The sequence below is a fragment of the Pseudophryne corroboree genome, chromosome 9 (genome assembly GCF_028390025.1).
Source record: "Pseudophryne corroboree isolate aPseCor3 chromosome 9, aPseCor3.hap2, whole genome shotgun sequence".
Taxonomy (NCBI): domain Eukaryota; kingdom Metazoa; phylum Chordata; class Amphibia; order Anura; family Myobatrachidae; genus Pseudophryne; species Pseudophryne corroboree.
The window spans coordinates 326,617,185-326,689,273 of record NC_086452.1 but is presented as its reverse complement, the minus strand read 5'-3'; positions in this window follow the sequence as shown (position 1 = coordinate 326,689,273).

Below are 72,089 nucleotides of genomic sequence, written 5' to 3'. Positions count from 1 at the left end.
GTCTTATCTCTACTGGGACTATCCCAGCCATCAATCCAGTGTCCTGTCCATCCTAAGTTCATAGGGAACCCGGTATCTGTGAGTTCATTTCCTCTACCTGTGATGGACATGCATCTAGAACAGCAGAATGCGACAATAGTCTTCAAGTTTTGTCAAAGGGTAATGTCGCATTTATTTTGTTCTTCCCATTAGCCGAATCTGTGTTTTCTATATGGCTTATGATTCCTTACTATATGTCCCTTGGTCCCGTCTATGTGTTTAATAACGTGGCTTGTGTTTTCTGTCTAGGGGATCTATATTGACTATGTGTCCTACTACTCCTACAATCTCTGGCAAAAATAAGAATTTACTTACCGATAATTCTATTTCTCGTAGTCCGTAGTGGATGCTGGGAACTCCGTAAGGACCATGGGGATTAGCGGCTCCGCAGGAGACTGGGCACAAAAGTAAAGCTTTAGGACTACCTGGTGTGCACTGGCTCCTCCCCCTATGACCCTCCTCCAAGCCTCAGTTAGGATACTGTGCCCGGACGAGCGTACACAATAAGGAAGGATTTTGAATCCCGGGTAAGACTCATACCGGCCACACCAATCACACCGTACAACCTTTGATCTGAACCCAGTTAACAGCATGATAACAGAGGAGCCTCTGGAAAGATGGCTCACAACAACAATAACCCGATTTAGTTAACAATAACTATATACAAGTATTGCAGACAATCCGCACTTGGGATGGGCGCCCAGCATCCACTACGGACTACGAGAAATAGAATTATCGGTAAGTAAATTCTTATTTTCTCTGACGTCCTTGTGGATGCTGGGAACTCCGTAAGGACCATGGGGATTATACCAAAGCTCCCAAACGGGCGGGAGAGTGCGGATGACTCTGCAGCACCGAATGAGAGAACTCCAGGTCCTCCTCAGCCAGGGTATCAAACCTGTAGAATCTAGCAAACGTGTTTGCCCCTGACCAAGTAGCTGCTCGGCAAAGTTGTAAGGCCGAGACCCCTCGGGCAGCCGCCCAAGATGAGCCCACCTTCCTTGTGGAATGGGCTTTTACAGATTTTGGCTGTGGCAGGCCTGCCACAGAATGTGCAAGCTGAATTGTACTACAAATCCAATGAGCAATAGTCTGCTTAGAAGCAGGAGCACCCAGCTTGTTGGGTGCATACAGGATAAACAGCGAGTCAGATTTTCTGACTCCAGCCGTCCTGGAAACATATATTTTCAGGGCCCTGACTACGTCCAGCAACTTGGAGTCCTCCAAGTCCCTAGTAGCCGCAGGCACCACAATAGGCTGGTTCAGGTGAAACGCTGACACCACCTTCGGGAGAAACTGAGGACGAGTCCTCAATTCCGCCCTGTCCGAATGGAAAATCAGATAAGGGCTTTTACAGGATAAAGCCGCCAATTCTGACACGCGCCTGGCCGAAGCCAGGGCCAACACATGACCACTTTCCACGTGAGATATTTCAAATCCACAGATTTAAGTGGTTCAAACCAATGTGATTTTAGGAACCCCAAAACTACATTGAGATCCCAAGGTGCCACTGGAGGCACAAAAGGAGGCTGTATATGCAGCACCCCCTTGACAAACGTCTGAACTTCAGGAACTGAAGCCAGTTCTTTCTGGAAGAAAATCGACAGGGCCGAAATCTGAACCTTAATGGATCCTAATTTTAGGCCCATAGACACTCCTGTTTGCAGGAAATGCAGGAATCGACCCAGTTGAAATTCCTCCGTTGGGGCCTTCCTGGCCTCGCACCATGCAACATATTTCCGCCAAATGCGGTGATAATTCTTTGCGGTCACATCCTTCCTGGCTTTGATCAGGGTAGGAATGACTTCTTCCGGAATGCCTTTTTCCTTCAGGATCCGGCGTTCAACCGCCATGCCGTCAAACGCAGCCGCGGTAAGTCTTGGAACAGACAGGGTCCTTGCTGGAGCAGGTCCCTTCTTAGAGGTAGAGGCCACGGGTCCTCTGTGAGCATCTCTTGAAGTTCCGGGTACCAAGTCCTTCTTGGCCAATCCGGAGCCACGAGTATAGTTCTTACTCCTCTCCGTCTTATAATTCTCAGTACCTTGGGTATGAGAGGCAGAGGAGGGAACACATACACTGACTGGTACACCCATGGTGTTACCAGAGCGTCCACAGCTATTGCCTGAGGGTCCCTTGACCTGGCGCAATACCTGTCCAATTTTTTGTTGAGGCGGGACGCCATCATGTCCACCTTTGGTTCTTTCCAACGGTTTACAATCATGTGGAAGACTTCTGGGTGAAGTCCCCACTCTCCCGGGTGGAGGTCGTGCCTGCTGAGGAAGTCTGCTTCCCAGTTGTCCACTCCCGGATTGAACACTGCTGACAGTGCTATCACATGATTTTCCGCCCAGCGAAGAATCCTTGCAGCTTCTGCCATTGCCCTCCTGCTTCTTGTGCCGCCCTGTCTGTTCACGTGGGCGACTGCCGTGATGTTGTCCGACTGGATCAGCACCGGCTGACCTTGAAGCAGAGGTCTTGCTTGGCTTAGGGCATTGTAAATGGCCCTCAGCTCCAGGATATTTATGTGAAGTGATGTCTCCAGGCTTGACCACAAGCCCTGGAAATTTCTTCCCTGTGTGACTGCTCCCCAGCCTCGCAGGCTGGCATCCGTGGTCACCAGGACCCAGTCCTGAATGCCGAATCTGCGGCCCTCTAGAAGATGAGCACTCTGCAACCACCACAGGAGAGACACCCTTGTCTTTGGTGACAGGGTTATCCGCTGATGCATCTGAAGATGCGATCCGGACCATTTGTCCAGCAGGTCCCACTGGAAAGTTCTTGCGGGGAATCTGCCGAATGGGATTGCTTCGTAGGAAGCCACCATTTTTCCCAGGACCCTTGTGCATTGATGCACTGACACTTGGCCTGGTTTTAGGAGGTTTCTGACTAGTTCGGATAACTCCCTGGCTTTCTCCTCCGGGAGAAACACCTTTTTCTGGACTGTGTCCAGGATCATCCCTAGGAATAGAAGACGTGTCGTCGGGATCAGCTGCGATTTTGGAATATTGAGAATCCAACCGTGCTGCCGCAACACTACTTGAGATAGTGCTACCCCGACTACCAATTGTTCCCTGGATCTTGCCCTTATCAGGAGATCGTCCAAGTACGGGATAACTAAAACTCCCTTCCTTCGAAGGAGTATCATCATTTCGGCCATTACCTTGGTAAGGACCCGGGGTGCCGTGGACAAACCAAACGGCAGCGTCTGAAACTGATAGTGACAGTTCTGTACCAAAAACCTGAGGTACCCTTGGTGAGAAGGGTAAATTGGGACATGGAGGTAAGCATCCTTGATGTCCAAAGACACCATATAATCCCCTTCTTCCAAGTTCGCAATCACCGCTCTGAGTGACTCCATCTTGAATTTGAACCTGTGTATGTAAGTGTTCAAGGATTTCAGATTTAAAATAGGTCTCACCGAGCCGTCCGGCTTCGGTACCACAAACAGCGTGGAATAATACCCCTTTCCCTGTTGCAGGAGGGGTACCTTGATTATCACCTGCTGGGAATACAGCTTGTGAATGGTTTCCAATACCGCCTCCCTGTCGGAGGGAGACGTCAGTAAAGCAGACTTTAGGAAACGGCGAGGGGGAGTGCCTGAGTCCGCTTGTAAAGCCCCAGCGTCATGCTGAGGACTTGGCAGAAACGGGAGAGGGCTTCTGTTCCTGGGAACTGGCTGTTTGCTGCAGCCTTTTTCCTCTCCCTCTGCCACGGGGCAGAAATGAGGAGCCTTTGCCCGCTTGCCCTTATGGGGCCGAAAGGACTGCGCCTGATAATACGGCGTCTTCTTATGTTGAGAGGCTACCTGGGGTAAAAATGTGGATTTCCCAGCAGTTGCCGTGGCCACCAGGTCTGATAGACCTACTCCAAATAACTCCTCCCCTTTATAAGGCAATACTTCCATATGCCTTTTGGAATCAGCATCACCTGACCACTGCCTCGTCCATAACGCTCTTCTGGCAGAAATGGACAGCGCACTTACTCTTGATGCCAGTCGGCAAATATCCCTCTGTGCATCACGCATATATAGAAATGCATCTTTCAAATGCTCTATAGTCAGTAATATACTGTCCCTATCTAGGGTATCAATATTGTCAGTCAGGGAATCCGACCAAGCCACCCCAGCACTGCACATCCAGGCTGAGGCGATTGCTGGTCGCAGTATAACACCCGTGTGAGTGTATATACATTTTAGGATATTCTCCTGCTTTCTGTCAGCAGGTTCCTTAAGGGCGGCCGTATCAGGAGACGGTAGTGCCACCTGTTTAGACAAACGTGTGAGCGCTTTATCCACCTTAGGGGGTGTTTCCCAACGTGCCCTATCCTCTGGCGGGAAGGGGTATGATGCCAATAACCTTTTAGGAATTATCAGTTTTTTATCGGGGGAAACCCACGCTTCATCACACACTTCATTTAATTCCTCAGATGCAGGAAAAACTACAGGCAGTTTCTTCTCACCAAACATAATACCCTTTTTAGTGGTACTAGTATTATCAGAAATATGTAAAACATTTTTCATAGCATCAATCATTTAACGTGTGGCCCTACTGGAAGTCACATTCGTCTCTTCATCATCGACACTGGAGTCAGTATCCGTGTCGGCGTCTGTATCTGCCATCTGAGGTAACGGGCGTTTTAGAGCCCCTGATGGCTTTTGAGACGCCTGGACAGGCACGAGCTGAGTAGCCGGCTGTCTCATGTCATCTACCGTCTTTTGTAAAGAGCTGACACTGTCACGTAATTCCTTCCATAAGCTCAGCCACTCAGGTGTCGACTCCCTAGGGGGTGACATCTCCATTACAGGCAATTGCTCCGCCTCCACACCATTTTCCTCCTCATACATGTCGACACAATCGTACCGACACACAGCACACACACAGGGAATACTCTGATAGAGGACAGGATCCCACTAGCCCTTTGGGGAGACAGAGGGAGAGTATGCCAGCACACACCAGAGCGCTATATATATACAGGGATAACCTTATAGAAGTGTTTTTCCCCTTATAGCTGCTGTTTTATTTATACTGCGCCTAATTAGTGCCCCCCTCTCTTGTTTTACCCTTTTCTGTAGTGCAGGACTGCAGGGGAGAGTCAGGGAGACGTCCTTCCAGCGGAGCTGTGAGGGAAAATGGCGCCCGTGTGCTGAGGAGATAGGCTCCGCCCCCTTCTCGGCGGACTTTTCTCCCGCTTTTTGCTATATTCTGGCAGGGGTTAAAATACATCCATATAGCCCTGGGGGTTATATGTGATGTATTTTCGCCAGCCAAGGTGTTTCTATTGCTGCTCAGGGCGCCCCCCCCCAGCGCCCTGCACCCTCAGTGACCGGAGTGTGAAGTGTGCCTGAGGAGCAATGGCGCACAGCTGCAGTGCTGTGCGCTACCTTGGTGAAGACTGATGTCTTCTGCCGCCGATTTTCCGGACCTCTTCTTGCTTCTGGCTCTGTAAGGGGGCCGGCGGCGCGGCTCTGGGACCGGACTGTCGGAACTAATTCCCAGTCCGATGCCGCCGCCAATGCCAGCGAAGTCTGGGAAGCAGCAGCAGCCAAGGCCGGTTAAGGAGAGCAGTGGAGGGTCTGCCTGGAAGTGCGATTACAGCTGCAGGCTGGTTGATAAAGACAATGGTAGTAATTGTCCCCCTCTCCTTATACCCAGGCACACACAGTAATTACCCCCCTCCTCTTATACCCCAACACACACACACACACACACACACACACACACACACACACACACACACACACACACACACACACACACACACACTCCCCTTATGCCCCAGCACATATTTAGTAATCACTGCCTTCTTATGCCCCAGCACATATTTAGTAATCACCCCCCCCTTTATGCCCCAGCACATATCTAGTAATCAACCCCCCCTTTATGCCCCAGCACATATCTAGTAATCACCCCCCCCCCCTTATGCCCCAGCATATATCACACCCCTCCCCTTTTCCCCTGGCACATATGGTGTAATTGATTGCCTGCCTGCCCTCCCCCCCCTCCCCCCCCATACCCTGGGACAGTGCGCACATCTCTGTGCTGAGCACTGCTGTGTACGGTCCATGTGCTGCCCTGCTATCTGAAACACAGAGCGCAGGGCAGTCTATGGTCTGTAGTACACAGCAGCGCTCTGCACGGACACGGGTGATGGCGGGACATGCGGATCTGTACAGCGGCGCGGACATGGACATGTGGAGGGGCGGAGGATGATGGCGTATGTTGTGCTGCGGCGCCCCTGACGCTGGCCCTTACCTGGAGCAATCCCGGCGGCAGTGAGAGCAGGACCTGGCAATCAGTTAGAGGTGAGCTGCAGACAGGTGTTCTGGTGCAGGAGCCTCTCTAAGGGTGGAGGGTGGTCTGGACCCCAGGGGGGAGCTGTGATTCTGGTGCCCAATCATATCTGCCTCAGTGACAGGGGCGTGTTTTGATATGGGCTGCAAGCACTGAGGCACTCACACTAGTGCCGCTTACAGCGCTTTTTAAATGGGCTTTTTACTGCCCATCTCTTAGCCCCGCCCCCTGCCCGCCCCCCGCTTCCAGTCCTTTATAATTGTCCGCAAGAGGCACCGCTCTCGGTGCCGCCTACACTAATTTAAACCTGTTTTTACAATGAATACAATAATATAAAGCATTTACTTATGACACAGAATGTGTCATGAGTATCTCTTTGTATTATTGTAATCATTAATGACAGGGGAGGCACTGCCTCCCCTGCCTCCCCTGACTGCACGTCCCTGGTCTGTACATGGTCCAACAAACATTTCCAAGCTCATCTTTACTAGGGGCATTACTAGGAATGAATATTTCTTATATGGTAACTGAAAGAAATACCCTGGGGTTACCTTGTCTCTGTCCGCTTTCCTACTGGCAAATACTAATGTGCGGACAGGTTTTTTCTCCATTTCTGACGTTACTCTTGATTTTTTTTTTTTTTTTTACTATATATGTACACGAATGATACCATACTTACCTGTTCCACTGGTCTCAGCCACTTCCCCCACAGACTACTGCTCTTCTTTTACCGGTTGGATACTCCTCTGGGTGCATGAGAAATGGCTGAAAATGATCAGGTCACCTTCTCCTTCTGAATAAAACTTCAACATTCATTAGTACATATATAGGTTACAGTCATATTTTTTATTATTTTCTATTAGTTTGTACGCTGGCCGTAACTGCTTCCACATCTACATATGGCGGTGTACTTGCATTCTCTTTTTTTTTCTTCCTACTTATGTATTGTTGCTACAAGTTCAAACAGTTCTTATATTTCCATTCTTGTCTTATATGACATTGGTTAGACATACCACCTGCAATACCTTAGGATCAAACTCACCAACCCCTCTTGCTGTCACAGGTTTAAACAATTTGTATGTCTGACCCTTTGTTTTTGGGATTTTATCAGACATATTCTTATCCTTAAGTTCTGCAATACCTCTGGTTCAAAGCTGCCCACTTTAGGGAATGGTACCCTATCTTTGTCAGTCATACATACCCATTCAGACAAAAAGTCTTCCGTGTGTGATCCATATTTACCACACATAATAAACCTCGCTGACCCCCTGGGCCACGGCACCTCAACCTGAACCCTAGTTACCAAACACCCACTGCTTGTGCAATTGGATCCCATCGCAGACTTTTTCCTTTTTACGCAATCCCCAATGCACACCGCAGATAGACGGTGAAAGTTCTTAGAGCGCTTTCACCCACTCCTTCTCCGCTGAGTACCACGACTCACTCCAATTAGTGACCACTGCGAACCCAGTGAGGCCCCTATCTGGTTTCTATTCACTGGAAGTGTTTAGGAGTGACTTACCTATTCCAGTGAATATACACCGCTGGAGATTTTCCTGAGAGAGACCAGCGAAAACACATATACACAAATCACACTTGCGTATGCTCTATACAGCGCTAATGATACCACGATTTTACGCAAAAGCTCGTAAAGGGGTATCCAGTTGCGCTATATATATCGCACCCACAAATGCGCGGTCCAATCGCACAGCATATAGGTACTTGTTACCTATCTGCCGTACAACCACGGGTCGATGTACAAACTGCGACCCTCAGTTCGGAGCGTAATACAAAAACCTTTTAACTTCAAACGCAATACTATGCACTATCACGCTCCTCTGCTAATCACCTCACGATTTGCGTATTTCAATCTATATTAACGTGAGTCAGCCACTTCACGCCACCAAGCCTCCTCTTACTTGATGTACCACGAGACCCGACTTCCGGGGTTCAGTTCCACTCACTCCTACGTTCGCACGCTCAAGTACACTTTGTCTTTTCTGTACAGAAAATTTGGATTCATTCAGATAGGCAGCTTTACCCCAGAGGCAATACAGTTTTTAAACTAAATTTAGCGTAACCTGCTTTTGAAATCTGATAGTTATGTGCTATTGTATTAAATGTCTACTATCCCACCTTTGAACTAAACGACACTATTGTATAATTTGTACTTAGCGCCCGCATTCGTGCGCAAACACGCGACCATACGTGTCCCTTTCCCTGCGTGCGCAGTCCTTTACTTTGTCCAAGACACGTGTACAAAACCCTGCATCCGCAATAAAACAAATCACACAGCTTCTATAAATGTGAGCAATACTAACTACTATTGCCCACTAGACACAACTTGTTCTGTATAAACTTTTATGCAGACCTGCGTTTGTGTCTTTATACTTACTTCCTTAAACACTGTTATTTTAGTTTTAACTATATAGCAACAAATGTATCCTATTTCACACAGATCTATAATGACTCTAGAAATAATCAATAACTTAAAGGATATGATTCAGATTGGATAGCTATCTTGCAGAACATACACTGATATAAATATACACACAATTATAATAATATTATATATATGTACCATTCACTGGTCTCCTATGAGACTCGTTTACCCATTCAGTGCTTCTAATTTGCATATCAAAGCTATGTGCTTTTGCCTGCCTGTAAAAGTGTTTTTTTGCTGCTAAGAAAAAGCAGTTACACAGGTTAATTTGCATTTCAATGGCTATCTTATAGCAAGCAGAGTCTACAAGTCTTGGAAGGAAAAAGAGAAAAAAAAACTTTGTTTATATCTGTGTGTAATTCTTACATCAAGTATTCATCTATTAACTCTCACTAGGCCCAGCTGAAACTATTTGTAATTGACTATGGCATGGGTTAAATAAATGCATTGGTAACTCATAAATGGTGTTTGATGTGACCAAGGAAAGCTGATTATTCTGAGCAGTGAAAATCAGCCATTTAGAAAAATGACCTTCCCAAGATGGCCGCTGCGCCTCCCCCTTCCACATCCATGAGGGTTACACAAAATGGTGGACAGGCCATGTGGTTAGTCCAAAATGGAGGACAGACCATGCGGCTTCCTTTGTCACAAAGAAATCACACATCATACAAGCACCAGAAGTTATTTTAGGCCTGAGTTAAAAAACTATATCAAGGCTATGCAGCAACTTTTAAATATACTTTTAAACCTACTTAAACAGATAAACAATCCAATCTGAATCAAACACAATATGACTTATTTGAACCTTGTTAGCATCTTTAGCATCTTAAATATTATGAGAAACGCATTGTCCCTTGAAATTTCATATCATTGGCTTACTGATAACACAACAATACATTAACGTGGATGTTATTTTCATCAGCTTCGCAATGCGTCCATCGGAGCTGGTCAATTACAGCCGCGTTTGTAATGTACAGTGCATCATTAAGACCCTGATATCCCGTAAGAGCCCCATCTAAGAATGCCAAATTGCTTTCTCACAAATATTTAAAATTCCCGCTGTAATATATATTGCAGACGCCAGGCGCATCTTATTACCATATACTATAAAAGTGCGCTGTACATCGCAAAACACTGTATCCCATAAGAGAAAACAATACACCCACACATTATCTGAGTTCCAAAGCTCATTGATGTATATATTTGTTATTAAAAAGGATATGGATTCAATATATATTACAAAGTACAGTATACCTATAGTTACATAGTTACACTCACACAGTAAGCAGTTAAAACATAGTTACATACAAGTACATACAGTTACAGTTACATGCCAGCATACAATACCATTATCCTTAAGTTATATAAATTCGTCTTTCCATATCACTCTCTCTCTCTGTAAAGTAATGCTGGGACTCCATCTTCCTCTGAGACCAAAAACAGGAACTACCTTCCTGTGTGATCAGCAAAATGTGTTATCTATTTTCTGGGGGAGGGGTTCACGATGAGTCACCTGTCTCTTTGCATATGCTGAACAGGTTCAGCCTTGGGGACGTCCAAAGGGGCTGGCCTGAGTTTCCTGTCCACCACCTGTTTGGAATATCTATTGTTCTAATAAAAGTGATTTTAGCTTTTATACATGTAATCATAACTATCCGCTGCAATGTCCCACAACTTCACAACAAGCATCAAATGAATCTACACATCAATCTGGTTGCTTCAATAGAAAACATGACAGGTCTATCTTGTTTTCGTTCAAATAATACACATTCATGACATTACTTCATTAGATAATTTTAAATCATCATGATGTCTGGCGCTTGATATTATTATAATTATGTACTGTATGAAATAAGTGTCGAATCCATCTCTGTGGCATGTCCGTGTAAATGCGTGTGTTACCATACATTGCTGTGCTCGCTGCGCATATTTGCAAGTATAGCGACTTATAATGTGTGTAGTTTGTATGTTCTCTTTATGTAATATGTTTTTTACTTTGACAATCCCTAGTACATCATGAACAAGCGCAAACACATTGGTCTATAAGGACTGTTACATTGGGCAGGTCTAGAAAATATGACACAGAGCACCTACACCCCTGCACTGTCTCCAACAGTACTTGGAAATAGAAGGCCAAATTTTATGCTGTCTTTCCGGAGTAAAATAGGCTCTATGACATAATTTATAATACAAATTCAGAATGGTTTATACATTTGGATATTTTGAAATATAAACGAGACATATGAGTCCAGCCTTCTACAGTAAGGACCTATCTAGGTTGAGTACCCATTTAGTCTGAGATGGCAGCTTCCCTTTTTTTTGGTGTCAATGAGCAGGTATAAGTACCACCAATAGATTCCACCTCTACTATGCGATGCTCCCAAATGGGAGCAAATTGGCTTCAGTATAGTTGAGGAATCTATGGTGGTCATTCCGAGTTGTTCGCTCGTTGCCGATTTACGCTATGCTGAGATTTGTTGCTAAATGCGCATGCGCATGGTACGCAGCGCGCATGTGCTTACAAATTTAACTAAAAACTTAGCAGTTTTGCTGTTGTTTGTGTGGCGCTTTTCAGTCGCACTGCTGATCAGTGAGTGATTGACAGGAAAGGGGCGTTTCTTGGTGGTAGCTGAGCGTTTTCCGGGAGTGTGCTAAAAAACGCAGGCGTGTCAGGGAAATACGCGGGAGTGTCTGGAGAAACGGGGGAGTGGCTGGCCGAACGCAGGGTGTGTTTGTGACGTCAAACCAGGAACTAAACGGACCGAGCTGATCGCAATCTAGGAGTAGGTCTGGAGCTTCTCAGAAACTACAAGAAAATATTTAGTAGCAATTCTGCTAATCTTTCGTTCGCTATTCTGCTAAGCTAAGATACACTCCCAGAGGGTGGCGGCCTAGCGTTTGCAATGCTGCTAAAAGCAGCTAGCGAGCGAACAACTCGGAATGACCACCTATGGTAGGTGGGGGATGACAATAAAACCAATGGCAAATCTGTAAGTATTTATAAAAGTCATGTTTCAGAACATCATGAGACACTTGCAAACTAGTGAAAGAAATCAAACCCTTGAAGTCATAAATGTGATTAAGATGAACAAGACCCCTGGCTGCCCAAGAGTCAAGACATAGGTTAGGAACAAAACGAGCAATAGTTGATAATGACAATTCTGGCGCGGACAAAGAAAGTCCCTCACAAGAAGAAACAAATTTATATCAAGCCTGCAGGGTCACCCGGACCACTCTGCCCGGACCAGAATGTATCAAGGGGATGCTCGCTGGTAACCGTAACAATTCTGATAGAAGTATGGATTCCATGAAGTGACATTCTATTCATATCCAAGATTTAGGATTGTCCACCGTGAATCATAATCAGAAAGCTGACTGAGTAAGCAGGTACGATGATAGGTTTCAAAGTCACTTTTCGGAAGAATAAGAACATTTCTGGCTATTTTGGGCCTAGCCCCTCTCCATATATATAGAGGTATATGCAATTGCGGTCGAATTGCCGCTAATGTCGAAAAACGGGGCATTTTCGACAAAAAAACCCTGTCGAATTGGATTCGACAATGCAATACAGTACTTTTCGACAAAAAAAACTGCCGTTTCAGATTCGACTTTCTGCAATTCGACATTTCTCCAATTCGACATGTCTGCAATGGTAAAAATGCAGCTTTTCGACAAAAGTGTATTCAATTGAAGAATGTCGATTCGACAACAGTGCTTTTCGACAGTCATTTCGTCAATTTCATTCCGCCTCATTTTGCTGTCGTGATCTAATAAAAATTTTTAAAAACATGTTTTTTTGTGTTTTTTTTTATTGCTAATAGCATATCTATTTATATTAGAAGGGATTACCTACTTGGTTTGTCTATTTAGGAGCCACAAGTATTATTTAATATATTTTTTAAAAGAATATTTTTTTTTTACTGACTAAAATAATATAGAGAGATCAGTGCATGTTTTTCAGTGGGAAGGGTTGGGAATGGGTTAAAATTCCTGAAAAAAATTGCGTGGGGTCCCCCCTCCAAAGCATAACCAGCCTCGGGCTCTTTGAGCCGGTCCTGGTTGTAAAAATATGAGGGGGGGAATGACAGGGGATCCCCCGTATTTTAACAACCAGCACCGGGCTCTGCGTCCGGTCCTGGTGACAAAAATACGGGGGGCAAAACACGCAGGGGTCCCCCGTATTTTTAACACCAGCACCGGGCTCCACTAGCTAGAGAGATAATGCCACAGCCGAGGGACACTTTTATAACGGTCCCTGTGGCTGTGGCATTAAATCACCAACTAGTCACCCCTGGCCGGGGCACCCTGGAGGAGTGGGGACCCCTTAAATCAAGGGGTCCCCCCCTCCAGCCACCCAAGGGCCAGGGGTGAAGCCCGAGGCTGTCCCCCCCATCCAAGGGTGGCGGATGGGAGGTTGATAGCCAAGTCTTAAAAAAAGAATATTGTTTTTTGTAGCAGAACTGCAAGTCCCAGCAAGCCTCCCCCGCAAGCTGGTACTTGGAGAACCACAAGTACCAGCATGCGGGGGGTGGTACCTGTAGTTCTACTACAAAAAAAATACCCAAATAAAAACAGTACACACACACCGTGACAGTACAACTTTATTACATACATGCACACCGATATACACACATACTTACCTGTGTTGACACGAGGCTCGGTCCCCTTGTCCACGTAGAATCCACGGGGTACCTGTAAATAAAATTATACTCACGACACTCCAGTGTAGATCGGTCCTCTTCAGAGTTTGTAATCCACGTACTTGGAAAAATAAAAAACCACAAAACACGATCCACGCACTGAAAGGGGTCCCATGTTTACACATGGGACCCCTTTCCCTGACTGGCGGGACCCCCCGTGACTGCTGTCAAAGAGGGTCCCTTCAGCCAATCAGGGAGCGTCTGAGCTGTCAGGCGGCGCACTCGAGATACAATGGAGCGCATAGGCGCTCCATTATATTCAATGGTGGGAACTTTGCGGTCAGCGGTTGACCGCGAGTAACCTCAACCGCTGACCGCAAAGTTCCCAGAGCCCGGTGCTGGTTGTTAAAATACGGGGGGTCCCTGTCATTTTTTTCCTCGTATTTTTACAACCAGGACCGGCTCAAAGAGCTAGAGATGTGCACTTGAAATTTTTCGGGTTTTGTGTTTTGGTTTTGGGTTCGGTTCCGCGGCCGTGTTTTGGGTTCGACCGCGTTTTGGCAAAACCTCACCGAATTTTTTTTGTCGGATTCGGGTGTGTTTTGGATTCGGGTGTTTTTTTTTAAAAAACACTAAAAAACAGCTTAAATCATAGAATTTGGGGGTTATTTTGATCCCAAAGTATTATTAACCTCAAAAACCATAATTTCCACTCATTTTCAGTCTATTCTGAATACCTCACACCTCACAATATTATTTTTAGTCCTAAAATTTGCACCTAGGTCGCTGGATGACTAAGCTAAGCGACCCTAGTGGCCGACACAAACACCGTGCCCATCTAGGAGTGGCACTGCAGTGTCACGCAGGATGGCCCTTCCAAAAAACACTCCCCAAACAGCACATGACGCAAAGAAAAAAAGAGGCGCAATGAGGTAGCTGTGTGAGTAAGATAAGCGACCCTAGTGGCCGACACAAACACCGGGCCCATCTAGGAGTGGCACTGCAGTGTCACGCAGGATGGCCCTTCCAAAAAACCCTCCCCAAACAGCACATGACGCAAAGAAAAAAAGAGGCGCAATGAGGTAGCTGTGTGAGTAAGATAAGCGACCCTAGTGGCCGACACAAACACCGGGCCCATCTAGGAGTGGCACTGCAGTGTCACGCAGGATGGCCCTTCCAAAAAACACTCCCCAAACAGCACATGACGCAAAGAAAAAAAGAGGCGCAATGAGGTAGCTGTGTGAGTAAGATAAGCGACCCTAGTGGCCGACACAAACACCGTGCCCATCTAGGAGTGTCACTGCAGTGTCACGCAGGATGGCCCTTCCAAAAAACCCTCCTCAAACAGCACATGACGCAAAGAAAAAAAGAGGCGCAATGAGGTAGCTGTGTGAGTAAGATAAGCGACCCTAGTGGCCGACACAAACACCGGGCCCATCTAGGAGTGGCACTGCAGTGTCACGCAGGATGGCCCTTCCAAAAAACCCTCCCCAAACAGCACATGACGCAAAGAAAAAAAGAGGCGCAATGAGGTAGCTGTGTGAGTAAGATAAGCGACCCTAGTGGCCGACACAAACACCGTGCCCATCTAGGAGTGGCACTGCAGTGTCACGCAGGATGGCCCTTCCAAAAAACCCTCCCCAAACAGCACATGACGCAAAGAAAAAAAGAGGCGCAATGAGGTAGCTGTGTGAGTAAGATAAGCGACCCTAGTGGCCGACACAAACACCGTGCCCATCTAGGAGTGGCACTGCAGTGTCACGCAGGATGGCCCTTCCAAAAAACCCTCCCCAAACAGCACATGACGCAAAGAAAAAAAGAGGCGCAATGAGGTAGCTGTGTGAGTAAGATAAGCGGCCCTAGTGGCCGACACAAACACCGGGCCCATCTAGGAGTGGCACTGCAGTGTCACGCAGGATGGCCCTTCCAAAAAACCCTCCCCAAACAGCACATGACGCAAAGAAAAAAAGAGGCGCAATGAGGTAGCTGTGTGAGTAAGATAAGCGACCCTAGTGGCCGACACAAACACCGTGCCCATCTAGGAGTGGCACTGCAGTGTCACGCAGGATGGCCCTTCCAAAAAACCCTCCCCAAACAGCACATGACGCAAAGAAAAAAAGAGGCGCAATGAGGTAGCTGTGTGAGTAAGATAAGCGACCCTAGTGGCCGACACAAACACCGGGCCCATCTAGGAGTGGCACTGCAGTGTCACGCAGGATGGCCCTTCCAAAAAACATTCCACAAACAGCACATGACGCAAAGAAAAATTAAAGAAAAAAGAGGTGCAAGATGGAATTGTCCTTGGGCCCTCCCACCCACCCTTATGTTGTATAAACAGGACATGCACACTTTAACCAACCCATCATTTCAGTGACAGGGTCTGCCACACGACTGTGACTGAAATGACGGGTTGGTTTGGACCCCCACCAAAAAAGAAGCAATTAATCTCTCCTTGCACAAACTGGCTCTACAGAGGCAAGATGTCCACCTCATCATCATCCTCCGATATATCACCGTGTACATCCCCCTCCTCACAGATTATCAATTCGTCCCCACTGGAATCCACCATCTCAGCTCCCTGTGTACTTTGTGGAGGCAATTGCTGCTGGTCAATGTCTCCACGGAGGAATTGATTATAATTCATTTTAATGAACATCATCTTCTCCACATTTTCTGGATGTAACCTCGTACGCCGATTGCTGACAAGGTGAGCGGCGGCACTAAACACTCTTTCGGAGTACACACTTGTGGGAGGGCAACTTAGGTAGAATAAAGCCAGTTTGTGCAAGGGCCTCCAAATTGCCTCTTTTTCCTGCCAGTATAAGTACGGACTGTGTGACGTGCCTACTTGGATGCGGTCACTCATATAACCCTCCACCATTCTTTCAATGGTGAGAGAATCATATGCAGTGACAGTAGACGACATGTCCGTAATCGTTGTCAGGTCCTTCAGTCCGGACCAGATGTCAGCATCAGCAGTCGCTCCAGACTGCCCTGCATCACCGCCAGCGGGTGGGCTCGGAATTCTGAGCCTTTTCCTCGCACCCCCAGTTGCGGGAGAATGTGAAGGAGGAGATGTTGACAGGTCGCGTTCCGCTTGACTTGACAATTTTCTCACCAGCAGGTCTTTCAACCCCAGCAGACTTGTGTCTGCCGGAAAGAGAGATCCAAGGTAGGCTTTAAATCTAGGATCGAGCGCGGTGGCCAAAATGTAGTGCTCTGATTTCAACAGATTGACCACCCGTGAATCCTTGTTAAGCGAATTAAGGGCTCCATCCACAAGTCCCACATGCCTAGCGGAATCGCTCCGTGTTAGCTCCTCCTTCAATGTCTCCAGCTTCTTCTGCAAAAGCCTGATGAGGGGAATGACCTGACTCAGGCTGGCAGTGTCTGAACTGACTTCACGTGTGGCAAGTTCAAAGGGCATCAGAACCTTGCACAATGTTGAAATCATTCTCCACTGCGCTTGAGACAGGTGCATTCCACCTCCTATATCGTGCTCAATTGTATAGGCTTGAATGGCCTTTTGCTGCTCCTCCAACCTCTGAAGCATATAGAGGGTTGAATTCCACCTCGTTACCACTTCTTGCTTCAGATGATGGCAGGGCAGGTTCAGTAGTTTTTGGTGGTGCTCCAGTCTTCTGTACGTGGTGCCTGTACGCCGAAAGTGTCCCGCAATTCTTCTGGCCACCGACAGCATCTCTTGCACGCCCCTGTCATTTTAAAAAAAATTCTGCACCACCAAATTCAAGGTATGTGCAAAACATGGGACGTGCTGGAATTTGCCCATATTTAATGCACACACAATATTGCTGGCGTTGTCCGATGCCACAAATCCACAGGAGAGTCCAATTGGGGTAAGCCATTCCGCGATGATCTTCCTCAGTTGCCGTAAGAGGTTTTCAGCTGTGTGCGTATTCTGGAAAGCGGTGATACAAAGCGTAGCCTGCCTAGGAAAGAGTTGGCATTTGCGAGATGCTGCTACTGGTGCCGCCGCTGCTGTTCTTGCGGCGGGAGTCCATACATCTACCCAGTGGGCTGTCACAGTCATATAGTCCTGACCCTGCCCTGCTCCACTTGTCCACATGTCCGTGGTTAAGTGGACATTGGGTACAACTGCATTTTTTAGGACACTGGTGAGTCTTTTTCTGACGTCCGTGTACATTCTCGGTATCGCCTGCCTAGAGAAGTGGAACCTAGATGGTATTTGGTAATGGGGGCACACTGCCTCAATAAATTGTCTAGTTCCCTGTGAACTAACGGCGGATACCGGACGCACGTCTAACACCAACATAGTTGTCAAGGCCTCAGTTATCCGCTTTGCAGCAGGATGACTGCTGTGATATTTCATCTTCCTCGCAAAGGACTGTTGGACAGTCAATTGCTTACTGGAAGTAGTACAAGTGGGCTTACGACTTCCCCTCTGGGATGACGATCGACTCCCAGCAGCAACAACAGCAGCGCCAGCAGCAGTAGGCATTACACTCAAGGATGCATCGGAGGAATCCCAGGCAGGAGAGGACTCGTCAGAATTGCCAGTGACATGGCCTGCAGGACTATTGGCATTCCTGGGTAAGGAGGAAATTGACACTGAGGGAGTTGGTGGGGTGGTTTGCGTGAGCTTGGTTACAAGAGGAAGGGATTTACTGGTCAGTGGACTGCTTCCGCTGTCACCCAAAGTTTTTGAACTTGTCACTGACTTATTATGAATGCGCTGCAGGTGACGTATAAGGGAGGATGTTCCGAGGTGGTTAACGTCCTTACCCCTACTTATTACAGCTTGACAAAGGCAACACACGGCTTGACAAATGTTGTCCGCATTTCTGGTGAAATACTTCCACACCGAAGAGCTGATTTTTTTTGTATTTTGACAAGGCATGTCAATGGCCCTATTCCTCCCACGGGCAACAGGTGTCTCCCCGGGTGCCTGACTTAAACAAACCACCTCACCATCAGAATCCTCCTGGTCAATTTCCTCCCCAGCGCCAGCAACACCCATATCCTCCTCATCCTGGTGTACTTCAACACTGACATCTTCAATCTGACTATCAGGAACTGGACTGCGGGTGCTCCTTCCAGCACTTGCAGGGGGCGTGCAAATGGTGGAAGGCGCATGCTCTTCACGTCCAGTGTTGGGAAGGTCAGGCATCGCAACCGACACAATTGGACTCTCCTTGTGGATTTGGGATTTCGAAGAACGCACAGTTCTTTGCGGTGCTTTTGCCAGCTTGAGTCTTTTCAGTTTTCTAGCGAGAGGCTGAGTGCTTCCATCCTCATGTGAAGCTGAACCACTAGCCATGAACATAGGCCAGGGCCTCAGCCGTTCCTTGCCACTCCGTGTGGTAAATGGCATATTGGCAAGTTTACGCTTCTCCTCCGACAATTTTATTTTAGGTTTTGGAGTCCTTTTTTTACTGATATTTGGTGTTTTGGATTTGACATGCTCTGTACTATGACATTGGGCATCGGCCTTGGCAGACGACGTTGCTGGCATTTCATCGTCTCGGCCATGACTAGTGGCAGCAGCTTCAGCACGAGGTGGAAGTGGATCTTGATCTTTCCCTAATTTTGGAACCTCAACATTTTTGTTCTCCATATTTTAATAGGCACAACTAAAAGGCACCTCAGGTAAACAATGGAGATGGATGGATACTAGTATACTTATGGAAGGACTGCCGAGTGCCGACACAGAGGTAGCTACAGCCGTGGACTACCATACTGTGTCTGCTGCTAATATAGACTGGATGATAATGAGATGAAATCAATATATATATATATGTATGTATATATAATATCACTAGTACTGCAGCCGGACAGGTAGATAATATATTTATTAGGTAATGATGACTGATGACGGACCTGCTGGACACTGTCAGCTCAGCAGCACCGCAGACTGCTACAGTAAGCTACTATACTATAGTAGTATGTACAAAGAAGAAAGAAAAAAAAAAACCACGGGTAGGTGGTATACAATTATGGATGGACTGCCGAGTGCCGACACAGAGGTAGCTACAGCCGTGGACTACCGTACTGTGTCTGCTGCTAATATAGACTGGATGATAATGAGATGAAATCAATATATATATATGTATGTATATATAATATCACTAGTACTGCAGCCAGACAGGTAGATAATATATTTATTAGGTAATGATGACTGATGACGGACCTGCTGGACACTGTCAGCTCAGCAGCACCGCAGACTGCTACAGTAAGCTACTATACTATAGTAGTATGTACAAAGAAGAAAAAAAAAAAAAAAACCACGGGTAGGTGGTATACAATTATGGATCGACTGCCGAGTGCCGACACAGAGGTAGCTACAGCCGTGGACTAACGTACTGTGTCTGCTGCTAATATAGACTGGATGATTGATAATGAGATGAAATCAATATATATATGTATGTATATATAATATCACTAGTACTGCAGCCGGACAGGTAGATAATATATTTATTAGGTAATGATGACTGATGACGGACCTGCTGGACACTGTCAGCTCAGCAGCACCGCAGACTGCTACAGTAAGCTACTATACTATAGTAGTATGTACAAAGAAGAAAGTAAAAAAAAAAACCACGGGTAGGTGGTATACAATTATGGATGGACTGCCGAGTGCCGACACAGAGGTAGCTACAGCCGTGGACTAACGTACTGTGTCTGCTGCTAATATAGACTGGATGATTGATAATGAGATGAAATCAATATATATATGTATGTATATATAATATCACTAGTACTGCAGCCGGACAGGTAGATAATATATTTATTAGGTAATGATGACTGATGACGGACCTGCTGGACACTGTCAGCTCAGCAGCACCGCAGACTGCTACAGTAAGCTACTATACTCTATAGTAGTATGTACAAAGAAGAAAGAAAAAAAAAAACCACGGGTAGGTGGTATACAATTATGGATGGACTGCCAAGTGCCGACACAGAGGTAGCTACAGCCGTGGACTACCGTACTGTGTCTGCTGCTAATATAGACTGGATGATAATGAGATGAAATCAATATATATATATGTATGTATATATAATATCACTAGTACTGCAGCCGGACAGGTAGATAATATATTTATTAGGTAATGATGACTGATGACGGACCTGCTGGACACTGTCAGCTCAGCAGCACCGCAGACTGCTACAGTAAGCTACTATACTATAGTAGTATGTACAAAGAAGAAAGAAAAGAAAAAAAACCACGGGTAGGTGGTATACAATTATGGATGGACTGCCGAGTGCCGACACAGAGGTAGCTACAGCCGTGGACTAACGTACTGTGTCTGCTGCTAATATAGACTGGATGATTGATAATGAGATGAAATCAATGTATATATATATGTATGTATATATAATATCACTAGTACTGCAGCCGGACAGGTAGATAATATATTTATTAGGTAATGATGACTGATGACGGACCTGCTGGACACTGTCAGCTCAGCAGCACCGCAGACTGCTACAGTAAGCTACTATACTATAGTAGTATGTACAAAGAAGAAAGAAAAAAAAAAAACCACGGGTAGGTGGTATACAATTATGGATGGACTGCCGAGTGCCGACACAGAGGTAGCTACAGCCGTGGACTAACGTACTGTGTCTGCTGCTAATATAGACTGGATGATTGATAATGAGATGAAATCAATATATATATATGTATGTATATATAATATCACTAGTACTGCAGCCGGACAGGTAGATAATATATTTATTAGGTAATGATGACTGATGACAGACCTGCTGGACACTGTCAGCTCAGCAGCACCGCAGACTGCTACAGTAAGCTACTATAGTAGTATGTATAAAGAAGAATGAAAAAAAAAAAAACACGGGTAGGTGGTATACAATATTATATATATATATATATTATATACAATTATATATATATATATATATATATATATATATATATTAAACTGGTGGTGATTGATTATTAAACTGGTGGTCACTTCAGGTCACGTTGCAACTTGCAACTAGTACTCCGAGGCCTAAGCAGACAATCACAAAATATATTATTATACTGGTGGTCAGTGTGGTCACAACAATGGCAGTGTGGCACTGACTCTGGCAGCAAAAGTGTGCACTGTACGTTATATGTACTCCTGAGTCCTGCTCTCATACTCTAACTGCTCCCCACTGTCAGTGTCTCCCCCACAAGTCAGATAATACACTTACAGTCACACTATCTATTATCTAATCTAGTATAAATATCACTTCAGCAAGTAGTATAGTAGTATACAGTATAGTAGTACTCCTCCTAATAATGCTCCCCAAAATACTGTGTCTCTCTCTTCTCTAAACGGAGAGGACGCCAGCCACGTCCTCTCCCTATGACTCTCAATGCACGTGTGAAAATGGCGGCGACGCGCGGCTCCTTATATAGAATCCGAGTCTCGCGATAGAATCCGAGCCTCGCGAGAATCCGACAGCGTGATGATGACGTTCGGGCGCGCTCGGGTTAGCCGAGCAAGGCGGGAAGATCCGAGCCTGCTCGGACCCGTGTAAAAAACCTGAAGTTCGGGCGGGTTCGGATTCAGAGGAACCGAACCCGCTCATCTCTACAAAGAGCCCGAGGCTGGTTATGCTTAGGAGGGGGGACCCCACGCAATTTTTTTAGGGTTCTTTTAACACTTTTGTGCCGTCCATGAAGTCGAATCCAGGACGCACACTATTCGTCAATTGGTCCGTTTTTCGACAGCGGGACTATCGAATCCGTTTTTTATTGAATATGTCGAATTCGGGTCCCGGCGGCCGGGATTCGACTGTCGAATTGTGTCGAATCCAAAAACGGTAGAATTCCAAACGGATTTCGACCTCAATTGCATATACCCAATAATATGAAAGAAGTTTGTTAAATTTATCGCAGAGGGATTTTGGAAATGACCGAGGAATCGTACAAAAGAGGTACATGCTATCAGTTTGGGAAGTAATATAATTTTGGCCGTCGCTACCCGACCCAACCAGGACACCTCATGTAAAAACCATTCCTTAGTTAAAGTCTCAAAAGCACGGAGCAAGGGAACATAATTACAATAAAAAGGTAACAGTTGTTAGCCAGCTGAACTCCTAGATACTTCAACGATTTAGATTGCCATGCGTATTTATATTTGTCTTTTAACCCTTTAATAGCATCCCTCTGAATATTAAAAGGTAAAGCCTCCGTTTTAGAGGTATTCAACTTATAATAGGAAATCTGAGCATAGTTATCCAGTATCGTATGTAACTGAGGCAACTCAGGTCGGAGAATAAACAACAGGATGTCGTCAGCAAAGAGACTAATTTTGTGGGAAATGCCATCTATCTCGGGTCCCAGGACATCGGCAGAGGATCTGAGTCTCTCAGCCAAGGGCTCTATAGCCAAGGCGAAGATAAGTGGAGAGAGAGGGCATCCCTGCCTGGTGCCATTGGAGATATGAAACCCGGATGATAAATATCCATTGACAGCAACCTTAGCAGAGGGATTTGAGTGTAACGCCAAAACTGAATCCTCTCCCTGATGCCGAAATGCTTCAAAGTAGCTTGCAAATATTGCCAATGTAGCCTATCAAAAGCTTTCTCAGGATCCAAGGAGAGGATTAATAAGGGGGTGTCAAAGTCAAAAATATTACATAGAGAGAACATACAAACTGCACACATTTAAGTCGCTATACTTGCAAATATGCGTAGCGCGCACAGCAATATATGGTAACACACGCATTTACACGGACGTGGCACAGAGATGGATTCGACACTTATTTCATACAGTACATAATTATAATAATATCAAGCACCAGACATCATGGAGATTTAAAATTAGCTAATGAATTAATGTCATGAATGTGTATTATTTGAACAGAACCAGATACATCCGTCATGTTTAATATTGAAACAAGCAGATTGGTGTGTAGATTAATTTGATACCTGTTGTGAAGTTGTGGGACATTGCAGCGGATAGATATGATTATATGTATAAAAGCTAAAATCCCTTTGTTAGAACAATGAATGATACAGTTGGCAGTTTTCAGGGCTGAACCTGATCAGCATATACAAAGCAAGAGAGACCCCTCCCCCAGGAACTAGTCAAACAGGAAAGTAGTTCCTGGCTAAGAGAAGAGGTCAGAGTTCAGTTGCTCGTGATCTCAGAGAACAGATGTACTGTAGCTACACTCAGAACCAAGCTGGCATCCAGAAGAAATGGCTTGCTTATCACCAGGCTCCAAGCAAAAGGCTAAGTATTGAATCCACATGGCTGATTGGCATAGAATAGTTTAAAGTAGTTGTGAAATGATTGGTATTGAATAGTTAGTGGAGATACAAATGGCTTAAGGTTAATGAGGCTTGTGCAGTTGTGTGATTGTTATGTGTTGGTGATAATACTCTATGAAATCTGTAATGAATTGGAACAGTAGACAATCTGTAGCATAGTATTCCTGGTATACATTTATGGATGGTGATTTATAACAGATTATAGTAGTTTTACATGATGCATCTTGCTGAAGGCTTGCAGTCAAAACATACTTCCTTTTGTTACTGTAGTCATGTGCTTGTAGCAATGGCAGGCTGATATGTGTGGTTACATTGTGATCTGGTCTTGTGATGATTCATATAGCATAGCCAGCATACCATATGCTCAGGTTATTGAGATACTGAGTTTGTTTGGAATGTGAAATTGAATAAGATGGTTCTAGGAAGTTGGATTGGAATGTGGAATAAGATTAGTTGGTTTGTAGAAAATGGCTGCTGCTGGGTGTTTTCTCCTCCCCCTTTGAACCATGTGTTGCAGTCTTTGGAATCATGGGAGTTTTCCCAAAATGGAGTCTAGCTTCTGTCCCATGCGGTATTGTAGGGTTGTGTATATAGGGACAGCCAGTATGGGTAAGCTCAAGTATTCTCTCCACAAAGATTCTCAGCATTGACTAACTGTGCAGCGATTGTTTCTCACATGTGTAAGTTTCTCTGCAACCATATTGCCTTTATTGTTATTGTAAGCCATTCTCTCTCTCTCTCTCTCCTTCCCCTTAAACGTACTTGTGTCTTTATTGTATTATATGTTAGTTACTTGGTTAGATATTTTATGTTATTTTGGTAGTGTATAGCTTGTATTGTATTATTCTTTTTGAACGTTCATTCTCTCACTAAAGGCGTTAGAACCTTAGACCGGTATTTGGTTGATTATTGTATTACTAAGGGGTTCTCAGAGCGTCATAGTCGCTCATACAGCTTTTAAGCTAACAAGGTTACACTGCATTACATCTACACATTATCACTGCACAAATGTTTACAGTATAAGTACATTCCTTAAGGTATAGTTAAGGGCGTACCCTTGCGGTACTTTTTGCGCCAATTGCGTACTGTGTTCTTTAACCTTTAACGTGTTTTTAATAGGACAAATATTATAGACATTGTCAATTGAGGGCTCCTCCGGTATTCACATATCTGCACTAGGTAACTTTAGCAGACATTATCGATCAGCAAAAGGCGGGAAGGTGCTATCCCTCGCAGTGCTGACCAGATAAGCGCCTGTTTCACTTAGTAAGGAGTGCTGAGGGAATTCGGGAACTGGAAGGTAAGAACAGTACGTTATTGTCTTTGTAAATCTGGTTTTTATTTCTATTTGGTGCCAACTACACACGCAGATTGGATGGTTTGTCTGTTTAAATAGGTTTAAAATTATTTTTAATCGCTCTGCATAGCGTGATAACTTTAGGAGTTTGAATGATGACTTTCTTTGTGACAAGAAGCAGCATGGTCTGTCCACCATTTTGTGTGGCCCTCATGGAGGTAAAAGGGGGAGGAGCAGCGGCCATTTTGGGAAGGTCACATTTTTTTTTCTTTCTCCTAAGCGGCTGATTTTCAGTTGACTCAGGAAATAATCAGCCATCCATTGTCAAAAAGAAATCATCATTTAATGAGTTTTTTTTAATGCATTCATTTAATCTATATCATAGTCAATCATAAGTAATAGTGATTGGTACTTATATGTAATATCTATATGCGTGTGCTTACATCAATGTATGTTATTAGATTAAATTTAGAATTGCATGTTCATTTGTGTAGTTTTCACATCTCACCTTCCTGTTTGCCATTTGCATTGATAACGTGCTAAGAAAGATTTGTTGCTATTAGAAGTTAAAGAGTAAAAGTAATACATTAAGGGGTAATTTGTAAAGCACGCACACAGCTTTGCCTAAGATACAAGGAAAGACCTGGGTGGTGCTCGGTAGATGATTGAAGACCATCTACATTGATAAACGTGTTAATTGTATTTCTGTGGACATATCTGGCTGGCATACACGTGTTTCTAACAAAAGGGTTAGACTAGTGTACGCAACGTAAAGGCCGACGCACGCAGCGTATATTACGCAACGGAGCGTCTGGGTACGCCCACGTAACTCAAATCACACTATAGTATTATTTTAACAGGCGAAAAGGTGGCAACGCGATAAATAGCGCAAGTCAATTTTAGTGTCTGAAATTTAAACTAATAGATCCTTCTCTAAATTTACGACTCATCTGGTCTAAAGGAAAGAAATTTCTGCGCAGAAATAGAAACAAAAGTAAAGTGTACATGTGGTGAGTGAGTGTTTGTATATATATGTTTTTACAATTTTTGGGTTGAACCACAAGAAGTCGAGTTCTCGTGAGGTACATACATGTAAGTGACGTGCATGGTGGCTGGGGAGGCATCCCTTGTTAAACATGAATTTGAGCATTAGAGTATAGCAGACCAGGAGGTCTACTGTAGCACAGACCAGGAGGTCCGGAACAGGCCAGGAGGTCCAGGTACAGCAGACTAAGAAGTCCGCTATAGAGAAAGGAGCACAACCCAGGGGGTTGGTGCAGAACCCATATAGGCCATTAAAGCTCTGGCTGAAGGAATTCGCAGCCGCAATTTTCGATTCCACTGGTCGCTCCGCACATAAGATTAGTTGCTTATGTGCCGAACGATTGTACCGCACGTAATTGTGTGCATTAGTTAGTAATTTGACCCAGTATCATTTGCGTACGCTAGAGGGGTCATAAACGCTATTTGTACACTCTAACGTGATTTGTGTAATTTTTTTTATTTTAAGGGAGGTTCGCTGGTCACTCGGGAACTATCCAACAACCGATACTTGCTGGGGACTGGTAGGTCCAACACGCCCCAGTAAGTAAAGGTTCATAGGGGCCCTAGGTTGGGTACAACAGCTCTGGATACAGTGATTGCAGTACTGGCCAACGTGGGCGAGGAGTGAGTGGAGTACTCGGTAAACTTCGCCGCCGGCCTGCCCCGGACATCTTGGTTTTTGTAAGGGTTCGCTGAAGACCCTGATTTGAAGGTCAGAGGTAGTGAAAGCAACACCTGCAAGTTATGGGGGCCAGTTGTTCAGGTAGGGGGCGATCAACCTCGGTTCGGGTTGACTCAATAAACCGGCCAATCGGGTCGGCAAGGTATGTAATGTGTGAAAAATACGGTTCACACACACAGGTTTTATGTGATGAATGGGAAAGAATGACTGTGCATGACAGGGAGAAGTTTCCCCGGGTAGGTAGCTTTAGCCCAGATGTGTTACAAAATCTAAGGAGAAGGATAGGTCTCATTAAATCAGCAAAGAGACGGATCAAACATTATGACTATTAAAAATTGTGGCAACAGGAAAGTGAAATGCAAAGAAGTTTAACTGACATATCTGACTCTCATCTTGGGAGGAGAGACATGGCAATGGAGAGGATTATGGTTGCGGAGAAAGGCACAATGTTGTACGATAAAAATGCACTTAGTAACTGTATTAAGGATGAAAGTAACAAATGTAATAATGTTTATGAAAATGAAAGTGTAAAAATTACAAATGTTAACCTGTGCAAGTCGCACCCCATGTCAAACTTCCCTCAGGACTACAAGCAAGAAAGTGAGCCCAGCACGATGTCGGCACCTTTACCAGCAGCCATCACACAAGACATCCAGGTGGACACGACCAAATCGGTAAAGGCAATAATCAAACCCCCTAACGGAGGGTCAGGTGAGGTCATGTCCACAGGTACGTACAATGTTTTATGTCACGCACAAACAAATGTACCCCATATTGTAAGACCAACACAAGATGATGTAGTTGAATTTGATCCTGTCAGGGTGATCACAGTCCCCAATGGGAAGACTGACGATCAGGGAATCATTCCCGTCGGGGACAGTGCAATGCGCTGTCTCTGGTCCCGGACCGAATTGAGATCAATTATGTCTGAATTTCCTGATCCTAGGAAAAATCTAGTCGCATGTCAAAGGTTTATTAAAGAACTAGGAAACGCCACAGAACCCACCAACAAAGATTGGCGGACAGTGCTGAGGGCATGTTTGCCCTCCAGTGTTGACCCTGCGAAATTTATTACTGATTGTCAATTAGACACAGAAGTACCTCAAACGGAGGAACACAATCAGGAATGTATTAAGCAGATTAACCGACAGTTAGAAGTATATTTCCGTGCCGTTGTCAAGTGGAATGAAATTTTCTCCATAAGACAAAACGAAGGGGAAAGTATTTCTAATTATTTCAATCGAGCACTGCAAGTAATGGCTAGAAACACTGGGATCACAGACATCAAAACTAATGCACAGCATAGAGAAATAGCGGTTAAGGTATTAATGAATGGTTTAAAGGAGGTATTGAGAACTAGGATACAGACCACCAACCCAAACTGGAGAAATATCTCGGTGGCCGCATTAAGAGAGGCCGCTATTGATCATGATCAGAATATCACCAGATACAGGGAGTCACAAAGTGATAAGTTAATGGCCGCAAGTATACAGGCCCTAACCACAAGACCACTCCAGCATAAGCCCCACACCACTGCGAGAAATTCAAATGTGGAAGTCTGTTACAATTGTCATAAAGAGGGACACTTTGCAAGAGATTGTAGATCAAGAAAAATACAAAAATCATATCAACCCCCTAGACAACAACATAACCATGATATCCAAGGAATCAGGGAGGTACAGGGAAAGCGGTTGATAGTGATGAGCATCCAAGCGTTTGAGGAGGCATCAAATCAACCAAAACCTCAGGTCACTGACACTTGGAAGAAGCCCAGGGTTTGTTATCTTTGTAAAAGAGAAGGGCATTATGCCAGTAACTGTAACAGCCCACATAAAGTCAGACCCCCTAGACAAGAACATGAGCAGAGTTATGATACACAAAATCGTAATCAGATACCACATATGTAAAAAAATTTTGAGTTACACCTATAAGTTGCAATCAGGAAAGGTGATCATTAAGACTGATGGTAAGCCTGAGGTTATAGTTAATAAAGTGGGAGGTCATTCCCTGAAGACACAGGAATGACCGGGTGAAACGTTGTAAATGTATCTGTGAAATGTTTTTTTCTCTCCCCATCTGTGACGATTATTGGTAGGACTCAAACATTGCATAGCTACTTGGTCTTTGCAGAAGTCTACCAAACCCCAGCATGACCTACCCGCATCAATGTATCCTGGCCAGATACAAAGGGTGGAGTATGGAGGTGCTGGCGGGAGGGACTGCGCAAGGATACCATTGGACATGTAGATATGACAGCCTGATGATGAACGGCAGATCTGACAATGTTTTTTTTTATCTCCTGAAAAATGTTTGAAAAGTTTTTTTCCCTGTTGTTGTTTATTGTTGGTGTATGTAATATATATATATATATGAATTGTTCTCTCTCTCTTTTTTTTGTTTTTTTTGTTTTCTCTCTTCTCACTCATGTTTTCATGTTTTAAAGATGGTATGTCACCCATCAGTTAGACAAATGGTAATGCAAGATTTTTGCTCCGTACAGAGAGATCGCTGGTTTGGAAGGAATATTGCATCACTGGAATGTTCGTTTGGAAGACTGAGAGACAGCACCTTTGAGATGACAGCAGAACAAGAAGGACGACAAGACTAGAGAACTAATTATCGTAACAAGTTTCTCTCCCCCTCAAACTGTTTTCCTGTACCCCCATTACAAATTTCTCCTTTTCTCCTCCTGTAAGATGGACTTGCCCCAAGAGACTGTGATCCGGATTTTCCTGTTGACCATGATGTTGACCCGAGCAGTCTGTTCCGGCGAGAGTACCATGGAGGTCGAGAAAGGATCCAGAATGGGTTTCTGATGACTGAGACGGAGGTGTAAATTTCCAATAACAACACAATCACTGAGCAAAGGCGAGTACCGGAAACGATCTAGCAGCCATGTTATTTGTAAACATTGTGAAGGATTGTTAGCTGAAAAGAGAACTGTATCTGTAGACTCTGTGACAGTGTAGTAGAGGATGGGTGCATCAAGAAATGTCAGTCCAGTTTTAACATTAACATGGACCGGCACCCATTGAGTGACTATCACTCCTTAGTGGGTAAAGTGTTAAATCAGACAGATTGTTGGGTATGCTTTCAAGTACCCCAAGGCCATAGCAAATCAGGCTTAGTACCATTCCCTTTAACGGTAGGGGAGGTACTTGAGCTAAGTGGTGGGAGGCCGGTGGACAGGAGGTTTAATATCTCCAGTCCTCCTAGTTTGAAGCTCCACCAATATCATGTGGATAGATCCCTAATATGTTTTAACATTTCCAATCCCCAAAAGCCGGGAAATTGGGAAGCGTCATGGAATAACCAAACCATGACCTTTTCATATAGAGCAGATAGAATGCCTACAGATACAGAGCTTATACGCCACATAGCCGGTAGTGGAAAATCTTTCCGATATAGGTATACCCTAGGAAGTAGGATCATGAGAGTTGGAGAGGTATCACCAGGATACTGTGCACATATCATACAAACAGATACGTGTACTAGACAGATGGGAGAATTAGGGTTAGGAGATTTCATATGGAAAATGTGTAATATGGTTATGTCCTACTCCGTTCCATATGCTCTCCCCGATGATGCATATTTCATATGCGGGAGAAAGGCGTATGAGCGGCTTGCCCCAAACTCAGAAGGATTATGTTATATTGGAAAAGTACTGCCTGAGGTAATGACTGTATCGCATAACAAAATTGATTTGATTTATGACCCAACGATAGAGACACTGTTGTGATGAAAATGTGATTCCACGGTCCGTTTCTTTCACCTGTTTCTCCTTTGTTTTTCTCCAAGGTAAAAAGACCCGCTTGGAAGAGGAATTTGACGACCGTGTATACAGACAGCAGATAGACTAAAGAAGAAGTTTTGACAACCTTGTACACAGACAACAGATGGACTATGCCATAGACCCCCTTATCCCTAGTAACGTTAAAATTACGCTAGCCCAACACTTTTTGTAAGTCTATGGACATTGACAAAGCTTTTGCTCGCACTTTTGACAAAAGCCCAAAGAAGACTGCAGTCAACATGTACATCAAGACAAGACTTCAATCAACAAATGTACATTAACCTCACATAGAATATGACTGCATTTTCCATAATTGTTCTTTATCTTCATCTCTACAACCTTCAGGTAATGACACACATAGTCGATAGGGAATACAGGCACAGATATCAGCACTCACATATCCCCCCATTCATGTATCATCAACTAAAATGTGCTCCCCCATTTTGTTGCAACCAAAAGCCGAAAAGAGCTCGGTAAAGTTTGACAGCCCATCCACAGACCCTTAATACGGGATAAGAAGGAATTCAAATGTATACTTCGCAATACCTCGAAGCTTGATTTAAAACACGTACGGCACGATGATACATGACCCCCCAAACACGGATTCATACATACATACTTTTACTATTTCACTAGGTCATACCCTTTTCCCACCTTCTTCTCTCCTCCCTTACCCAATCATAGAAATGTATTTACATATGACATATATTTTTCTCTTTTTGAACTGTTTTAGGAAGTGGCAGTTATTGGTGACTGCCAAAGGGTGGACTGTCAAAGTCAAAAATATTACATAGAGAGAACATACAAACTGCACACATTTAAGTCGCTATATTTGCAAATATGCGTAGCGAGCACAGCAATATATGGTAACACACGCATTTACACGGACGTGGCACAGAGATGGATTCGACACTTATTTCATACAGTACATAATTCTAATAATACCAAGCACCAGACATCATAGAGATTTAAAATTAGCTAATGAATTAATGTCATGAATGTGTATTATTTGAACAGAACCAGATACACCCGTCATGTTTAATATTGAAACAAGCAGATTGGTGTGTAGATTAATTTGATACCTGTTGTGAAGTTGTGGGACATTGCAGCGGATAGATATGATTATATGTATAAAAGCTAAAATCCCTTTGTTAGAACAATGAATGATACAGTTGGCAGTTTTCAGGGCTGAACCTGATCAGCATATACAAAGCAAGAGAGACCCCTCCCCCAGGAACTAATCAAACAGGAAAGTAGTTCCTGGCTAAGAGAAGAGGTCAGAGTTCAGTTGCTTGTGATCTCAGAGAACAGATGTACTGTAGCTACACTCAGAACCAAGCTGGCATCCAGAAGAAATGGCTTGCTTATCACCAGGCTCCAAGCGAAAGGCTAAGTATTGAATCCACATGGCTGATTGGCATAGAATAGTTTAAAGTAGTTGTGAAATGATTGGTATTGAATAGTTAGTGGAGATACAAATGGCTTAAGGTTAATGAGGCTTGTGCAGTTGTGTGATTGTTATGTGTTGGTGATAATACTCTATGAAATCTGTAATGAATTGGAACAGTAGACAATCTGTAGCATAGTATTCCTGGTATACATTTATGGATGGTGATTTATAACAGATTACATGATGCATCTTGCTGAAGGCTTGCAGTCAAAACATACTTCCTTTTGTTACTGTAGTCATGTGCTTGTAGCAATGGCAGGCTGATATGTGTGGTTACATTGTGATCTGGTCTTGTGATGATTCATATAGCATAGCCAGCATACCATATGCTCAGGTTATTGAGATACTGAGTTTGTTTGGAATGTGAAATTGAATAAGATGGTTCTAGGAAGTTGGATTGGAATGTGGAATAAGATTAGTTGGTTTGTAGAAAATGGCTGCTGCTGGGTGTTTTCTCCTCCCCCTTTGAACCATGTGTTGCAGTCTTTGGAATCATGGGAGTTTTCCCAAAATGGAGTCTAGCTTCTGTCCCATGCGGTATTGTAGGGTTGTATATATAGGGACAGCCAGTATGGGTAAGCTCAAGTATTCTCTCCACAAAGATTCTCAGCATTGACTAACTGCGCAGCGATTGTTTCTCACATGTGTAAGTTTCTCTGCAACCATATTGCCTTTATTGTTATTGTAAGCCATTCTCTCTCTCTCTCTCTCTCTCTCTCTCTCTCTCCTTCCCCTTAAACGTACTTGTGTCTTTATTGTATTATATGTTAGTTACTTGGTTAGATATTTTATGTTATTTTGGTAGTGTATAGCTTGTATTGTATTATTCTTTTTGAACGTTCATTCTCTCACTAAAGGCGTTAGAACCTTAGACCGGTATTTGGTTGATTATTGTATTACTAAGGGGTTCTCAGAGCGTCATAGTCGCTCATACAGCTTTTAAGCTAACAAGGTTACACTGCATTACATCTACACATTATCACTGCACAAATGTTTACAGTATAAGTACATTCCTTAAGGTATAGTTAAGGGCGTACCCTTGCGGTACTTTTTGCGCCAATTGCGTACTGTGTTCTTTAACCTTTAACGTGTTTTTAATAGGACAAATATTATAGACATTGTCAGGGGTTTGTTGAGAATTACAGAATTCTATAATATCAACAGCTCTCCGGGTATTGTCCGGGGTTTGCCTGCCCAGGAGAAACCCAACTTGGTCCGCATTAATTAGAAAGGCTAACAAGGGGCAATGAGTTTGGCATACAGTTTAACATCAGTGTTTAATAGTGCACTAGGCCGATAATATTGTACTGACGTGGTGACCTTATCCGGTTTAGGGATCCTGACGATCTGAGCTTCAAGCATCTCCATTGGAAAGCTTAGAGTCAGAGGCTGCATTAAAAACTGACATTAACGTGGGAGCTAAATCTGTTTTATAGGTCTTATAAAAATTAGAGGGGAATCCGTCTGGGCCTGTGTCATTGTCAAAAGGAAGTGACTCGATGGCTTTTTCAACCTCCGACAAAGACCAGGGTGAGCATAGAGACAGGCAAGTCTCAGTGTCTAGGGACGGTAAGGAGAGATTGTTTAAAAAAGCTTCAATAAGCTCTGGGGAGAGTTGTGGGGTAGTAGCATCGTCTCTCAAGTTATATAATTTCGAATAGAAGTCTGCAAATTCATTAGTAATAGCATTTGGGTCTGTTAAATTAGCTCCTTTAGAGTCAAAAACACTATAGACCCCCTCTATCGCGTGTCTGCCCCTTAATTTACGAGCTAGGAGACGACCTGTACAATTGCCTAAGGTATAACATTTTTGGTTGAGAAGTGAGATATTACGTTGCACCTCTCTAAGAGAGAAGGCGTTAACTTCTTCACGAGCCACAAGTAAAAGTTTGTAACATGCTTTATTAGAAGGGTCCGCCTTATGTGCAGCCTCCAATTTAGCCAAATTAGCGACTGCCTGCTCATATTTAAGCTTATATTCCCATTTACTTCTAGAGGCCGTCTGAATGGCTGAACCCCGGACAACAGCTTTGAGGGCACACCAATGCCTGAATATAGAGGTATCCCCAGGGTGATTATTAGATTGATACTATAGTATTGACTGATGAATAGCTTGGGAAGCAGATGGGTGCACTAATATAGGTTTCCCCATTCTCCAAGGGCCTGGCGTGACCTTCCACTGAGCTATATTCCAAGAGACAAAAAGGGGTGAGTGGTCAGACAAGGACACAGGTAAAATTTAAATTTTATATATAGACTCTAGAGACCATTTATCCGTCAGAACATAGGGGGTAATTCAGACCTGATCGCTCGCTAGCGTTTTTGCAGCGCTGCGATCAGGTCAGAACTGTGCATGCATATGCACCGCAGTGCGCAGGTGCGTTGCACAGATACAAAGCGGATTGCCGCTCAGCGATGGGTTTGTGCGAAGAATCCATTCGCACAGGCGTTCGCAAGGAGATTGACAGGGAGAAGCCGTTTGTGGGTGTCAACTGACCGTTTTCTGGGAGTAGTTGGAAAAACGCAGGTGTGTCCAAGCATTAGCAGGTAGGGTTCCTGACGTCAGTTACAGTCCCAGACAGGCTGAAGTGATCGCAGCGGCTGAGTAAGTCCTGGGCTACTCAGAGACTGCACAAGATCTATTCATACAGCTCTGCTACACATTCGTTTGCACACTTGCAAAGCGAAAATATACTCCCCTATGGGCGGCGACTATCTGTTTGCATCAGTGCAAAAAAACCCTAGCAAGCAATCAGGTCTGAATTATGCCCATAGTGTACTCTGGAATATGTGCGATGAATATGAGAGTAATAAGAATAATCCCTCACAGTCAGATGTTTGGCTCTCCACGCATCAAATAGGTCATATTATGCCAATAGTTGTCAATATATATATTGAAGTCACTTAGGGGTATATGCAATTGCGGTCGAATTCCAGAAATTGTTGAATTTCGGGAATTTTTCGCCCAAAAAAAAAATCGTCAATGCAATTTAGTGCTTTCCGTCCAAAAAACGGACTTTAAAAATTCGACTTTTTGAAATTCGACTTTTGTCAAATTCAACTTTTCTGCAATGATACAAGTGCTGCAATTCGACCAAAGTGTATTCAATTGAAGTTTGGAAATTCGACAACAGTGCTTTTAGACAGTAAATTCGACATTTTCAATCCGCCACACTTTGGTGGGTGAAACTAATAAAAAAAATTTAAAACATGTTTTTGTGTGTGTTTTTTTGATTGATAATAGCGTATCTATTTATATTAGAAGGGATTAGGTACTTGGTTTGTCTTTTTTGGAGGCACAAGTATTATTTATATATTTTTTAAAATAATTTTTATTTTTATTTTTTATTTTATTAGATGGAATGGTAAAATTCAGGAAAAAAATGGCGTGGGGTCCCCCCTCCAAAGCATAACCAGCCTCGGGCTCTTCGAGCTGGTCCTGGTTCTAAAAATGCGGGGAAAAAATTGACAGGGGATCCCCCGTATTTTTAAAACCAGCACCGGGCTCTGCGCCTGGTGCTGGTGCAAAAAATACGGGGGACAAAAAGAGTAGGGGTCCCCCCGTATTTTTTACACCAGCATCGGGCTCCACTAGCTGGACAGATAAGGCCACAGCCGGGGGTCACTTTTATACAGTGCCTTGCGGCCGTGGCATTAAATATCCAACTAGTCACCCCTGGCCAGGGTACCCTGGGGGAGTGGGGACCCCTTCAATCAAGGGGTCCCCCCCCCCAGCCACCCAAGGGCCAGGGGTGAAGCCCGAGGCTGTCCCCCCCATCCAAGGGCTGCGGATGGGAGGCTGATAGCCTTGAGTAAAATGACAGAATATTGTTTTTCCAATAGTACTACAAGTCCCAGCAAGCCTCCCCCACAAGCTGGTACTTGGAGAACCACAAGTACCAGCATGCGGGAGAAAAACGGGCCCGCTGGTATCTGTAGTACTACTGGAAAAAAAATACCCAAATAAAAACAGGAGACACACACCGTGACAAGTACAACTTTATTACACACTGCCGACACACACATACTTACCTATGTTGACACGAAGCAGTCGGTCCTCTTCTCCAAGTAGAATCCACGGGTACCTGAAAATAAAAGATAATTATACTCACCTGATCCATGGTCCAGAGATAAATCCACGTACTTGTCAAAAAAAGAAAACGAACACCCAACCAGCGAACTGAAAGGGGTCCCATGTTGACACATGGGACCCCTTTCCCCGAATGCAGAGAGACCCCCCCCGTGACTGCTGTCACTGAAAGGTCTCGTAAGCCAATCAGCGAGCGCAACGTCCTTGCACTCTGCTGATTGGCTCTGTGCGCATCTGAGCTGTCAGCGCATCGCACAGCTCCCTCCATTATATTCAATGGTGGGAACTTTGCCGTCAGCGGTGGGGTTACCCGCGGTCAGCCGCTGACCGGTGACCCCACCGCTAACCGCAAAGTTCCCACCATTGAATATAATGGAGGGAGCTGTGCGATGCGCTGACAGCTCAGACGCGCACAGAGCCGAACAGCAGAGTGCAAGGACGTTGCGCTCGCTGATTGGCTTACGAGACCTTTCAGTGACAGCAGTCACGGGGGGGGGGTCTCTCTGCATTCGGGGAAAGGGGTCCCATGTGTCAACATGGGACCCCTTTCAGTTCGCTGGTCGGGTGTTCGTTTTCTTTTTTTGACAAGTACGTGGATTTATCTCTGGACCATGGATCAGGTGAGTATAATTATCTTTTATTTTCAGGTACCCGTGGATTCTACTTGGAGAAGAGGACCGACTGCTTCGTGTCAACATAGGTAAGTATGTGTGTGTCGGCAGTGTGTAATAAAGTTGTACTTGTCATGGTGTGTGTCTCCTGTTTTTATTTGGGTATTTTTTTTCCAGTAGTACTACAGGTACCAGCGGGCCCGTTTTTCTCCCGCATGCTGGTACTTGTGGTTCTCCAAGTACCAGCTTGCGGGTGAGGCTTGCTGGGACTTGTAGTACTATTGGAAAAAACAATATTCTGTCATTTTACTCAAGGCTATCAGCCTCCCATCCGCAGCCCTTGGATGGGGGGGACAGCCTCGGGCTCACCCCTGGCCCTTGGGTGGCTGGGGGGGGGACCCCTTGATTGAAGGGGTCCCCACTCCACCAGGGTACCCCGGCCAGGGGTGACTAGTTGGATATTTAATGCCACGGCCGCAGGGCACTGTATAAAAGTGACCCCCGGCTGTGGCATTATCTGTCCAGCTAGTGGAGCCCGATGCTGGTGTAAAAAATACGGGGGACCCCTACTCTTTTTGTCCCCCGTATTTTTTGCACCAGCACCAGGCGCAGAGCCCGGTGCTGGTTTTAAAAATACGGGGGATCCCCTGTCAATTTCCCCCCGCATTTTTAGAACCAGGACCAGCTCGAAGAGCCCAGGGCTGGTTATGCTTTGGAGGGGGGACCCCACGCCATTTTTTTCCGGGTTTTTCCCGTTTTTCCCCGTTTTTTTAAATCGCGGCAAAATCCGGCAAATCGGCCGTTTTTCGCCCGCGGGACTGTCGAATCCGTTTTCCATTGAATATGGTGAATTCCGGAAGCCACCTGCCGGAATTCACCTGTCGAATTGTGTCGAATTAAAAAACGTCGATAATTTGCCGCGATTCACCGCTAATTGCATATACCCCTTAATATCATAAGAGCACCCTTAACATGTTCTAGGAGGATTCTACAAAACCGTCTGCTAAACTGAAGCTGTTTAGTGTTAGGTGCATAACAAGAAAGGTAACATCAATATTATCTAATTTACCCACTAAGATCAAAAATCTCCCTTCAGGGTCAGAATGTTGTCACTCTAGCATGAATGGACAATTTTGGGCAAGCAAAATCGCCACCCCTGCCTTTTTAGAGGGGTTATTGGCTGTGTAACAGTGTGGATACCTATGATCAAAAAATGTAGGGAGGGGAGGGGGGCGAGTGTTGAAAATGGTTTTCCTGGACCGCTACTATCATAGCCTTCATTATATGGAAGAATTCAGAGCGATTTTTCGTTTATGAGGAGAGTTTAACCCCTTAGCATTGATATACATTTTATTAACTATAGTGAAAGAGGAAAATAAGAATGCAGTATACCATCACAAAGGAAACACAACAATGAGTAGCATGCTTCTGGCAGAAAGAAAAGAGCCCAAGAGGAGAAATAGAGAGGGAGCAAAAAGAGAAAAAGAGAGGGAAGAAGAACATGGAAAAGGAAAATAACCAAAGTGACCTCACTCGGGATCACAGTTAGGCAACATAACATGAATGCCTTATGCAGAAACATTGGGGGGTAGTGGCCTACCTCCCAGCACCAATCTATGAAAACAACACTATACATACTGCGCCAAGACACAAAAAAAAATAGTTATAAAAAACAGAAAAAAAAAGCGCAGTAGCACACATGAAACCAGGCATAATGAATCACATACAGTCAACAACAATCAAAGGAAAAAAGAAAACAAAAAACAAGGCATCAATAGACTGTAACATGGCATAAGCTGGTACCTGGTCAATGGAGCAATGCAAAGGAATCAGGAGTATAACAACACAGAAACAGCAGTATTAATAAATGCAACAGTCTAGGCTAAATATCAGACAAAGGACACAAAATCATGATGGCTTCCCCGCCGTAGACCAGTCCAGCTGGAGTCCACGGTCTGGGGAGGAGGACGCTGATGAGCCTGAAATGTTCTATTTGGCAAGAAGCTTCATTCCTTCATCCACATTGGAAACGGAAATAGTGGAGCCTTCACGGAAAACAAGAAGCCTAGTAAGGAAGCCCCATCTATACAAAATGTTTGCATTCTGAAGAAACGAAGTGAATGGTAGGAAGGATCGGCTTTTAAGCAGAGTGGTAGCGGATAGGTCACCGAACAACTGTAGAGGACCCAAAACATCAGAGGACTCAGAAGAAGGTCTGGCAGCTTTCAGCAAAGCCTCCTTGATATGAAAATAGTGAATCCGCATGAGGACGTCTCTGGGTGCAGCTTTTAGAGCTCTCCTCGGAGACTGTGAATCCGAGGAATTAAGAGATCCAGAGAAGAAGCTGAGGGCAAGAGTTTCTGGAGCAGGCTAAGATCATAATCATGAAGGCTGCTGTTTGAAACAGATTTGGGGACTCCCCTTAATTTGAGATTGTACATACGAGACCTATCCTCCAAATCGGCATTTTTATCTTTAAGAGTGGAAACTTCCGTCTCAAGGGCTGCATGTGAGTCAATCAAGTCATTGTGAGAGCTAGCAAATTCTCCCATTTTAGTTTTCATATGATCGTACTGATCATATGAAGACTAAAATGGGAGAATTTGCTAGCTCTCACAATGACTTGATCCCCTAAATCCTCAATAGATTGCTGGCAAACCTGAAGTGTGGCACGGAATTCCGCAACAACTTCATCCTTAAATTGAGTAAGTAGGTACTTCATAGCCCCCACGGTCAAGGGATCAGTATCCCCGACTGGCACAGAAGGAGTTCCACTAACTCAGGCAAGGGTTAACTCTGTAGGGGAGGGGGAGTGTGAGGGTCTCACCAGAGGAGATTTGACAGATCTGCCTGTAGGACGCTGTGGTACTGACGGTTTGAAAAAAGATACTTGTGAGACTGCTTTGGAGATTTTACATATTTTGGGAGGCATACTGGTTACTCTGCATAAAGAGAGAGCGTAGAAATAACTCAAAGTGCAACAAGAAGGCTCCACTTGCATAGCCTGCATTTTCTTAAAAGGTATTTAGTACATGTGAGGTGAAATTTAATAGACTGCAAGCTGCAGGCTGTGTGGAACTTTGTGCGAGTCTCCCCATATATTCAGAGCGGTAATCATTAATACGGCAAAACCAACCTTGGCCAGGTGTGTACTAAGTTTAAGCATCACAACAATTCAATGCCCTTTTCCAGGATTGATAGTGAATTAACCGAGACAACTGACTACATGTTTAGTGTCTAGATGTGTACCAGTGCTTACAAACATTAAAATACCCCTTTGATAAGAAACTTCCATTATTTTTTTTATACTCTGCCTCTGAAGTTGGACACACAGGGGAATTCAATTGAAGGCGGGAAATAAAAAAACAAAAAAACCCACAGCCACAGGGTTTAGCAATTCGATTGCAGGACAGAAAATGAGATGCAGTGATTTCTGTAGAAAATGACCATATCTTTTTTCACGCACCTCCAGAGCAAGTCTGATTTTTTCTAACATTTTTAGTGTTTAGAAAAAAAACAGGACTTGCCCTTGCACCCTGGCAGAACCCCTCTCCACCCCTCCACCTACCCCACCCTGAAGACTAATTAAGCATTTGGAAGTTTCCAATTGGCTTAATTAGTCTGTAACTGCTCACCTTCCAAAACTGTGTTTTCTCTGGAGGAGTCGCGATCCAGGTCTCCTGCAGCCGCGGTGAGGGTAAGTATGTATATGAGTATTTGTGAGTATCTGTCAGTGTGTGTGTGTGTGTGTGTGACATCCCCCTTCCCCCCGTATGAGTGTATTTTCCCCCGGGGGCACAGCTGGGAGAACTACATCTCCCAGCAGCCCCCTCCACAGTGTAAAGATGGAGTGGAGACCACCGGGAGCTGCAGGGACCACCGGTTGGGTGAGTATAATTTTATTTATTTTTTAACTCGCACTACAGGGTTCTCAGAGCTGATAACTCTGCAACCTTTAAAAAAAAAAAATTGGATACCGTGAGTATTGGGAATGTGCATACCCACAGTGTCCAAAATTAAATATGAGGTCTGCAAGATTTCATACCTCACATCCAGTTGAATTTACCCCACAGCTTTTGATGTACTATTGTCAAGTAGTGTGCAAACCGTAAGACTTACCACCTACCATATCAAATGTGTCAGTCAATACTAGTAACTGTCCCAGCATTTACATTTTGCTTAATTCTTAGACGTAGTAGTTGGTATGCTGGTCTAAGATCTGTTAGTCTGAACCTGTTACCTAGCAACAATTTGACTTTGACTATTGGCTATCACTGACCTGGTTTGGGAGTGTTGTGGACTCGGGGTTTCTTCCGGTGACCGGGAAGAGGAACTGCAACTGGGCCGCAGCAGAGATGGCCGAATGTAAGTTTTCCTCATGCAGGATCAGGTCGGCAAACAGGAGGCACACGTGGACGCTGAAGGTCTCCTGAAAGACAGAACTTGAAAGGTGCTGGTGAATCAGAGAAGAATACCAGGTGCTGGAGGCACAACTGCGCTTACATGCGCTGGGGCTTGGAGACACTGAAGTGTTTGTAGGCGCTGAAGTGCTTGGAGGCACTGAGGTGCAGGGAGGCGCTGAAGTGCTTGGAGGCGCTTGGAGACACTGAGGTGCTTGGAGGCGCTAAGGCGCGTGGATACACTGAGGTGCTTGGATGCGCTGAGGCGCTTGGAGGCACTGAGGTGCTTGGAGGCGCTAAGGCGCTTGGAGGCACTGAGGTGCTTGGAGGCACGGAGGTGCTTGAGACACGGAGGTGCTTGAGGCACAGAGGTGCTTGGAGGCACGGAGATGCTCGGAGGCACGGAGGTGCTTGGAGGCACTGAGGTGCTTGGAGGCGCTAAGGCGCTTGGAGGCACTGAGGTGCTTGGAGGCACGGAGGTGCTTGAGGCATGGAGGTGCTTGGAGGCACGGAGATGCTCGGAGGCACGGAGGTGCTTGGAGGCACGGAGCTGCTTGGAGGCACGGAGGTGCTTGGAGGCACGGAGATACTCGGAGGCACGGAGGTGCTTGGAGGCACGGAGATGCTCAGAGGCACGGAGGTGCTTGGAGGCACGGAAGTCTGGCGATCACCACTCCTGGGGAACTGATGATACTCAGGCACTGATGCAGTGCCTGGTGCCTGAATTTATACTTCCCACCACCAGCTGGTTGATGGGAAGTGCCTGATGACGTCACCCGCCCAGACGCCGGGCCGAGTGACGGGAGCCGGGAGCCGCCAGCGAAGACGGCCGCAGAGAGGACCAGCGCGCCCGGAGAGGTAAGTAAGGGGCCCGGGGCGGCGGCGTGACAGTACCCCCTCCTCTAGGGGTGGCCCCTGGACACTTCCCAGGTTTCGGAGGGTGCTTGGCATGGAAGATCCGGATTAGTCGAGGAGCTGAGACCTCAGAAGCTCCTATCCAACTTCTCTCCTCAGGACCATAACCTTTCCATTCTACCAGATAATGCAGGTTCTTATGAAGATAACGAGAGTCCAGAATAGTTTTGATCTCGAAGTCTGTCCCAGTTTCAGTTTCTACCGAAGTGGGGCTTGAGGGCTTAGAATGAAAACGATTAAGGATGAGAGGACGAAGGAGAGAAACATGAAAGGCATTTGGTATGCGTAGATGGGAAGGTAATCCCAACTTGCAGACCACAGGATTCAGGATTTGTAGCACAGGGTATGGACCGATGAACCTTGGGGCGAACTTCATGGTGGGTACCTTTAGCCGGAGGTAACGTGTGGAGAGCCATACCCTGTCTCCAACCTTGTATTGAGGAGCGGCTCGCCGTTTCTTGTCTGCGAAGAACTTGTATCGGACAGAAACCTTTTTAAGGCTAGCATGAACCTTACTCCAAATTTGTCTGAAGTGTAGTAGAGTGGAAGTCACAGCTGGAACCTCTCCTGTTGGAAGAATTGGTAATTCCGGAATTTGTGGGTGGACGCCATAGTTGATGAAGAACGGAGATTCGCCAGTGGAGGAATGAAATGAATGGTTATGTGCAAACTCCGCCCAAGGCAATAACTCTACCCAGTTGTCCTGTGAAGGGGATAGATACAGGCGGAGGAAAGTCTCCAAGTCTTGATTGACTCGTTCCGTTTGCCCATTAGTTTGGGGGTGATAAGCGGACGAAAAAACTTAAGTTTAATTTGTAAGGCCAAGCAGAGAGCTTTCCAAAACCTTGCGGTGAACTGTACCCCTCGATCAGAGACTATTTCTTGAGGCAACCCATGCAACCGAAAATGTTCTCGGACAAATATTAGAGGTAATTTAGGAGCTGTCGGCAGACCAGTCAAAGGAACGAAATGCGCCATCTTCGAAAAACGGTCGACGATCACCCAAACAGTGTTGAAACCTTTGGAATAGGGCAAGTCGGTGACGAAGTCCATGGAAATGTGAGTCCACGGTTTCATAGGAATGGGCAGAGGACGAAGTAACCCAGCAGGAGGTAGATGGGGAGATTTATGCTGTGTACACTGTGGACAAGAATTAACGTAATCCTGTACATCCTTCCTCATGGAGTCCCACCAGTAAGATCTTTGCAGAAACTTGTACATCTTCTGGGCGCCGGGATGACCGGAAAACTTGGAGATATGGGCCCACTGTAGTATCCTCGACCGGAATTTAGCTGGTACGGACATTCTTCCAGGGGGAGGACCTGGAGTAGTTGAGGCAGTGGAGACAGAAATTGGATTCAGAATTAAACTCCGCTCAAAAGAATCCTCTTCATCTGTAGGAGTTTGTGAACGGGACAGTGCATCCGCTTTAGTATTTAAAGTCCCGGCTCGGTACTTGATAACAAAAGAAAATCGAGTGAAGAAGAGTGCCCATCTAGCTTGGCGAGGATTGAAGCACTGTGCGGTTTTGATATACAACAAATTTTTGTGATCAGTGTAAATGGTAATCACATGTTTGGCCCCTTCTAAGAGATATCTCCACTCTTCCAAGGCAGATTTAATTGCCAAGAGTTCCTGGTCTCCAATAGTGGAATTTCGTTCAGCCGGAGAGAATTTACGAGAGTGAAAGCCACACGGATGTAATTTCTTATCTGAGGCGTACTGAGAGAGAACGGCCCCAACTCCGACCGAGGATGCGTCAACTTCTAGGAAGAAAGGTTCCTCGAAATTTGGTTGTTGGAGTACTGGAGCAGACATAAAAGCCGATTTCAAGTGGGAAAAGGCCTCTATGGCTTCGGGGGGCCACAAACCCGGGTTGGAACCCTTCCTCGTCAAGGCGGTAATGGGTGCAACAATGGTGGAGAAACTTCTAATGAACTTTCTATAATAGTTCGCAAAACCCAGGAATCTCTGTATTGCTTTCAAGGAGAGTGGCTGTGCCCAGTCCCGAATGGCGGAAAGTTTCTCCGGGTCCATGCGAAGCTCCATCCCCGAGATGATATAACCGAGGAATGGTATTGATGTTACTTCGAAGGTACACTTGGATAACTTGGCATAGAGATGATTCTCACGTAGATGGCGGAGTACCTCTTTTACCTGTATCCTGTGTTCAGCAAGGTCTTTGGAAAAAATCAGTATGTCATCCAAAAACACCACGACACTTAGGTATAAAATGTCTCGGAAGATTTAGTTGACGAATCCCTGGAAGACAGCGGGAGCATTGCTAAGACCGAACGGCATCACCAGATACTCATAATGCCCATCCCGGGTATTGAAGGCGGTCTTCCATTCATCTCCCTCTCTGATGCGTATAAGGTTATAGGCCCCCCACAAATCGAGCTTGGAAAAAACGTGGGCACCACAAACTCTATCAAATATCTCTGTGATTAGAGGCAAGGGGTATTTATTTTTGATGGTAATATCATTTAGGCCGCGGTAGTCGATACATAGTCTTAACCCTCCGTCCTTTTTCACGAAGAAGAAGCCCTCTCCAGCCGGGGAGATACAGGGGCGAATGAATCCCTTGTGAAGATTGGACTTGATATAGTCTGACATAGCTTGTGTCTCTGGAAGGGACGGAGGATAATTGCGACCCCGGGGCGGCATTTTCCCTGGGATGAGGTCAATGGGGCAGTCCCAAGACCTATGGGGTGGTAACTGGTCAGCCGCCTGTTCCGAGAACACATCCTTGAACTCTTGGTACGCCTCCGGGATAAGTTCTTCCTCCGCCTTAGTAGAAACACGAAGCGGACAGACAGGGGTGAGACAGTTAGCGTGACAAAAAGAACTCCAAGACCGAATCTGTGCGGTCTTCCAATCGATATGGGGATTGTGAATTCTGAGCCAAGGCATTCCGAGAACCAGATCGTGATGCATCTCCGGAATCACCAGGAACTCCAAATATTCTTGATGTAGAGCCCCGACCTGTAATTTAACTGGAACCGTGTGTTCTGTTATGATACCCTTGGATATCCTAGTACCATTGATAGCTGTCAAGGAAATAGGCCGTTCGATGGACCGTACTTCCAAATTCAGGCTTTGGACACAGAGGGAAGAAACGAAATTCCCCACAGCCCCGGAGTCTAACAGGGCTTCAAAAGACTTGGAAGTAACCTTGGTGGTTAACGTTACAGGAAGCAAACAGTCTGAAGTCGGAGAAGATTTGGTCGTAACCCCCAACTTGACTCCTCCGGAACAAGCTAGGCCTGCCCGTTTCCCGGACGGGATTTGCAAGACTTGATGTTATGCACAACAGTGCCTGCAGGAAAGTACTGGTGTCAGAACTGTTATGCACTCCAGTGTCTGCAGGAATGTACTGGTGTTTGAACTGTTATGCAAAACAAATGGACTCACAGACAAACTGGGGAATATGACATAACGTACACAGAAGGTGATAGGGTAACAAAATACACACAAAGTGAACAGAGAAGCCCAGAGGCTAAGGAACTGGGTATCTCCCTTGTATTATAACTGCTCAGATGGAAAAAGCAAGATGTTGTGTTTTAATACGTAGAGAACCCGAAATGCTGTTGCTAAGGGCAACAGCAAAACCCTAAAGGGTTACCAACGGGTGTGGCAGTAAACTCCTTGGTCAGAGATGGAATGATAGACACAAGGATCCCCAGGCCTATTTGCAGTAAGCAACAAACAAATACAAAGCTACACAGTACTGGCTAACTTTCATGAACTGACTAACCAACAAAGATTCAGCAGCATCTGCTTACCCTGAAAAGAGGCCTTATAAAGCAGGTGCTGTCCACGCCCCACTCAGACCTCACAGACTGTGAGCACAAAAACCAGCACCGGATCCCCTGCCGTGCACAGAGCCTATAACCACTGCACAGCAAAAGACCCGAACCGGAGTATCAGCTGCGCTCAGGTTACTCCACTAGCACTTGTCTCCCGGTTGCCATGACGACGTGGCAGCACAGGGCAGGAGACCCTAACAGTACCCCCCCTCTGACGAGGGGTCAAAGAACCCCTACCACCGGGTTTATCGGGGAACTGCGAGAAGAAAGAGCGTATCAGTCTGGGGGCATGAAGATCACAACTGCGCACCCACGACCGCTCCTCCGGGCCATACCCCTTCCAGTGCACCAAAAATGACAGCCGACCCCGAACCACCTTGGAGTCAAGAATCCTTTCAACAACAAACTCCCTCTGGCCACGTATCAGAAGAGGGGAAGGTCTTCCACTGGAAGAAGGATTACTAATCGCCCATTTTAAAAGGGAACAATGAAATGTTTTATTGATACCCAAAGAACGGGGCAGATCTAACTGAAATGCCACCGGATTGATAACCCTGGTGATCTTATAAGGGCCGATGAACCGGGGGCCTAACTTATGAGATGGCTGTCTCAACTTCAAATTCTTGGTAGACAACCAGACGAAGTCTCCTAATTTGAAGCTGCAGGGTCTTTTCCGCTTATCAAAAACCCTTTTGGTCACTAATGACACAGACACAAGGGCTTTCTTCACTTTCCGCCAAATACCTCTAAGGACCGAAACCACAGAGGAACCACCAGGCGTGGAGTCCAGGGGGTCAAAAGAATTGGCCTTAGGATGATGCCCATACACACAAAGGAAGGGAGAGATCCCTGTAGCAGAGTGAGCCGCGTTGTTATAGGCAAACTCCGCCATGGACAGATGAGCAACCCAGTCAGTCTGACACTTGGAGACATAACACCTGAGGAACTGCTCCAAGGACTGGTTCACCCTTTCAGTCTGCCCATTAGACTGCGGATGGTAGCCTGACGACAAGCTGACAGAAATCTGGAGATCGGAACAAAATGCCCTCCAGAATTTGGCCACAAACTGGGATCCGCGGTCAGAGACCACATCAAGTGGCAACCCGTGGAGACGCACAACATGCAGCATAAATAATTCAGACAGGCGTCTGGCGTCTGGCAGCCCAACCAGTGGAACGAAGTGCGCCATCTTCGAAAACCTGTCAACGACAACCCAGATGGCTGTCATCCCCGAGGATTTGGGCAAGTCCACCACAAAATCCATTGAAATGTGGGTCCATGGCTTAGATGGGATAGAGAGTGGATGTAATGGGCCAACAGGAACCCCTCTAGGAGTCTTATTTCGGGCACAGATGTCACATGCCCGAACCCACTGATCCACATCCTTAGCCACCGAGGGCCACCACACCGCCCTAGATAGCAACTCCCGAGTTCTGGCAATACCCGGGTGACCTGCCGACTTCTTGGCATGGAATTCCAGGAACACTCGCTGTCTTAACCTAGGAGGCACAAACAATAGACCTACCGGAAGGTCTGGAGGAGCCTGCTCCTGTGCTCTAAGGACTAATTATAAGAGGTCCTGGGTAATGCCCACTTTAATACATGATGGGGAAACAATGGGCAACGGCTCCTCGGTGGTCTCCTGGATTGGAGCAAAACTCAGCGAGAGCGCATCAGCCTTGATGTTTTTTGACCCAGGGCGATATGTTATCAAAAAATTAAAGCGAGCAAAAAACAAAGCCCATCGTGCCTGCCTGGCATTGAGACGCTTCGCTGACTCTAAATATGCCAGATTCTTATGGTCAGTGAGAATTGAGACCACAAACTTAGCCCCCTCAAGCCAGTGTCTCCACTCCTCGAGTGCATCCTTAATAGCCAACAATTCCCGGTTACCCACGTCATAATTCATCTCGGCAGGCGAAAATTTACGGGAAAAGTAAGCACAGGGATGAAGGCGATTATCAGACACTCCCATCTGAGAAAGCACTGCCCCAATACCCATCTCAGAGGCATCCACCTCCACCACAAAAGGACGCTCTGGATCTGGGTGTCGCAGCACCTTGGCCGAAACAAATGCCCTTTTGAGACGGGCAAAAGCCGCTTTAGCCTCACAAGACCAGTGAGCAACATCCGCCCCTTTCTTAGTGAGTGCCACCAAGGGCGCCACTATAGACGAAAATCCAGCGATAAATCGTCTATAAAAATTCGCAAAGCCCAGGAAACGCTGAAGCGCCTTCAAACTAGTGGGCTGCACCCAATCCAGGACTGCCTGTACCTTGGAACCCTCCATTTGGAAACCTTCTGGGGAGATAATATATCCTAGAAATGCGATTTGCTGAACTTCAAATTCGCACTTCTCCAGCTTCGCCCCAAGCCGGTGGTCTCTGAGTTTCTGGAGGACTAAGCGTACATGCTTCCGATGTTCCTCCAGGGAATGGGAGAAGATTAGGATGTCATCTAAGTATACAACTAAGAATCTATCCAAATATTCCCTGAGCACATCATTCATGAAATCCTGGAAGACTGCCGGGGCATTACAGAGCCCAAAAGGCATCACCAAATATTCATAATGCCCTGAGTGGGTATTAAAGGCAGTCTTCCATTCATCCCCCTCTCTTATTCGGATTAGATTGTACGCACCGCGTAGGTCAATCTTAGAAAAAATGGTGGCAGTACGAAGCTGGTCAAACAAGACCGAAATGAGAGGCAGTGGGTATGAGTTTTTAATCGTGATACGGTTCAATTCCCTGAAGTCGATGCAGGGTCGCAACGAACCGTCCTTTTTACCCACGAAGAAGAACCCCGACCCAACTGGAGACTGTGAAGGTCTGATAAATCCCTTAGCCAAGTTCTCCTGAATGTACTCTGCCATAGCCTGAGTCTCAGGACGTGACAGGGAGTACAACCTGCTCTTGGGAAGCTTAGCATTTGGCAACAAATCAATGGCACAGTCATAGGGGCGATGGGGAGGTAGTACCTCTGCAACTTTTTTGGAGAACACGTCCGCAAAATCTGCATAACACCCTGGCAATCCTGGCAAACTTAGCTGCGAGAGCCTGACTGGAAGGCTCAAGCAACTCCTGAAACAATCAGTACCCCAACTAAGAATCTCCCCAGAGACCCAGTCAAATTGAGGATTGTGGGCCCTTAACCAGGGTAACCCCAACACCAATGGGGCAAAAGTACAGACAGTCACATAAAAGGACAATTTTTCAGAGTGTGTGGCTCCAATAAACAAAGAAATCTGGCTAGTGCTAGAGGTAATTTTACCTTGGGATAATGGTTCCCCGTTTAACCCACAAATCTCAATTTCCGATGCCAAGGGTACTAAGGGAACAGAGTGTTTCAGGGCGAATTGGCGGTCCATAAAAACCCCGTCGGCCCCACTGTCCACAAAGGCCTCAGTCTTGACAGTTTGACCGAGGATCTTCAAGGTCACCGGAATGATAAAAGTCTTCTTGGGAAATTCTGACTTCTGGCCTGACAGGATATTTCCCATCACCCTCAGGCCCTGAAGTTTTCCGGCTTTTCTGGGCATGATACTACCACATGACCTTTATTCCCACAGTACAAACACAACCCCTGCTGTCTCCTCCGCGTCTTCTCACGCGAGGAGAGGCGGGTAGCCCCAATCTGCATAGGCTCCTCAGAAAATTCCTCAGAGTCTGAGGTTCCCTTGGGAAGGAAGGAAATCTCAGTCTCCTTTTCAAGCCTACGCTCTCTCAGCCGTCTATCCACCCGGATGGATAACTGCATGAGCTGATCCAAGCTATCAGGCAAGGGATATTGTACCAGTTGGTCTTTTATCTGGTTAGGAAGACCTCTTCGGTACTGGTGTCTCAGGGCTGGGTCATTCCACTGGGTATCATGGGCCAACCTCCGAAACTCCGTACAGTAAACCTCAACTGGCCTTCGCCCTTGCTTAAGGATCGAAATATGAGCCTCGGCTGAGGCCGTTTTGTCAGGGTCATCATACAACATGCCCAGTGCCGTAAAAAAAACATCAACACTTTTAAGCGACGGACAGTCAGGCTGCAACCCATATGCCCAGACCTGTGGGTCTCCTTGTAGCAAGGAAATCACTATGCCCACCCGCTGAATCTCCGACCCAGAAGACTGAGGCCTAAGCCGGAAGTATAGCTTGCAGCTCTCCTTGAAACAAAAGAACTGCGAGCGATCTCCAGAAAAACGATCCGGGAGATTTACTTTCGGCTCCTTAACCCCTGCAGGTGCTGCTGCTGCGGGAGCTCCGCCAGCAGCCTGGGAGGTGTGCATTTTAATGGACAAATCATTAAATTGTCGAGTCAGGACCTGCACCTGATCGACCACCTGTTGCAACGTATTTTGAGGGGTATGCTCCATATTCCCACAAAATTTCAACAGGAGTATTAGGCTGCTGAATATGTTATGCACAACAGTGCCTGCAGGAAAGTACTGGTGTCAGAACTGTTATGCACTCCAGTGTCTGCAGGAATGTACTGGTGTTTGAACTGTTATGCAAAACAAATGGACTCACAGACAAACTGGGGAATATGACATAACGTACACAGAAGGTGATAGGGTAACAAAATACACACAAAGTGAACAGAGAAGCCCAGAGGCTAAGGAACTGGGTATCTCCCTTGTATTATAACTGCTCGGATGGAAAAAGCAAGATGTTGTGTTTTAATACGTAGAGAACCCGAAATGCTGTTGCTAAGGGCAACAGCAAAACCCTAAAGGGTTACCAACGGGTGTGGCAGTAAACTCCTTGGTCAGAGATGGAATGATAGACACAAGGAGAGTCCCCACAATCCTAATTCTCACTTGCAGTGCACAGGTTTTAGCTTACTGCCACTAAACTGACCCCTGACACCTAGCACAGTGAGACAGGATTAGACAGGCAAGTCTTAGAATACAGCCGCAAACTTGCTAAGTTCACAGAGTAGTAACAGAACCCCAGCAAGCTAAACGACTGACTCCAGTCTTACTGCTAGGTCTGGATTGGCAGAGTGTAATACCAAATCCCCAGGCCTATTTGCAGTAAGCAACAAACAAATACAAAGCTACACAGTACTGGCTAACTTTCATGAACTGACTAACCAACAAAGATTCAGCAGCATCTGCTTACCCTGAAAAGAGGCCTTATAAAGCAGGTGCTGTCCACGCCCCACTCAGACCTCACAGACTGTGAGCACAAAAACCAGCACCGGATCCCCTGCCGTGCACAGAGCCTATAACCACTGCACAGCAAAAGACCCGAACCGGAGTATCAGCTGCGCTCAGGTTACTCCACTAGCACTTGTCTCCCGGTTGCCATGACGACGTGGCAGCACAGGGCAGGAGACCCTAACACTTGATGAAGTGACCCGCAGCTCCGCAGTACAGACAGAGTTTACCCTCATGACGACGCTGTCGCTCGTCCGGGGACAATCGGGATCGGTTAATCTGCATGGGTTCGTCTGGACTTGGGACCACCGCTTGCCTTGCAGGGGGAAGCCGGAACCTAGAACGATCCGATCGACTACGTTCACCTCCACGTTCCTGCATCCGGAGATCTACCTTGACACAGAGAGAGATCAATTCATCTAAAGAATCCGGAAGCTCCCGAGTGACCAACTCATCCTTCAGGCGATCAGAGAGACCGTTCCAGAAAGCAGCTCTCAGAGCCTCATTATTCCAGCGAAGTTCAGAGGCAATGGTTTGAAAATGAACCACATACTGACCCACGGATCGGGAGCCTTGACGGATGCGGAGCAAATCAGAAGAGGCCGAGGTCATCCTGCCGGGCTCGTCAAAAATTCGTCGAAAAGACGTGATGAATTCGGAGTAATTGGAAACCAGTGAATCCGAACGTTCCCTTAATGGAGACACCCAATCCAAGGCAGATCCTTCCAGCAGAGAAATAATATATGCCACCTTGTACCGATCTGTAGGAAAGTTATGTGCAAGTAGCTCGAAATATACCTCGCATTGGTTTAAAAAACCACGACAATTTTTAGGATTCCCATTATAACGGGACGGAGTAGGCAGCTGAAGGCGCGGAGTGGCACCGGCCGATGGTTGAACATTGCTGGAAGCGGCAACTGGTGCGGCTACTGGAACTGGTGCCGGAATTACCGAGGCTAGAGATGCCTGGATCTGATCCAGACGCCCGGACAACTCCTGAAGGTACTGCATCAGCTGACCTTGTGCCGCTTCCTGACTTTGTACTCGGGAAGCCAGATTCTGGATGGCACTTGAGTCCGTGTTCCGATCTCCCGGGTCCATGAGGCCTGAGTATACTATCACTGACCTGGTTTGGGAGTGTTGTGGACTCGGGGTTTCTTCCGGTGACCGGGAAGAGGAACCGCAACTGGGCCGCAGCAGAGATGGCCGAATGTAAGTTTTCCTCATGCAGGATCAGGTCGGCAAACAGGAGGCACACGTGGACGCTGAAGGTCTCCTGAAAGACAGAACTTGAAAGGTGCTGGTGAATCAGAGAAGAATACCAGGTGCTGGAGGCACAACTGCGCTTACGTGCGCTGGGGCTTGGAGACACTGAAGTGTTTGTAGGCGCTGAAGTGCTTGGAGGCACTGAGGTGCAGGGAGGCGCTGAAGCGCTTGGAGGCGCTTGGAGACACTGAGGTGCTTGGAGGCGCTTGGAGGCACTGAGGTGCTTGGAGGCGCTGAGGCGCGTGGAGACACTGAGGTGCTTGGAGGCGCTAAGGCGCTTGGAGGCACTTAGGCGCTTGGAGGCGCTAAGGCGCTTGGAGGCACTGAGGTGCTTGGAGGCACAGAGGTGCTTGAGGCACGGAGGTGCTTGGAGGCACGGAGATGCTCGGAGGCACGGAGGTGCTTGGAGGCACTGAGGTGCTTGGAGGCGCTTGGAGGCACTGAGGTGCTTGGAGGCACGGAGGTGCTTGAGGCATGGAGGTGCTTGAGGCACGGAGGTGCTTGGAGGCACGGAGATGCTCGGAGGCACGGAGGTGCTTGGAGGCACGGAGGTGCTTGGAGGCACAGAGGTGCTGGGAGGCACGGAAGTCTGACGATCACCACTCCTGGGGAACTGATGATACTCAGGCACTGATGCAGTGCCTGGTGCCTGAATTTATACTTCCCACCACCAGCTGGTTGGTGGGAAGTGCCTGATGACGTCACCCGCCCAGACGCCGGGCCGAGTGACGGGAGCCGGGAGCCGCCAGCGAGGACGGCCGCAGAGAGGACCAGCGCGCCCGGAGAGGTAGGTAAGGGGCCCGGGGCGGCGGCGTGACATTGGCGTTCTTGCCTAGCAAGCAACAAGTCACCCACATACACATCTATAATGAAAGCATTTTTCTCCTTCCCCTTTCAGTATAAGCAGTGATCAATACACTAATATCTAATACACTGTCAAATGTAATGTAACAACAATAGCCACTTTATTTTAGCTTATACAATAATTTCTTTAGTAAGCATATGTTTCCATGGTAATGTTCTGGTGATTCCATGTAAATCTCCTCTGCTAGCTCACTGCTTAAGAATGCTGCATCAAAGTTTAGTTGGTATTAACTTTGCTGAATCAAAGTTTAGTTGGTATGTAGCCGATATAGAAAACCCCATATTGTATACAGGGGCAGATTGGACCACCGGGATGGCTGTCAATTGGCCTGTCTCGTTGCCCCCTCAGCATCGGGCAATTGTGCAGAAGCTCAATGAAGTCAAAGAAAAATGTCCGTGAGGGGAGCTGCTGCATGTCGCAGGCAGGTACTTGTCCATCATGCAATACCATAAGGGAGGCATCTGATTGGCTCCAAATTTATTCTGCAGCAGGACAACGACCCCACATACAGATAATGTCATTAAGAACTATCTTCAATGTAAAGAAGAACAAGGAGTCCTGGAAGTGATGATATGGCCCCCACAGAGCCATGATTTCAACATTGGGGTAAATTTACTAAGAATCGTACTTTCCCGTTTGAGGTCAAAGTTCAATCACGAATGACATCGAAAGTGTAAATATGCAACTTTTTGAATTGATTACGACTAATTTACTAAGCTGCCTTATTCTGCATTTTCGGTTTTTCCGATGTCGATGTCATTCGTTTTTTTAGGCAGTGTTTTACATGAGTGACTTGTAAAACACTGCCGACTTTAATACAATGAATCTCGGCCGGATCTGAGAGATCCGTGCTGGGCTTCATTGTGCACCTTGTAAATAAAAAAAAAATGTTTAAACTTTAAAAAAAAATTGCGTGGGGTCCCCCTCCTAAGCCAAACCAGCCTCGGGCTCTTTGAGCCGGTCCTGGTTGCAAAAATATGGGGAAAAAATTGACAGGGGTTCCCCCATATTTAAACAACCAGCACCGGGCTCTGCGCCTGGTCCTGGTTCCAAAAATACGGGGGACAAAAAGCGTAGGGGTCCCCCGTATTTTTGAAACCAGCACCAGCCTCCACTAGCTGGACAGATAATGCCACAGCCGGGGGTCACTTTTATACAGCGCCCTGCGGCCATGGCATTAAATACCCAACTAGTCACCCCTGGCCGGGGTACCCTGGAGGAGTGGGAACCCCTTCAATCAAGGGGTCCCCCCCCTCCAGCCACCCAAGGGCCAGGGGTGAAGCCCGAGGCTGTCCCCCCCATCCAATGGGCTGTGGATGGGGGGCTGATAGCCTTTGTTGTAAGTTATGAATATTGTTTTTAGTAGCAGTACTACAAGTCCCAGCAAGCCTCCTCCGCAAGTTGGTACTTGGAGAACCACAAGTACCAGCATGCGGCGGAAAACCGGGCCCGCTGGTACCTGTAGTACTACTCATAAAAAAAATACCCCAATAAAGACATAACACACACACCTTGAAAGTATAACTTTAATGCATACATACACACCACCATATACACATACTTACCTTATGTTCAAACGAGGGTCGGTCCTCTTCTCCATGTAGAATCCATGGTGTACCTGTTGAAAAAATTCTACTCACCAAATCCAGTGTAGAGGGCTCCTCGGGTAATCCATTTGTAATCCACGTACTTGTAAAAATAAAAAAACGGACACCCGACCACGAACTGAAAGGGGCCCCATGTTTTCACATGGGACCCCTTTCCCCGAATGCCAGAAACCCCCTCTGACTTATGTCTAAGAGGGTTTCTTCAGCCAATCAGGGAGCGCCACGTTGTGGCACCCTCCTGATCGGCTGTGTGCTCCTGTACTGTATGACAGGCGGCACACGGCAGTGTTACAATGTAGCGCCTATGCGCTCCATTGTAACCAAAGGTGGGAACTTTGTGGTCAGCGGGTGACCGAAAGTAACCTCACCGCCGCATGCTGGTACTTGTGGTTCTCCAAGTACCAGCTTGCGGGGGAGGCTTGCTGGGACTTGTAGTACTGCTACTAAAAACAATATTCATAACTTACAACAAAGGCTATCAGCCCCCCATCCGCAGCCCATTGGATGGGGGGGGACAGCCTCGGGCTTCACCCCTGGCCCTTGGGTGGCTGGAGGGGGGGGACCCCTTGATTGAAGGGGTTCCCACTCCTCCAGGGTACCCCGGCCAGGGGTGACTAGTTGGGTATTTAATGCCACGGCCGCAGGGCGCTGTATAAAAGTGACCCCCGGCTGTGGCATTATCTGTCCAGCTAGTGGAGCCCGGTGCTGGTTTCAAAAATACGGGGGAGCCCTACGCTTTTTGTCCCCCGTATTTTTGGAACCAGGACCAGGCGCAGAGCCCGGTGCTGGTTGTTTAAATATGGGGGAACCCCTGTCAATTTCCCCCCCACATTTTTGCAACCAGGACCGGCTCAAAGAGCCCGAGGCTGGTTTGGCTTAGGAGGGGGGACCCCACGCAATTTTTTTCCTAAAAATTAACACTTTCCCATCCCCTTCCCACTGATAAACATGCACGAATCTCATGGATCCCTGCATGCCTATCCAAACACGGGATTTAGCACTTTTTTACGATTTGTATTTCTGCACGGCAGTGTTTGGCTATTGTCGGCAGTGTTTGTGATTTGTAAATTCCCGATTTCTACCAAATTGCAGGCGTATTTGACCGATGGTGTATTGATTCGTGATTTTTTCCTAGGACTTCCAAAATATTACGAATGCCCTCATCACTGCCGTGATTTTTGCTTAGTAAATTACCGAGATGACACTTTGAAGAAAAAACGGCATCTCGGTCAAAATCGGGACCTTAGTAAATATACCCCATTGAGTCTGTCTGGGATTACAGGAAGAGACAGAAAGATTTGAGCAAGCCTACATCCACAGAATTGTTTTTTTGCAGAAATATACTTCTTGGGAATGCGTGTGAAAAATTTGGGGGTCATTTTTGTTTGACTCTCTCTTTGTTCCAGCATCATGCAAAAACTACTGGATATCACGTTGGATAGCTTAGTAACCTACAAAGAAACCTAGGTATGTATCAATGTGACATCAGGGAGAGGAGCAATAAAGAAAAACACAGACGCTTGACACTCAACGCATGCAGTGTGCAGGCTTGTCAGGCCAAAAATTAGTATATGTATATAATTATAATTTTATTTTGTGAAAAATATACTTCCAGGGACTGTTTATGAACTATGAAGACAAAATGTTTATTGGAATTTGCACAGTCTTCTCAAGTCTAAAATAACTATACATCTACTATATAAAAGCAAACATTTGTCCTTCTGTCTTTCTATACAAATCCACAGTTTATAAGCGCTGATCGTGAAATTTTACATACGAGCGTATTAAAACATGGCCGAAGCAACTAAAACAATTAGAAATCCCTAGCACCCCTAGGGGGAGACAGCAGCACAGAGTATATTAGGAGACCGCAATGTACTAAAAAATTGGTACACAGATACCTTACACTCTGGGAACAAACACTGTGGGGGGAAGACACCCCGAGCACCCCTAGGGGTGTGGCAGCAGCACTGAGTATTTCAGCAGACAGCATAACTCTGGAATGCTGGCCCAGCAGCACAGACTATATCAGGACATGCATGATATGTCCATACCTCCCAACTGTCCCGATTTTCACGGGACAGTCCCGTTTTTTTGGGTCTGTCCCGCTGTCCACCCAGCAGGCGGCAGTGTCCCGCGGTGGAGGGGGGGGGGGCAGTTGGGAGGCCCCCTATCACTCGCTGCTCTGCTCAGTTCAGAGCAGAGCAGCGGTGAATAGACGCTGTGCGCATGTGCACAGCATCTATTCCAGTGAGGCAGAGGGACTGGGGGTATAGCCAGCAGCTCACAGAACGATGGCCATGCTCCCACTGTGACGAAAATTGGAGGCGTGACCTGCGATCGCATCATACACGCAAGACCACGCCAGCTTTCCAATAGACCACACCCCCTTTTTGGCGCCACGCAGGTATTCAGCTATCTACAATGTTATTTATACTGTGTGTGTAATATTTACATTTATTTTTGTAAACAGACATTCTTAAAATCCCGGGCAACATCGGGTACTCCAGCTATATATATATATATATATATATATATATATGCGCACAATAGGGGATATGATCAGTGGTGGCTCCAGAGGTGGGGCTGCAGCACAGTCCAAAATTCAAGTATGGGAGCCACACCAACTGCCATTTAAAATGCTGCCAAACATCATCATCTGGGACTCACTGGCAGTTGGTGTTCTCCCCTATTTGAATTTTGGACTGGGCTGCAGCTCCACCTCGGGAGCCGCCAGTGGATATTATATATGTGATCTATTACATGGGTGTAACTATAGTGGGTGCAAGGGGTGCCTTTGCTATAGAGCCCAGAGGCGTAGGTGGCCAGGACCCAAGTTATAAATTGCATAACAATTTCCCAGATTTGTTTGCTAAGCAACTGGGTCTGATTTATTGCCCAGCCTGAATTGTGTGACATTACATTTTCTTTTTTTTTTTTTTTTTTTTTTTTTAAACACTGTTTATTGAAGTTTTTTCAGAAATACATTGGAGGAAGGGTGTGGGAAAGACAGAAGGGAAGAGGGAAAGGGGGGGAGGGGGGGGATACAGCAATGCAAGCATTTGTTATTCATTTTGTTAGTATATTAGAAACCGAATGTCAACGGAGGGGGGCATTTGAAGTGTGCCAACCATGGGGACCAGACCTCAGTGAAGGTTTCCGCCCTGCTTTCGATTATGCTAGAGAGGAACTCCATGTGATATGTATCCCATACAGCTGCAATCACCGCCGCAATGGAGGGGATTGTAAGCGATTTCCAGTGGAAGGCAATCTTACATTTCAGTGCGGTCGCAATGTGCCAAATGAGTCTTTGTTTAGGTTTTGGAATACCGGGGAGGGGCCTTGGAAAGATGAAGAAAGTAGGGGAGAAGGGCACCGTTACTCCGGTGATTCGTAATATCAAATTCCGAATGGCTTTCCAGCGCGGTGTTATCCGGGGACAATCCCAGAATATATGGAGCAGGGTTCCCTCTGACCCACAATTCCTCCAACATCTGTCCGATGCTGAAGGGAATATTCTACTCAGACGGGATGGCACCAAGTACCATCGAACATAAATTTTAAACAAATTTTCTCTATGTCTGATTGAGGTCGCTGAGGATACAAGATTTTGTTTAATTTGTTCCCAGGTGTCTGGTTCTAGGTGGTCCTGTAATTCAGATTCCCAGGCTATTTCATGAGGGGTCTTTGTGGGTAGATCATGAGTGAGCATGAGACGGTAGATATATGACAGAAGGCCCCTTGAAGGAGATCGCAGCAAGCATAATGATTCAAGAGGTGAGTGTGTTAAGGAACTATGTGAATGTAAGTATGCAATGTGAAAACTACGGAGTTGTAGATATTGGAAAAAGCAGTGTGGAGGTAGATTATATTTACTCTGAATATCGGAGAAGGCTGGGAAAGAGCGAGATGGTGCTATGTCGTTAATGAACAGTAGGTCGTGCATCTGCCAGTGTTGGAAAGTATGAGTGAGTCGTCCCTCGGGGAACATCGGGTTGTTCCAAAGGGGTGCCAGAGCGGGGGGGGAGGACAATAAGGAGAAAGTCTTAGTGAGTCTGTCCCAAAGTGTGACCGTAAATAATATTGACGGGAAATTAGCGCTTTCTGGTGGTCTATCAGTTCGTGGGATCCAGAGGAGGGTGGAGATGGATCTCATACGTACGAGTTCGGATTCCAATTGAACCCATCTACGTGACGTTGTCTGAGAGTGCCATAAGACGGCCTGAGAAAGGTGGGCCGCGTAATAATATAATTTGATGTTAGGTACTCCAAGTCCACCCTCTCTGTTCCTGTTGTAGAGTGTCTTGAAGCGAACTCGGGGTCTTTTACCTGACCACAGGAAGTGTGAAAATTTCTTCTGTAAATCTGCGAACACCTTTGAGGGTATTCGTATCGGGAGTGCCTGGAATAGGTATAGGAGACGAGGCAAAATGTTCATTTTCAGGGCGTTGGCTCGTCCGGACCAAGAAATATATTGATCTGACCATTTCTGCAGATCTCTAGTAACGTTATGAATGAGTTCAGGGTAGTTGGCTTTAAATAGTTGGGAGTGTTGTCTAGTGAGGTAAACGCCTAAGTATTTTAGGTGAGATTTCTTCCAATCAAACTTGAAATTACTGTGCAGAGATATCTTTAACTGGGCGTGGAGATGAAAGTCTAGCACCTCTGTTTTAGTGTCGTTAATTTTAAAGTTTGAAATGAATCCAAATTCTTGTATAACGTGTAGGAGGTTTGGGAGGGAGATGTGGGGGTTTGAGAGAGTAAGCAGGATATCGTCTGCATATAGGGAGATCTTAAACTGAGAAGATCCAATTGTAATCCCTGAGATATCCGGGCTGTCGCGGATCCTCGATGCCAATGGTTCCATCATCAGCGCGAAGATTAAGGGTGACAGAGGGCAGCCCTGTCTTGTACCATTCGCAATCGTGAATGGAGGAGACAGTTGGCCATTTACTAGGACGCTGGCTGAAGGGGAGGAGCAAAGGGATTCAATGCCCGTGAGGAACCGGCCCATGAATCCAAAGCGTCGGAGTGTGCGATCCATATATGTCCATGATATGCGATCGAACGCCTTTTCGGCGTCTAAACCCATCGCTAAGGAGGGAATTGCGGAGGCGTCTGCAAAGTGTAGGGTATCAATAGCTCTTCTGATGTTATCAAACGCTTGCCTGCCTGGGATGAATCCGACTTGGTCCGGGTGGACCAAAGAGGCAATCATCACCGCAAGGCGATTAGCGAGTATTTTTGCGAATAACTTCAGATCTGAGTTCAGTAATGATATCGGGCGGTAGCTACTACACTCCGTGGGATCGCGGCCGGGCTTGGGGATGACAACTATTTCTGCTCTAGTGGTGGCGTTGTCGAAAGGCGTACCAGCCAAGATAGCATTGAACAATATCGTCAGGGCCGGGGTCAGTGTTCCACTGAATTTTTTATAGTATAGGGCCGGTAGACCGTCTGGGCCGGGAGCTGAGGAATTCCTCAGTGTTTTAATTGTGAGATCAACTTCTTCAGAGGAAATTTCCTGATTAAGTGAGTCTATCTGAAGCTGAGATAAGGTTGGGAGGGAGCAAGAGGAGAGGAAACTATCTATACGTTTTTGTAGACTGGTGGGGTCCTCCGGGGTGGGGAGATTGTATAGGGATTGATAATATTTCCTGAAGCAATGGGCAATTTGTTGGGGGTCGTATGTCACTTTGTGCTGTTGGTCTTTTAGGGAGAGGATCCTATTTCTCTGTTTGCGGGCCCGTAGGCGAGAGGCCAAGAGGGAGTCCGCCTTGTCACCCTTAGAATAAAATTTGTGTTGTAGCCATCGCATGGTCTTAGCCGCTTTGGCCGACAGAATTTGATATAACTGGCCTTTAAGAGCCAGGAGTTTGTTATAAATCGTGCGTTTGGGGGTACGCTGGTGTCGAACTGTGAGTTCTTTAATTTGGTTCTCGAGATCCGCGACCTCCCGGAGGTCCTTCAGTTTTTGCGCTTTTGTTAGGGAGATGAAGTGACCTCGAATGGAAGCTTTATGTGCTTCCCATATTATTGCAGGTGAAATCTCGTCAGTGGTATTTAGAGTGAAGAATTCTTTCAAGACTTCAGTAGTCTGGGTAAGATATTCTTTTTTCAATAGGAGGGCCGTGTTCAATCTCCATCGGAAAGTTGTGGGGAGTGCAGGGGAGGAGTCAATGGTCAGGGACACTGCTAAGTGATCTGACCATACCACCGGGGAAGTTGAAGTTCTGACCAAACCCTGCACTGTGGAGGAGTCTACCAAGAATAGATCTATTCTGGAGTGTAACTTGTGGGGGACTGAGTAGTGAGTGTACGTGCGTTCACATGGATGTAGTACTCTCCAGGCGTCGTATAGGCCCGAAGATGTTATGTAGTCTGTCAGTCGTCTGGATTCCCTGATTGTCGATGGGCTGGGGTTACTGGATTGGGTGCGGTCCCATATTAGATCTGGTACTGCATTAAAATCTCCACCAACGACCACTCGTCCCTTTGTTATTTTTTCCAGTTGAGGGCGGAAGTCGCTGAGGAAGGAACCCTGCTCCAAATTGGGGGAGTAAATTGAGGCCACAGTTAAGAAAGAGTTTCCAAGTTGAAGTACTACTATATTGAAGCGGCCCTTGGGGTCTGAAAAGGAGCTCTCAACAGCGCAATGGAGTGAAGCGCGGAGTAGAATGGCGGTACCTTTACGTTTTTGGGGGGTGGTGGAGTAGAAGGCCTGGGGGTAAGCTCTCGAGGCAAGGGAGGGGTGTATCGATTTGAAATGTGTTTCTTGTAAAAGAATTATGTCCGCCCTCTGTTTTTTAAAATATTGGATGGCCATAGTACGCTTTTGGGGGGAGTTGAGTCCGTTGACATTCAGTGATACAATTTTAAGAGTCATGGGGGGTTCCAGAGCCGATTTCGGCTTAGGGAGGGACTAACCCTCGCGGGGGTAGCGCAGAGCTGTGTGGGGGGGATGTGGGCGGGACGGGAAAAGCTGGGAGAACAAAACAAGGGAGATTGGGGCCTTGCGGCCAACCAAGTATCCGGGTATGGTCGTAGTCTTAAAGACACGACGTTCAACACCTCTGATGGACTCCATCCGTATGGGAGGGAGGTCCGGTGTTGTGGGGGCGAGACCTGGGGGCGACCAGAGGAACGCCTGGTGTCAGTTGAGCATAGCAACACAAAAAGGGTTGATATGAACTTGAGCATGGGGGGGGGGTAGTCTGCACGGCAGGGAGGGGGATACACCCCAATATCTTTTAGGTAGGGTCTGATTGAACCGCAGGAGTCGGTGGGTTATCCCAACGACTGCTTGGTCTTGGTATTAGGAAAAGTGTTACCCTGGCGTATACAGTTGAAATATCACAGCCTAAGATTTGAACAAGGGTGAACTTAAACATGGCACCGTTAATGGAAATAAACATTCCTTAAGCATACAAGCGAACGCGTCATTGTGCCATCGCCGGGCGCCCGGGCGAGGCCACCCCGGGGCACCCCGCCGCCCAATCCGCAACGCCGTCAACTCAGGGCGTCGGGAAGACGGTCCGCGGGGGGCCCGGCGGGGGGCCCCGCCCCGGCGCCCGGCGAGACCAACAGACAAACATCAACATTTATACAGACACTGATTCCAAAACATTAATCTTATGGAAAGGAAAACCTTCTGTTCATCCCTGAACTAGAAATCCTGGGAAATCAGCGGGCGGTCGACCACTCAGCTTGTGGGGGGATTCTCGACTTTGGGTTATCTGTTGGGTCTGAAGAAGATTTAGGGGGAGAGGTCGAGAACAGTCCCAGTCGTCTTAGTACGGACAGTCCATCATCGGGGTTCTTAACTGAGTGGGTTCGGCCGTTGAACGTGAACTGTAGGGCAAATGGGAATCCCCACCTGTAGAGGATCTGGCGGTTACGTAAGGCTTTAGTGACGGGTAACATTTCTCTCCGTTTTTTGAGGGTGGAGGGAGCAAGGTCTTGGAAAACAAGGAGATTTAATCCCTTGTATGGGATAGCCGGGGTGCCTCGGCAAGCATTGAGCACTTTCGTTTTGACGTGGAAAAAGTGCATGCGGAGGATAATATCTCTAGGTGGTTGATCTGGGGGTGGTTTTGCGCGGAGGGCTCTGTGCGCTCGATCCAACAAAAATTGGTCGTCCGAGAGATCCGGGAGTAGCTGCTGAAAGAGGCCCATGAGGAATTCCGGCAGTGTAGGGGTGTCCACAGACTCGGGTACATTGCGTATTCGCAAATTATTTCTGCGCGAGCGATTTTCCAGGTCCTCTACTTGTTCGCGTATGAGGTCGACTTCCGATCGCAGTTCCGAGACCTCTTGGGTGACCACATCTTGATAATTGCAGATGTCGTCGGTCTTGCGCTCTAACGCGTCGGTGCGGGACCCCAGGGAGGACATTTCTGTCTTAAGTTCTTGGATAGCTGCGCGCAGTTCAACTCTGAATGTGGTCGCTATGCGCTGCACTAAAGAGTCGTATGGGTCCACATCGACCGTAAGGGCTGAGTCAGATCTAGCCGGAGAGGATCCCGTATCTTGTGTGTTTCCGGGTGAGACCGGGTTTTGATTCGTATTTTTGCCTCGCTTGGGGCCGAAGAATGCCGCTGAGTCACCCGGGGGTGCTTTACGGTTCCTGTTAGACATGATCCTTTTGATCGAGGATGACGCTGCGCAGGTGTATAGGGAAAAATCAAAAACTGTGAAGTGGATGGGGTGTTATCCCGTGCCGTGCAGCCGAAGGGAGGTGAATTACATATACATCCCGGAGGTTTTTTTCAGAGTATAGGAGACCGCATAGGTGGAAGTGTCAGCCACAGGGATCTGTTCAGATAGGTGTCCAGGCCACGGCTGCAGGGTTGCTTTTAATATAGGTGACCCCGGGATCGGAGTATATGATAGTGAGTGAGGATTCCGAGATCATTCAATCAGGAGTGCCTAAGGATCCAAGATGGCCGCCGTGGTACATGCAGGCCTGCAGAATCACTGATTAAATGCTGCCCCAGTGCCTTTTGGGCTGTGTGGCCCCGTCTGGTGGGTGACTGGGGGGTTGGGATTGGATGTGGAGCAATGTGGGGAAGCGGAGGGTACGCTGGGCGCCGCTGTGGGACCCGTTTCAGACTCTTCTTGGGCCTGGAGATCGCCGTCGGGGAGGTGTGAAAATCGAGGCCCTGGTCTCTCAGCCGTGTAGGCCCCGATTCCGCCTGAGGTGTGCAGACCTCCTGGACTTGCCCCGTGCACGGGGGGGTGTCTGCAGCTGTGTGTAGAGCCGGGTGAGAAGGTAAGAGGCTGCAGGGGTGCCGGCAAGCAGTGAGGGGACTTACTTGTGTGAGGGCCGCCGGGCGTCCGTCCGGTCCGTTTCCGGCCTTCTATCTCCGGGTCCCCGGGTAGATGGGTCTCTAGAAGTGCTTGGCCGGCCTTGGGTGGGTCCTCCTCAGCTGCCGGCAGCGGGTACTTCAGGATTCGGGCCCCGGAACGAGTCCGAGATGCGGTCCGCGGGTTCTTGGAGCCTTCCTCGGGGAAGCCCGAAAATCGAGGTCCCGGCTTCGTTTGAGCTGTAGGCCGCAATCCGCAGGAGCAGTGAAAACTGCTCCCCGATTCTGCGGCTCCTTTAGGGACTCTGCAGGGGGGCCTGGGGAAGCAGTGAGGGTCGTTGTGTGCCCAGAGGGGCTTGCAAGAGGGGTCAGATTACTTTTAATCACAGGTAGTTAGAGGAGCTCAGTAACTCTGCTTCTGACTCCATTCACAGCCAGGCCACGCCCCAGTACTAGTCGTGACATTACATTTTCAGTGAGAAGAGTGTGTAGTGAATGTTACAATGGTAAGGGGGCACTGTAATGTGGCATCATTTGAATTGGAGGCCAGTGTAACTGCACTGCACAATATGAACTGGAGGGCATTGTAATGTGTCATAATTTGATCTGCTCATTGTAATGTGGAGGGCACTATAATGTTACATAATAATAATAATAATAATAATAATAATTATAATTTAATTATATAGGGCTTTTCTCCCACAGGACTCAAAGTCGCTTTACATACATCAAAAACATGATACAAAGTACAAAGGCATTAGAATTACATCAAATTGAAAACCATACATAAATAATTAAATACAAATAAACCTAGAGATCACAATAAGCATACTGCAAGGCTGGTGCAGACATTCTGGGTAATAACTTCTAGGCGTTATAAATTCCTCCCATGAAAGCTACCAGAAGAGGCAGCCATCTTGGGTGCACTACGTAGGATTACACTGGGAGGAATAGGTCACGCCCAGATGAGATGACACAGATTGGGTGGTTGCTGCGCACTAGCGCTAGGGGTAGTGTCCCAACACAACTGTCAGATTCTGCAAACCCCCCCCCCCCCCCCCCGATACACTCGCCTATAGACTCCCCCACTTGCACATCCCCTCACCTCCTGTAAAAATCATGGCTGTTTGACAGTGATTCCTGGTAGAATGCCCCTCCCTGCAGCACAATCCATCACTAATAATATCAGATGGGCCAGTCAGGGTGATCTGTCTACAACAGAAAGCAGTGGGGGAGAAAGAAAAAGTGGGAGAGGGACAAAGTGCTGGGAGAGAAAGAAAAAGAGACTCAGTAAAAGAGAGAGCGAGAGATGTAAAACATGGGTAAACGGAGATTAGATAGATAGATAGATAGATAGATAGATAGATAGATAGATAGATAGATAGATAGATAGATAGATAGATAGAGCGGGGAGGGATGGGGAGAGCCAGATAAGGGATTGAACAGAATCAAAGAAACAGAGGGGCAAACATATTAAGCCTTGGAAAGTGATACAGTGGAGAGAGCTAAAGTACCAGCCAATGAACTCATAACTGCCATGTTACAGGCTGTTTGAAAAATGACAAGAGCTGATTGGCTGGCACTTTGTCTCTCTCCACTTTATCACTCTCCAAGGCTTAGTACATCTGCCCCACAACAAAGAGATGGGGAAAATTAGGACAGACATGGAAATGAGGGGACAGAAAAAAAGAGTAAAAAACAATGTCAGCCCTAACACCTAATGACCTGGGAAATAATGGTTCGTAATGGTAGTATATATTAATATAATCAAATACAAATGTCTTTCCCATCCAATTACACCATTTAAAATCAAATAGGATTCTCCTTTGATGGTGTAGTCTAAATAGAAGTGTTATTTTAAGTAATGAAAAGAGAAGACTGTGATTTGATATAATATTCCTTCAAATCAAATTATTTAAACACTGAGCTGAAAAGATCAATACACAAGAAGCTAACCAGAAGCGACTAGCTACTGCTGCTGATGGGCATCATAATGGCACAACTTTGCACCAAGAAGCAGAAACATGTCCTTACTGTACTTACCCTATACTTGCCTGTTCCTGCCATCCCGTGAACCACTAATAGGCCCTACACACTGGGCGATAATTGTCAAATATATGAACGATCGCGTTCATTAATGAACGAGATACCGTTCATATCTTTGAGTGTGGAGGCACAAGCGATGAACGATGCGCGGTCCCGCGCTCGTTCATCGCTGGTGCCCCACCGCCTGTGCATGCAGGCCAATATGGACGATCTCGTCCATATTTGCCTGCGCTGCTATGGAGCCGGGTGACAGGGGAGTGAATACATTTCACTCCCCTGTCACTTCCCCCCCGCTGCCGGGTCGCCTGTCGGCCGTATCCGCCGTCGGGCAGCTCGGCAGCGGATCGCTCAATGTGTAGGGCCCTTAAGGATGTGAGTAGTTGAGTAGTCTATGATATACTAAAATGCATATATACAGTGGGGATTGAAAGTTTGGGCACCCCAGGCAAAAATTCATTTTAATGTGCAAAAAGAAGCCAAGGAAAGATGGAAAAATCTCCACAAGGCATCAAATTACAGATTAGACATTCTTATAACATGTCAAAAAAAGTTTGATTTTATTTCCATCATTTACACTTTCAAAAGAGCAGAAAACAAAAAATGCAAAAGTTTGGGCACCCTGCAGAGTTAATACCTTGTACTGCCCCCTTTGGACAGCTGACACCTGGCACCTGGCAGTGTCATGGATTGTTCTCAATCATCGTTTGGAAAGACCAGGTGATGTCAATCTCAAAGGTTTTAAAAGCCCAGACTCATCTGACCTTGCTCCAACAATCCGCACCATGGGTTCCTCTAAGCAGTTGTGTAGAACACTGAAACTGAAAATAGTTGACGCTCACAAAGCAGAAGAAGGCTATAAGAAGATAGCAAAGCATTATCAGATGCCCATATCCTCTGTTCGGAATGTAATTAAGAAATGGCAGTCGATTACAGGTCATCCTTGCCACATAAGGTGAAAGATGTCCCTAACGCAAGGGAAAATACTTATCTTAGTTGTATGTATGTAAACGCCAGAAGCATTACTGGTAAAAAGGGTGAACTAGAAATACTTGCAGCAAGCAAACAGTATGATATTATAGGCATTACTGAAACTTGGTGGGATGAATCTCATGATTGGACAGTCAATCTACTGGGCTATACACTGTTTAGGAGAGACAGACTAAATAAAAAGGGTGGAGGGGTGTGTCTGTACGTAAAGCCGTTTTTAAAACCTAATATATGGGAAGATATTCAGGAGGGGACTGTAGACACTGTTGAGACATTATGGGTAGAAATTGCATGCGGGGAAAAAGGAACAAAAAAGTTAGTATTGGGTGTATGCTATAGGCCGCCTGGTATCAACGCATCTGATGATGAATTGTTACTAAAGCAAATTGAAAGAGCAGCAGGAGTAGGATACATAGTAGTGATGGGAGATTTTAACTATCCAGAAATAAACTGGAAAAATGATTCATGTGATACTGCTAGGGGCAGTATGTTTTTAAACACACTAAATGATAACTACCTAGTCCAACTACTTGAGGAACCAACTAGGTACAATGCAATCTTAGACCTGGTATTAACAAACAATCAGGATTTGGTATCGGGTATTATAGTAGGGGAACCCATAGGAAACAGCGACCACAATATGGTCACATTCAATATCAGTTTCTACAAACAGCCCTATACTGGCTCAACTAGGACTTTAAACTTTAGCAAAGCAAATTTTGAAAAGATGAGGGTATTTTTCAGGTATATTGAATGGGAAGGTTTGTTTTTAGGAAAAAATACTATGGAGAAATGGGAGGTACTAACATTCCTGCTAGCTAAAAATACACTCAAATATATTCCTATGAGAAGCAAAAAAGGGAATAAAAATCATAAACCGATGTGGCTTAACAAAAAGATTAAGGAACTTATGGGCAAGAAAAGGCGAGCATTTAAAAAATACAAATCTGACGGGGAAGCAGGGTCATTCAGCACTATAAGGAATGTAACAAAAATTGCAAAAAGGAAATAAGAGCGGCTAAAGTAGAAACTGAAAAACTAGTAGCAAAGGAAAGCAAAGCAAATCCCAAAAAATTCTTTAAATACATTAATAGCAAGAGATTAAAAAAGGAGAGTATAGGCCCTTTGAAAGACAAGTTGGGAGTCTTAAGCAAAAATGATAATGACATAGCGGACACACTAAATTAGTTTTTTTCAACAGTATTCACTAGAGAGGACCCAATTCAGGGACTGACACACAATCTCAATAATGACAATATCACACTGATAGGTACTTATTTAAGCGAGGAAGTAGTCTGTGACCGATTAAAACATTTAAAGATTAATAAATCACCAGGGCCCGATGGTATTCATCCAAGGGTTCTAATGGAACTTCACTCTGAACTGGCAAAACCGCTATCTTTGATCTTTGAGGATTCAGTTATATCAGGTATGGTTCCCAAAGACTGGCGTATAGCGGAAGTAGTGCCTATATTCAAAAAGGGAAGTAAAGCTGAACCAGGTAATTATAGACCAGTTAGTCTTACATCTATAGTGGGGAAAGTATTGGAAGGTATTCTAAGAGATAGTATTCAGAAGTTCCTTGAAACCAATAAGGTCATTAAAAGGAATCAACATGGGTTTATGAAGGACAGATCCTGTCAAACCAACTTACTTGGCTTTTATGAAACAGTAAGCGCAAACCTAGATCAGGGTAAAGACGTGGATGTAATCTTTTTAGACTTTGCCAAAGCGTTCGATACTGTACCACACATGAGACTTATATACAAGCTACAAGAATCAGGGCTAGGAAGCACAATATGCACTTGGGTCAAAAACTGGTTAGATAATAGGAAGCAGCGCGTTGTGGTTAATGGATCTTTTTCAACTTGGACTGAAGTGCTAAGTGGTGTGCCGCAAGGCTCAGTATTAGGACCGCTATTGTTCAATATTTTCATTAACGACCTAACAGAAGGTCTAGAGAGCATGGTGTCAATTTTTGCAGATGATACCAAATTGTGTAAGGCTATAAATACAGAGGAGGATGCCGAGTCTCTTCAGAACGACTTAGTTAAATTAGAAGCATGGGCAGCCAAATGGAGAATGCGCTTCAACACAGACAAGTGTAAGGTAATGCACTGTGGTAACAAGAACAAAAATTACACCTACCTACTAAATGGGGTAAAATTAGGGGATTCTGTATTGGAAAAGGACTTAGGTGTCCTCATAGATAGCAAGCTAAGCAGTAGTACCCAAAGTAGGACTGCAGCAAAGAAGGCTAATAAGATATTAGCATGCATAAAACGGGGTATTGATGCTAGGGACGAGAGTATTATACTCCCGTTATATAAATCACTAGTGAGGCCACACCTTGAATACTGTGTACAGTTCTGGGCACCGTACTACAAAAAGGATATCCTGGAGCTTGAAAAGGTACAGAGGAGGGCGACCAAACTAATTAAGGGCATGGAGACGATGGAATACAAGGAAAGGCTTGAAAGACTAGGCATGTTTACATTGGAAAAGCGGAGACTAAGAGGGGATATGATCAACATCTACAAATATATAAGGGGACAATACACAGAGCTTGCGCGGGACCTGTTTTTGGTTAGATCAACACAGAGGACTCGTGGACACTCGCTCAGGTTAGAGGAAAGGAGATTCCGCACAATACGGCGTAAAGGCTTTTTCACGGTAAGGACAATACGTGTTTGGAATTCCCTGCCCGAGGGAGTTGTAATGGCGGAATCTGTCAACACCTTTAAGAATGGGTTAGATAAATTCCTATTGGATAAGGATATCCAGGGGTATGGTGCATAGTCATGCATTATAGTTACTATAAATAGGGATAAAATGCAATGGCTGACAGCAGCATCAGTCAAAAATTTTAGTCAAATCATCATGCATAGGACACCACAAATAGGTTGAACTCGATGGACAATTGTCTTTTTTCAACCTCAGATACTATGTTACTATGTTACAGGAACAGTGGAAGTTAAAGCAAGATCTGGAAGACCAAGAAAAATATCAGACAGAACAGCTCGCAGGATTGTGAGAAAAGCAAGTCAAAATCCACGTTTGACTGCACGATCCCTCCAGGAAGATCTGGCAGACACTGGAGTTGTGGTACACTATTCCACTATAAAGAGATACTTGTACAAATATGGTCTTCATGAAGAGTCATCAGAAGAAAACCTCTTCTACGTCCTCACCACAAAAATCAGCGTTTGAAGTTTGCAAATGAACATATAGACAAGCCTGATGCATTTTGGAATAAAGTTCTGTGGACCGATGAGGTTAAAATACAACTTTTTGGCTGGAATGAGCAAAGGTACGTTTGGAGAAGGAAGGGCACAGAATTTAATGAAAAGAACCTCTGTCCAACTGTTAAGCATGGGGGTGGATCAATCATGCTTAGGGTTTGTATTGCAGCCAGTGGCACAGGGAACATTTCACGAGTAGAAGGAAAAATGGATTCAATAAGATTCCAGCAAATTTTGGACGCTAACTTGATGCCATCTGTGAAAAAACTGAAGTTAAAGAGAGGCTGGCTTCTACAAATGGATAATGATCCTAAACACACCTCAAAATCCATGGTGGATTACATCAAGAGGCGTAAACTGAAGGTTTTGCCATGGCCTTCACAATCTCTTGACCTCAACATAATTGAAAATCTATGGATAGACCTTAAAAGAGCAGTGCGCCACAGACAGCCCAGGAATCTCAAAGAACTGGAAGACTTTTGTAAGGAAGAATGGGCGAAGATACCTCAAACAATAATTGAAAGACTCTTGGCTGGCTACATAAAGCGTTTACAAGCTGTGATACTTGCCAAAGGGGACAGTACAAGGTATTAACTCTGCAGGGTGCCCAAACTTTTGCAGACGCCATTTTTTGTTTTCTGTTCTTTTGAAAGTGTAAATGATGGAAATAAAATCAAACTTTTTTTGACATGTTATAAGAATGTCTAATCTGTAATTTGATGCCTTTTGGAGATTTTTCCATCTTTCCATGCCTTCTTTTTGCACATTAAAATGAATTTTTGCCTGGGGTGCCCAAACTTTCAATCCTCACTGTAGATGTATGTATTTGTGCAATACTCAAAGGCATATTTTTAAGTGAAGAAGAAAATATTGCGTAGTTCCAACTCTTAATGCATCTGAAGCGGCAACCAGGCCCGGCGCTACCCGCTCAGCGAAGGGATGCAGTGCAGGGAGGCGCTGGGACGGAGAGGTGGTCCCCCTGCTCTGCATCCCTTCCCTGCTGCGCCGTCCTGTCCCTCCTGCTGCTGCTGCCGGCTGCTGTGCCTGTCACTGTATGACAGGCAGCGGCGCTGGCAGCATGAAAAGCCCACTCCCCCCTAATCACCTGTGACAGCGGGCTGTGTGCTGTGCAGCGTGGGTCCTGAAAAGGAGGCGGAGCTACGGCATCATGAGGGGTGGAGCTACACGGAATAGAGAGGCGGAGCTACACGGGACCAGGCAGCTGAACAGTGGGGGAGTAAGCATTGCAGTGACGGCCAGCCAGACTTGGTAAGTGGAGGGTGAGAGAGAAATGTATGTGTGTGTGTGTGTGTGTGTGTGTGTGCGTGGTGTGTGTGTGCATGGTGGTGTGTGTGTGTGTGTATATATGTGTGAATTGTGTGTGTGTGAGGTATGTCTGTGTGCACGTATAAGGACGCTACTATTGCTGGGGGAGGGCATTACATATAAAGATGCTACTACTACTACTGGGGGGGCATTATGTATAAGGACGCTACTACTACAGGGGCGGCATTACATATAACGATGCTACTACTACTGGGGGGGCATTATGTATAAGGAGGCTACTATTACTGGGGGGCATTACGTATAAGGACGCTACTACTACTGGGGGGGCATTATGTATAAGGACTCTACTACTACTGGGGAGGCATTATGTATACGGACGGTGCTACTACTACTGGTAGGGCATTACATATAAGGACGCTACTACTACTGGGGGGGCATTATGTATAAGGAGGCTACTATTACTGGGGGGGGGGCATTACGTATAAGGACGCTACTACTACTGGGGGGGCATTATGTATAAGGACTCTACTACTACTGGGGGGGCATTATGTATACGGACGGTGCTACTACTACTGGGAGGTCATT